Source organism: Anopheles stephensi, chromosome 2, assembly GCF_013141755.1.
Source record: "Anopheles stephensi strain Indian chromosome 2, UCI_ANSTEP_V1.0, whole genome shotgun sequence".
Classification (NCBI taxonomy): Eukaryota; Metazoa; Arthropoda; class Insecta; order Diptera; family Culicidae; genus Anopheles; species Anopheles stephensi.
The window spans coordinates 14,046,080-14,107,910 of record NC_050202.1 but is presented as its reverse complement, the minus strand read 5'-3'; the positions used below and the strand labels follow the sequence as shown (position 1 = coordinate 14,107,910).

At 44.0% G+C, this 61,831-nt stretch overlaps 2 protein-coding genes across 3 annotated transcripts; one reads left to right on the top strand and one right to left on the bottom strand.

The window, feature by feature from the left end:
- Window positions 1-1,196: 1,196 nt before the first annotated feature.
- LOC118504149 (gelsolin-like) lies at window positions 1,197-3,015 on the bottom strand. 2 transcript variants are annotated; one of them, XM_036038271.1, is made up of 3 exons: window positions 2,845-3,015; window positions 2,280-2,511; window positions 1,197-2,207 (listed from the first exon to the last, which is right to left on the bottom strand). In XM_036038271.1, exons 2-3 carry the CDS (start codon window positions 2,508-2,510, stop codon window positions 1,269-1,271), a joined length of 1,170 nt encoding a protein of 389 aa, XP_035894164.1. In that variant the 5' UTR covers window position 2,511; window positions 2,845-3,015; the 3' UTR covers window positions 1,197-1,268. The 2 variants fall into 2 exon arrangements, with proteins under 2 accessions (XP_035894164.1, XP_035894165.1); XM_036038272.1 differs by having other exon boundaries at window positions 2,280-2,534; window positions 2,845-2,971.
- A 3,210-nt stretch (window positions 3,016-6,225) lies between these two features.
- On the top strand, window positions 6,226-39,150 carry LOC118504143 (insulin-like growth factor-binding protein complex acid labile subunit). The gene is made up of 2 exons (XM_036038241.1): window positions 6,226-7,407; window positions 30,457-39,150. Exon 2 carries the CDS (start codon window positions 30,494-30,496, stop codon window positions 32,123-32,125), a length of 1,632 nt encoding a protein of 543 aa, XP_035894134.1. The 5' UTR covers window positions 6,226-7,407; window positions 30,457-30,493; the 3' UTR covers window positions 32,126-39,150.
- Window positions 39,151-61,831: the final 22,681 nt, after the last annotated feature.

Below are 61,831 nucleotides of genomic sequence, written 5' to 3'. Positions count from 1 at the left end.
TCATCAAGAGTCAATAAAGTAAGAATATAAAGTCTTTTAAATAAAATGGAATTGAAGCTCACAGTTTGTACTGTATCGAATAAAATTTGCTAAATAAATTTTTCTTGTTTAAGTTTTTAACTCAACTTCATTTGAAGAAGTAAAAACAGCAAATGCATACAAATGTAGAAACGTATTTACATTATTAGCAACTTAGCATGTTTGCAAATATAATAAGATTAATGATAACAAGATTAATGACTAATACAAAACAACGATACAAAGTGGGCCATAGAGAACAGCATGCAGAAGCTCATTGAACGATTGACTGATTATCCCAACATCGGAGTGGGAAATCTCTCCCAAATGTATACTATCCCAAAATAGGAGAAATTATTTGTAAATAAGTTTAAAGCAAGACGGTCCGCCCTTTTTATAAGAATAAAACAGTTGATAAGTATTCATCCATACAATAAAAGTCATACAATGGTACAACAACAAATTCATTCAATATGTGACTGACGAAGGAATTGTTGCGCCTGATAGTATGCAATGTGCATAGCAAAGGTCCCCAACATGGAAAAAAGAACTTTGGAGCGACGCTCAAGGAGATCAGAAGCTGTTAAATAGCGGGAAATGTAAAAAAGCAGCCAAAAACTTACCATAAGATAACAGGGGTATGTTCAAGAGAAGCTGTTGCTACTTGAGTAAGTAAGTAGTTGCCAATAATGGTTTGTTTTGTTTATTTATGATTATCAAGAATTAATAATGTTGGGAACAGAATTGAATAGAGTTTAATTTAAGATTTTTTCAAATTAAAGCACTCCATTTTTAATTCCGATAAAATGTTTGTATTGGTTTGAAATGATCTACTTCGTACGACATTTTCAATGTTAAACGATAAACGCTCAACCTAGATGAGACTGCTAAAGGTCAAAGATATTGAGCAGTATACATGCGGTTCGCGGGCATAACGGTGTAATTAAGTCAATTGCCATTGGCTTCCAGCATCGTCGATGAATTTCTAATTGAGTCGTTTACAGGGAGAAATAATTAACTCAATTAAACATTTTAAATGGTGAACGTAAAATAAGTTCAACAGTGAAAACAAATGTTATACGACAGTTGCTGTGCAACAAGACTTGAATTTATGGAAGGTTAAAGACTTACCGTGAGTTTCCATTAAAGTAAACTAAAAAAAAGGGAAACACACCGAATAATGTTTTATACATAATCTCATTTATTGCTCTAAAACAATCTCAGCTGCTACGTAACATCGAATGCAAAGTTTACACCAAACGCGACTGGTTCGATCCAGCAATGCGCCAGGTCTGGAAGAAGTGCTTGAATGGAGCGGTTTCAGCATTCTGCACCAACCGTTCGACCGGAGTCCAGGCCGGATACTTCTTCGAGCCGATAAACTCCTGCGCTTTCGCTAAAGCTTGGGTCTTCTCTTGCTGAGTAGCTCCCTTGCCGATCCACACGTACAGACCACTGCCCGTGTCGAGAATGAAGGAGTCCTCCTGCTTGAGGAATTCCTGCTTCAGCGGTCGCTCGGTGATCGGTTCCACGGCAAGCTTGCCCTTCGCGTCCGTCACACGGTACAGCTGCACGCGTGCGGCATCCGTTTTCTCGAACGCAGCATCAGCCGCAGCTGTCGATTGATCCGGCACCAGGGACGGCGATCCGGAGCCCAGGATCGTGAAGAAGTTCTCCTGATCGGTCAGGGTGGAAAACTCGTCCACAATGTGTACCTTCGACCGTCCGGCATGGTCCTGATCGCGCAGATCGTTGGCGAAGTTGATAGCTTTCAGCTTCTCGACGCGCCCTGCATGCGGTCCAACGTACACGTAGATCTCGCGACCCGCATCCAGTATGAAGCAGTCACCCTTGTTCATGGCCGACACCGCAAGCTCGACCTGACGCACGCGGATGTTTTTCGAGCCCTTGATGTGGAAGAGTCGCTTTGCGCCCGGATCGTTGGTGGTGACGTGCTTGAAACCGCTGGCCACGCCACCCTCCAGGTATCGCACACCACCCTTGAAGTAGCCCAGGAAGAGATCCGATTCCGTGCCCTCGACTTCCCGGTGTTGCACCGGTACGCCACCCAGCAGATCGTCCAGCTGGACGGAAAGGATCGCGGCCGACCCTGCCTCATCCTGGGTAGTTTTCGTGCCGAGCCAAAAGTGGATGTCGTGCGATTTGACCTTATTCTTGTCCTCCTTAGTCTGCAACAGAGATGAAGTATGAGATCAATCGAAACCTCTTATCACTACCGGCTCAGTTCCACTATCACTCACGTTCATCACGATGTACGAATCACCGGTGTAGAACTTTCCATGCTCGGCCTTCGGGATGACTACGGGTTGAAAGTTCTCCACGCGCCAAACCTCCAGGCCAACCGTTTTGCCTGCATTGTTGAAGGCGGGAATGTTAAGCTTCCTGCCCGGACCGCTCGGTACGGTTCCACCGTGGATGAGGGCGATGGAAACCGCGGACAGCAGCAGCGCGCACCCGATCAAACGGTTCATTCTGCGAAACGAAACAACGTAGTACTGATGTTAACTGATCACTGGTTTGTTTTGCTGTGTGATGTTTGGTTTTGCAATAACAGCTCAGTGTCATTGATGTCACGGTTATCAACGATAGCGTACAGCCGGGTTGTTTTACGTTGCCGATGACCCCTGTAGCCTTCACTTTGATAGGCCGTCTAGGTGATCGAGCAGACGAGTTCAAGGTGCATGAATTTCAGTATCGGTAAACGCACTGTCTTATCCGAATAGGATACGCTTCAAGAAGCATCCACAAACGATGCCAACACAAAACACTTCCTCACAATCACAACAATCACCGAATGTTTCTTACCTGTGCAACAGTGGTCTTGTGTGGTCAACTTCACCGAACTAAATCCATGAACGTTATGCCGCAACGGGTCCGATGATCATTTATATTCGTAGGCTTTCGAATATTGCTTGCCGTAACAAATACAACCAACTTCAAGTGCGTACAGTTTCATGAGAAGCGATCGTAGAGGGATGATTGAAGATCACGTCCGTTTCATAGACACCAGAAAGGGATGGATAGTCGTCTTTGTTGATTCACACATTTCACACATAGGTATTGTGACCAGTCACTAGGCAGAGATGTGAAACCTTGCGAAGAAAAATGAGTAGAAATATGTGTTAAATAATTTATTTGTATTTTTCTGTTAAAAATATGCGTTTGGAGTCTGCTTAGATATACGCGTCAATTTGCTTAGTTAATTTTTTTATATGTTATGCATAAAATCCTTATAAAAAATTAGGAACAGTGAAAAATTACATGATTCACTGATTTTTTTTAGTAATTATTGATTCGATGTCAACAAAACACAACAAACATTAATAGAAAATAAATTTTCTTTTTTCTATTGGATAATGCGTCGTCAAGTCGTCATAATTAAAACATAGAACAAAATAAATAAGGCAGAATTTTATAATCGATAAGGCTTGCATTAAACTTTTTTATCAATTTCCTAGCCGAGCTCAAAGTCAAAAATTCTCAGATCATTACCGAGAGTATGGTATTCCACAGAGGACATAATCATCACCAGTGTAAAGCCGAGGTCACCAATAAGGGCATGGTTCTCATGGATGACATATTTTTTTTTATTCATAAAGAACGGCCTGGCCGTATTGCTAGGATGACATATTTGCCCGGAGGATTTACACAAAATAAATTTTGATAATTTGTCAGAGTTTTTATTTATGGTGTTATTGTATTATTTACATATCCCTAAAATGACTATTAAATCAAAATGAAAGACAACAAAAAACAATCATTAGCAAATAAATGATCATTTTCAATTGCACTTACATTTGACATCCCTGACTCAAGTGCCCGGCTGTGTGATCGTGAGAAAGGCAGCATCAACTCATGCCATGTTGATACTAAACAAGGGTTTGCCCAACAAACTCGAACGGTTTAAAAACAATACTTGAGTCTGAGAACCCCTTATTGATTGTATTTACCACTACACCGGCGAGGAGAATCAATCACTAACACATTAGCATTGTGGAGCACAACAACGGCCATCGGATGAATAAGATGTTTAAATCAGAGTTTAAGCTTATCGCTCAATGAGGAAATTCCAAGATGCGTCCGACGTTGGTGTGACGGGAGACATACAGTAGACAAACAAGTAGTTCAGTATGAACTGGTTAACTGCAAAACAAATGCCTATTACACTCGGTGCAGTGTTGCTAAACGATCTTGAGGTTGAAAGGTCTACAGCATCGTTGGTTGTGACCCACAGGATCGTCGGTTGCGAATGAATTTCATAAAAATAGGAATGAGATCCCGGTTTTTGCATCGCTCTAGGGTTGTTTTCACTTCTTTCAAAATATGGAAAACATTAGTATAGAGCTGTGTCTTATCACGATCGCTAAAACTGATCAAGATCTTATGTGCAGGTTTGTCAAACTATTTTTACAGCCAAACATAAAAAAAAATATCCTAGTGCATGTATTAGTGTTACAAAACCATCTTAAACTAAACTTACTGTATATTGTGGTAGGTGTGGTCTGTGGTTTAGAGAGGTTTTATTTATTTATTAATTATGACGGCTTCAAGCCGTATTGTCAAAGAGGTCTTTTTTGTTATAAGAAATAATTATTTTCCAATTACCAATTCAAATGGAGCTCGGTAGTAAAATGTGATTGCTGTCAGAACAGATTACCAAATACAACCTAAGGAAGTCAGTAATGGCCAGTTAAGGCATTTGGAGATTGTATTTAGAAGAATATTTCGTAGCTGAAAATGGAAAATAAATAGCTAAAAGGGGGATTTTAACTTTTTTTACAACTTTTATTACACAAGATTACTAACGATGTGTGCTCTGAGAATGATTTATCCTAATAAAGCTCTGTTTTTGTAGAGTTCACATCGAACTGTGAAAGTAAACAAGTTATGCTGTTGGCAAAACTTGATACTGCGGTAATTTCGAAGGTTTCTCGTGAGTAATACTTTTCCTTTACTTTCGTATTTTATCAAAATATCCGAAATTCACGCGACTTATATTTGTGTCTTTTTTTACATTACATTACAAATACACTCTTACTGTAAAAAAAGATTAAATTTATAGGCAACAAAATATGAGCTTGAGCTCTCTTTTTTTTGGAAATAATTTACTTAACTTGTTTTACTAACAATGGTTAGAAGTTGACAATACGGCATCAGTCCGTCATCATTAAATAATAATGGTTAGAAGTTCATAATCACAAAAAATACACTTTTAAAGCGATGGTCTATGGTTAAAAAGCTATTGTATAAAATAGTTGTACAATTTTAAGGCTCTAGGTGGATATTGTCAAGGATGTATTTTCACCTAGAGTTCATTCATGTGCGCTGAATGAAGAAGCTACATGCAAAATCTATGTGAGCTACCCCCTTCCTCCCAGCCACAAACATTCAAATGTTGAAATATTTCAACCCCTCCAAAATTCGACTAAAATATCCCCACCCTATTCAGAATCGAAAGGACATCCGATGAACACTGCACTGAACTTCCGGGGAAAAGACTGAACGAAACTTCTCCTCGCTCGCCAGCTGGTTCTTTGCAGAAATCCGAACATTCCAGTTTGCTTCATTCCGTCGGGGAAAAATCGGAAAAGTCCTTCCGAACGGAAACCGGGGGCGAAAAACAGGACCCGAGCGCAGTAAACCATCCAAGACACCAACCACGATGCGAGAGAGAAAATTAATTTCGAAAACCATTAAACGCGTTGCGTTCCGTTGTTACTTTTGGCGGAGTTTGGGAAGAGTGAATGAGTGGCGAACTTCATAAACGAGGGGTCCTTTTGTGTTGTTCCCTTTTAACGATAAAAAGGGATCTTCCCTTAACAGTCCAGACCGGGAGGATTGCTTTTGTTCCCGCGTTTGTAGTAAGGAACCAAAGCTAGAAAGAGAGCACGTAACGCAAAAGACAGATGTGTGCGTGTTCGAAAATAGAGAGAGATAAACGGGAAGAGAGCGACCCTGCATCCTGCGTGAGAGGACTCGCCTTTTTTCCCGATTTTCCCGACCCGCAAAAGGCATCGAGCGCATTACTTTTCCTTTGGTTCGTTCGTGGTTGCGTCCGCTCGCTCGCTTTCGCTCTCCCATCTGTCAAAAAGATGAGATGGTGGTGGTAGTAATGCGTGTGTACGAAAAGAAAGCAGGTGACAAAAGGATACGACCGTGTGTGGCTGTGTCTGTGTGCACGGACGAATCCCGACTGGCGAAGGCTGCTGCGACGCTAAACAAGCGATGCTCCGAGAGAGAGAAGATTAGTTCGAGCTGGATGTTTCATAATATTGGATCGGTTGCGCTCGGTCACCGGACAAACGGCACTAGGGCATCCGTTCGCATCCTTTCGCAGCATTAAAAGCCCCCCCGCGTACTAACCGTGCGTGTGTGTGTGTTTGTGTGAGGTGAGGTGTGCATGTGTGTATTTTTTATCGAGAAAAAAACAATACTGATGTTTAATCAACAAATCGTTAAAACAAATCCGTGAAACCCCTACCGTTGCCAATTTTTGGTGCCAAAAAAAGTGTGTGAAAGTAATTGTCGGCCAAGTGTTGTGTGATTTTTTTTTCTCTCTCAAAGAAGGGTGATTTTTTTTCCTACATCCAACAAATTTTCCGGATCGTGTTGTGCCAAAAGCTTGCCAAAAAAGCAATCCGCTTCCATGACTACGATCGACAACGGTGCAAAGCTGGAGGTCCCGTCCCGTCCATTCGTGCCCGAACGTTGGCCACTTTCGAGCCCGGGAAGCGCCGAACTTTCGTGTGTGTAGGCGTGTCCTGGTTCCGGTTTTCGTGTTTCGTCAACCCCCGGGTCACTGAAAGGTCGGCAATTCCAAAAAAAAAACCCTCCACTTTCCAACAAAAGCACAGGTTTATTGGAGGAAAATTTCACCACCAGAGAGTACTGTTGATCGAACACCTATCCGGTTCGGTGAACCGGAAAGCGAACAAATTGGACCAATGAGACCCGGATTTGGGACTGACTGATGAATGAACCGGGAGGCCAACTGATTTGCTGCCCGTTCCAGACAGTGCTGGTCAGCGAGGGAATTTAGTTTATCATTCCGGAAGTGTCCGTTTGCTAGTGCCCGGGTCGTCTCGATTCAATTTTGGGTAGCGGTACGGCACGCACGCAAGGGAGTGGCTCATTTGCGTCGTTGTGCGACCCCCTCCCCCCGGAAGAGACGGACCTGGAATGCTGATTGCGGCATAGGATAAAAGGAGCGACCGTTCAAAAAGGGACACTCGACGAAAGATAAGAGCTAATGCACCACTGTGACTACGAGTGACGTCTAACGGACACTGTGTGTTTTCGGGTGGAGCAGACTCTGGCTACTTAAAGTGGCGGCACGGAGAATTCGGCCTAGAGTGGAGCTTGCAAGAGGTTCGTATTTATTACATTCTTTAAATACCATTCCACCCCGGATTGGCCTTTAACTGGCCCCACCTAGGGAAAAGGGAATCACGCCCCACCCTTCACTCTGCTTTCTTTCAAACCCCTTTTTTGCGCTCGCCCCATTTAAGGAGGTCATGAATTATTTATATCGCAACATTACCGTGGCTACACGGTGGGAAGTTATCCTTTTTGCTCCTTTCCAGTTCTATCTCCCCTTTCATCAGTGCCATCTGCGTCGCGTATTCTAAGGGTTTGGGAGGAGGTTATGAGGAAGCTTCCGTTTTTTTTTTATGATAGAGCCATTGTGGCCCGGTAGCGTCCGTATAATAAGGGTGTGTCCAGGGGATACACAGCAGTTGCACAGAAGAACAAAAAGCGCGATTTCTTTACCTTCTACAATACTCCGCCATTCCGCTAGGCGATTTTCAATGTGTGTTAGTGTGCATCGGGAGGAAGTTCTGGAGGGGGTGGGGGAGATGAGGGATGGTGTTTTAAAAAAATACCCCACACTGTGAGACATAAAAGAGGCGAAAGCTTTAGTACTACTGTACGTGTTTATAGAGCGATGTCTCACTGCTTGGCAATCTATTCTCAACGCCTGGAGGCGGATGGGATGTCAACAAAGCAAAAAAAAGGACGAAAGTGAAAGTTCTGAACCATCGCACACACCCACACATATATATTCGCACACACAAAAACCCACCCGATGGTCGTTCGAATGCTGTGGCCGAAAGGTGCCGACGTTTTGCGGTCGAGTTTAATACCGTGTCACGCCCTAAATTGAAATTCTACCATCTAGCGAGCCCTCCGGAGCCAAAAATCCGAACACCATGGTGGCATGGTGTGTACAGAGCCCACCGAGGAGTCCATTTACACTTCCGCCCATTGTGAATGGTGGGAATGCGCAGGGGGCATTTGAGCAGATACGGAAGCTAGCCTTCGCGAATTTTTCGGGGATCGGGACCAAATAGCTGAGCTGAGGATGTAGACGTTGGCGAAGCATCAAGAAATCAGAACACAGAGGACAGATGATGGGGACATTGATATTGAGATTTGCGGAAATTTTATTGACTGATTTTGTGCATTTTTTTTTTGCTCTCTGTTGCCGAAGGTGTTCTGATTTGGAGGATTTTTTTATCGAAATGCTGTGGAAGCACGTCGTCGTAGGGATTTTGTTTTTTTTTTTTTTTCGGTTGTTGTTGCCTCCCCTTGTTCTGACGTCTGTGGGTTTTTCGAGTGTGTTGCTTGATCTTTTTTCTTTGAGTCAATTCTTCAAAAAAAAGCTTCTTCCCAGCCATGGAGACATGGTCCCGTTGCCAGGGGGGCTGCCGCTTCGAATGGAAATTCCTCCCGTGTACCATGACGGATGACGGATGGTGATAAAAGCTCGTGGACGTGACTGTCGAATGTTTTTAGCTTCGGGGCAGGATACCTCCTTATACTCCTCGGATCTCCCTCCCCTGTGTATGTGTGTGTGCGTATACATTCGCGGATTGCTTTGATATTTGATTTTGGGTACTTTGATTTTGTTTTCGTCCTTACCCGTATTTAGTATGATTCCACCACGTTGTAAGTGCACGTGCTGGCATTCGTTTCAATTTCCGAGAAGCAGGCATTCCACCTGGATTGGCACCTTTTTCCCCCCCCGGGTGCTTTAGGAGCTTCTTTTCGGTGAAGGGGGGCGGGCTGGGACCTTTTTACTTGCATCACTTCACACCGACCGACCGAAAGCAAACAGTGGAGAGCCTGGGAAATGGATATGGCGTGCCGTACCGTTACCGGGAGGCACGGAGCGCTGTATAGCGCTTAAGTCTCTTTGAAGCTTTGCAGATCGATCGCTACGGGAACTGGGTAAATCAATATACATGGAAATAAATAAATTCGATTTATGGTTGGAATAAATTTTCAATGAATTGCAAAATGAAGTCTGCTGAAACGGGCTTGTTTATGACTTGCTGCTCGGCAAAGCTACTCGCCAAAGATGGGACTCCTGGGGCTGGCAAGGGCCCAAGGCTGGGCGTGGGCGTTGCATGTAGGTGTGAGCGAGAGTACATTACACCGAGTTTTGACACCAACGGTTGGAAAACAGCTTTGAACAGCCCCGGTAGGTATATCACCTGATCGGTTTTCATCGAACCGGCGCAATGTATACAATGAGACAGCACACCGCAAACAAACATTGGGTGATATTTACATTTGCCATTGTTGGTCGGTGACTTTATGCATGGAACGTGCCGGTGGGCCGCCGTACATGTTGTGCTCTGGGAGAGAGCTTAATATTAAATTTATAGCATCAAAGGACACGAAATTGGACTGGCGCTTATTTGACAGACGGTTCGGGCTAGGTGTTAGGAGGCTATTGAATAAAACATGATGCTGCCAACTGCCGCATGTGCTCTTCGTTTACTGAGAGCTATCTAAAAGAATTAGATAAACTGCTTAGAGTACATAGCTATAAAGAGTTGGTGTTTGTGTATAGCAACAATAAGGTGTAGATTGTTTGGATTGTTTGTGGTATAAATTCCTTAATCGTTTTATGAAATACTTGTGTTATGACCTGACCTTGTTTTATAGGAATCTCTATAAAATGAAACGCGACAAGACGCCCGGTCTTCATACGACAGGACGGAGGTTCAAAACCCATCCGGGATTCCGTATCTTTCCTCCGCAGTAAGGACTGACTATCCAACGGGTATCAATAAGTCTAGTAAGCCAGAAATGACAGACATGACCTGAGAGGTCGTTAGGCCAAAGAAGCCTAGAAAGAATATTCTAGACGTTGAAGTTAATTCAGTAGACTTACTAATCTATCAAGCGCTTTGCGGTTTTTACCTGCGCCAATAATGCTTGATACAGCTCACGATCTAGCGGCGTCGATTGCCAATCCATTATCCCATCCATTATGGAGGACGCATCAACGTCATCACTCAATCTGGCATGGTCGTCCGGTGCCATTCTCATGACATCACCAGCCCACAGGAGCCCCGCGGGTCTAATCTGCTGTTCTATAAGTAGTGGTCCAGTCTGGCGCAATTAAATCACCAGTACAGAGATTATGAGAATCTAATATGTTGATAGTTCTCTAATGTCAGCTTGGTATAAAGTTATCAACTGCAATATGCACCACTAATTATGGGAAAACTATAAATATGATATAATTGTAAGAAAATGACACTGAGAATATATTTTCTTTATTGCATCACATGTCCACCTTTTCTCACCTTCTCAATGTGAAACTCGATCGGATCGAAGTGAATGTTTTTTTTTCCAGCACTTCAATTACGAACTGATACCATGTTCCATAAATGTTACCGTGCTTCATTAACCGATTACACTGCCCCCTGTTTGTGTACAATCAGCTCACAGCAACCGATTAACACATGTTCCATCGAACATTCGGCCTCCCCCTTGTCCGGGAACCGGGAATGGGTAACGCTCTTCTAATCTAATTTGTCACCGAATAGTTTCACCGGTGGCACACGTGACACCCGGTCGGATAAAACCGAACCGAAGGATGCGACGGAGATTACTACGGAGCAATTTGTTTAAATATCTTTATCGCGTCGTAACGATCGGCTTTCGGTCCGGTGCCGGACAGCTCGCACCAGACGTTGGGCTCCAGTTACACCGCTGGACCACTTTGACACTTCTCGGAAACCAGCCACCGGACCGGAGAACCTTTTGCTCAGCTAGAACGTCGAGTGAGTGAGTGCTAAAAAGTTGGCCCATTCCAAACGCGCCTCGACACTGTCACACGTCGTGTTCGGGACCGCGCTCCGGACCCTGGCGTTGGTGAAATTGGTTCCGATGGTATCGCACTGTCTCGGGTATCCTGGTACCTGGGACTACCTGTGCGAGGTGCGATAAGTCAGATGTTATCCGAAAGGTATCTTCATTACAACGTGGGCCGCACGCTGCGATGGTGTACACACACACAGCCAAAATAAGGATTAAAGAGAAAAATGGAGAATGGGAAAACGGTTTTTCGAGAAGCGCAACAAGAACCCTCTGACCGTTCGCTGGCCGATCGTTCCAAGGGGTTTTTTTGGTGAGGGATCAGCAGGGTATTTGCTGTTACGCTGTGCGCGCTTACCTAGCTACGGAGCAGAATGAGCAGCACACACGAGAAGGGCCAGTAAAAATTAATTACTTTCTCAAATGGGCACCGGTCCGGACGCTTGGTGTGCCGACCCCCTTGTCAGAACACCTGTTTCAAGGATGTGTTCGGTTTTGCTTGGTGCTTGCTCGCTTGCTTTGGGCGTTCCCTTTCATCGATGCCTTCCGATCCGCAGGACTTTTGTTTCAATGTAAATGGCCTTCCCGCGCGTAGATGCTGTCCGCCCTTGATATGGTTGGCTCATTAAAGACAATTAACTCCAATGAAAGGAGCGTTGCGTTCTCTTTGGCAAGGAAGATTTGAAAAATCCTGGGGTTTTGCTGTCCAGCCGGGGTTTCTTTTCATTCCTTTCTTGGCCGAAATTTCATAATCTTTAAGGATCGGTCAGAAATCTCGGCATGCATGGGAGGTTTCTTTTTTTTTTCAGGGCTCATACGCCCATCCGGATGACTTGAATGTTTTGTTTTCTTGATGCGCAATCCCGGGTCCTGATGGGAAGTTGTGTAGCCTCGTTCATCTGTCCAGGTAGTCGGCCCGGTAGAATTTCCCAAGGGTGAGAAGCATTGTGCAATGCCTACAAGCTGCCGATGCAACTAATACGAACGAAAGGAATGATTTTGCTTCTCGGAGACTCCGAACTCCGAAGTTTACCTCAAAGTACTTATCGATTTCTTTAACCATCTATTGCTTAATTTTGTTGTCTAGCGGGGGTTTTAAAAGTGAATCTCCGTTTGATTTTTCACTGCAAAACGGCTAGCATTCTCCCTGCTACCGAGGCTTGATCTTTAGCCGGTTTGCTCCGAGCACGTCCGGAGCTCACCCTCCGCATGGGGTCCGCAATCGTAATTAAAGTTCATCAATTTCCCGAGGAACTTATTTCCTGTAGTAGGTGTTAGGACCTTTCCGGTTGCTCCTGGAATTGCTTCAATGTCGTGCAGAGCGATTTTTTCCCCCGATGCTGCTTCGGAACGGTTGGAACGTTCTCAACAGTACGTTATGCAGTGCCAGCGTAAAGCTGATGTCGATGATTCATTAATTATTTATTCCACTGAGTGCCTTCCGTTGCGTCATTTTGTACTTTGCCACGCTCTCTGCTTCTGCCACTCTTTCTGCCACTAAGGGCGAGCTAGAAGATGATCCTGCGGGAGGTAATTTCCCAACTCTCTAACCTGCTTGCAACTGGGTTGGATAACGCTTCCATAGCTCCTTTCCAAGTGGCAGAGAAAGTGAAAATAAAGATAATACATTTTATATTTATACACGCCGAGTCCTTAATGTAGGATAATAATCTATAGCCAGCCAGTGGCCCACAACAGCTGCACCACCAGGAAGCAACCATCGGCGAGTATCGTTGCTCCGGTAGAAACGGTAGCGGTAAGTTTCATCTCCCCTCTACATTGCGTGGCTTTCGGCCGGTTCGGCCGGCGATTCGAGCGAAAGTGTTCCTTTGAAGAGCTTCCACTACGGACTCAGAGGGCGGCTCAGACAATTACGATAATTATGATCGTCAGTGCAATCACCAGTCGTAAATAATGGCTATATTTATGGACCAGTCCGCGTACGCATAAATCGTTCGCACGATGAAAAGCAATAGATTTACTAGCGCTCCTCATACAGCCGACTGTCGGCTACGTTTGCGTTTGAGTCGGGCGATCGTTTGCTGTTGATTTTTTTTTCTATTTCTTTTTGGTTGATTATTTCACTTCAAACGAACATTTGCAGGATATTTTTGTTGTATTGGGAGGAAATATAGACGTAGGGAGGGTTTGATCCTGTAGGTCCTGTTGAGGAACAGAGCGTACGGATGTTGAGGGTAAACCTGGTTCGGACTCGCAATCGCAACAGGACCTCCTCCATATTCCGGCGGAGGTTTGATGACGGGTGTGCGTGTGTGTGTTAAAGTTGGCAACGAAATTTGTTCGATGTTGCTATCCCTCACTTCCCGATTATTCCCGCAAACTCGAACGGTTCTAATCTTCATCCATGTAGTTGTTTTTTCGGGTATGCTATAATACCTTGCTACTGGAGTCGGAGTGGTTCGAAACAAACGAGTCATGTTTCTAAAATGGTTAAAAAATTAGAAACACGAACACGTCTCTGCAGCATCCGAGTTGTAGCACCATGGTGGTGAAGTCGATCAACATAATGGAAGCTTAAAAATAAGAACACAGCCATTTGGGACAAAAAAGGTGAAGTACCGGTGGTGCGTTATTCCGGGAAATGTGGAATCCTGTCGGAGGATCTTAACGGGCCTTTGTTTGCGTGAAGAATACCATTTTTGTGCTGCTGAAAAGTGATGAAATCATGAGGCGCTTTGTTTCTTTTTTTTTTTGCGGGGAATGAAGGATGTTTCCAGGCAGGATAAATGTTGCCTTCGGATGCGATACGTTTGATGAGATTTACGAAATGAGCTCCATGGGAATGCTTTGAATTTTGGGTAATGGTTTTTGGCCTGTCAGCAACCGGTAGAAGACATATAAATTGGAAAAGAATGTTCCAAATAAGGCTTGCACGGGATGGAAAGATGGAATTAAAAATGATATTCGATTGACTTTAAATTATGGTTTAGGTTTTGTACGATTTTTTGGTAGCCATTCTTATATACATCAACCTGGTTCGGATATTATTTGGTAAGAGTAAAATATCTTTTTTTTTTAAATTTTATAGCTTTAGAGTCTTGAGCCGTCGTCAGACAATCTAATATTCAGGCCTTTCTGGCAGATGCGACAACGCCATCACTCCAGTTTGAGCCTGACACGCCTCCTTTGACCATGTGGACGACTTGAAAAGAATTTACGCGCGGTGTCTTTTGCATGACATGACCTGCTCAGTTAGTTATTTGATTTCGCTTAAAATAATATTGCTGGGTTTTCAAAATTGCTCGTTATAATAGCGATAATGGCATAAGCCAATCTGTCTTTCTCTTCTTGGCCTAACGATCTGTTTAGATCATGCCTACCACTTCTGGCTTGCTAGAAATAATTAGCACGTAGTTGGATAGTCAGTCCTGACTAGAGGGGAACAGGTTCAGATCGGATTCGAACCCCGGTCCTGTTGTATAAAGACTGACGCCATTGTCGCCTCAACCACCGGACGGACCACTGTGTCTATGTGGACGACTTAAAAAGACTTTACCGGACTGGGTCAGCCGGTGTCATTCTCATGATATGACCTGCCGAGTTAATTGTTTCCTTTATCCATAAATAAATATAATCTAAGAATTTAAAATCACAGGGTAAAATAAAGAAAATTACATAAGATAAAACAGTTCAAGAACTACTAAAGGACAATATTTAAAAAAATTATTACAAATCTCCATGAGTATGCCAAACCTTCCCTATGTAAACGGGAAGTTTTCGACAGTTTATACCAACTTCAACTGCACCCTCCGTGCTTTTATCCTACCGATAGCAATACCCTGCAGCAAATAAAGATTATTATTTTCACGTCAATCGTAAACAGCGCAGTTGATGAAAATTTTAATCAGCAAATTTTATTGGGCAGAAAATTAGCCCTCCACGAGGACCGACCGTGGTTAAGAACATTCCATCGCCCGGTAGACAAATCCATTTGTTTGTACAGCTTCGCAAGATGTTCCATAATCTGTTTCGGGTTTGTATGCAATCAGATCAACGGTGCACACCGTTCCAAAAGCAGACCAATGTTTGACATTTGCACAAAGACTGCACCCTTAGCGTGCGAGATGCGTGCGGTAAGCCTTGTCAAACTATTCAAAACATTCCAAATAAATAAAGGACGGCAGAGTTCCCGAAAGGGGTGAGCCTTTTGCCCATTCATTTCTGCACAACCGTTCGCGGGTTCCCGGCGGCGATGACAGCTGCTCGGTGAGGCATAAAATTGAATCCAATCACTGTGTAATCCCTGCGTTCTCGTCGTCACCGTCTGTCTGGCAGAGAACGCGGTTGCCCGGGATCGATGGAAGCCACTTGAAATTATTCATGATAATCATGGGAGAGAAAAATCACGTTCGATTCAAGGTGCGCCCGAAGGTGCCTTGGCTGATCGAGCCTTCGCTGCGATGACGGTGCAAACATGTAGGATCGGTGGGATGGTTTTCGTTGCATTTTCGTAGCATGAAGAGCTTTCGGCAGAATAGCGTGGAATTCGAACGAAATCCTGAAAATCACTTACAAACACACTGGAACGAAGGATGCTTTATTGAGGTTCTATTCAACCGCGCGTCTTACCATCCTTGGCTGGGCTAAAGGTACAAGGCTCTCCATTGTTAGGCCTAGGATTGAGCATTGAGAGGATGAATAAAATTTGGTTTGCGGCTAGAGGGACGAACGAGCGTGTGATGTAACTGCGCGGGTCGGTTGCGTTTTATTTTTTTCTCCTGGGCTCGTCCATTTTGGAGGTCCTTTTTCATCGTTCTTTAAACGAGATTGTTCGATGGTGCGATGTTTTAAAAGCAAAAACGAGCTCGGTTCCGACACGGATATATTCTGTGAGTGTCTGCGAGTGTATCCATGCTCCAAGGATGATGAAGCTAGTTCTGGTGGCGTTGACATGGTACGAATCTTAAGAGATTTTTATTGAGCCTTTCCTGGACAAGGCTCGGTCGACAAAAGGGAAAGAACAGCTGGTTCGGAGCTTCCCAGTTGCTCTGGTGCCTTAGCTTGCAGCGATTGCTTGACAATCAATAGGACAGTGAGAGGGAGCGAAAAAAAAAAACCTGGGACCGAAGGGCGAGATTTCTACTTTTGAGGTGATTAATTCCCAAATCCCCTCAAAATCTCCATTCAACTCATCGTTGGGACGGTTCCGGATCGGTTCGTAGCGGTGTGAGACCGATTACCGTGCCTGCCTCGCTCGTTATCCACCGAGACAGTAGGGGTTGCGACACGGAGGGCCGGCCGGGATGAGATGGCAAGAATGTGGTTGAAGAAAGGATCGAACCAACATGCTTCTGCAATATGTTCAATCGATTACATGTCCAATTTATTGAATTTTTCTTGCATTGGACAAAGGACTCCGAAGGGAGGATTGCTGTGTTGTGGATGCTGTCGGAACATAAACGACCAAGGTCTTTTGTCGAACATTGGCTCTTACGGAGTTGCGTTAGCTGGATGCATGAAACGCATACAACTGGTTCGTTAAATAATGCACTTTAAGGAGAGGAATTCTTGCAAGAAGCAAGAAGATACAGTACAGAAGATGGAGTGAAATTGTCGGGACATACGTTCCAAGGTAAAATTTGTCTTTCATAAAACTGAATAATGGACGCATTTAGGTAGGACAACATCACCTCACCTTCACGAATTAGTTACCAATTCTTGAACTTCACCGTACCTATTTTCCATTCAAAATGTCGGGTAAAGGACAAAAAGCCATTTAAATGTCATGTTTTTCGGTGGTCCTGGGCGAACACCGCCATGACAGCGGATAAAATGTGAGCATTTTAAACATTTCTAACAAGCTGTCCAGGGACTAGAACATCCCGTCAACTTCCTCAATGTCCACTGGGGAAATGGGACTCAAAAAGTTGTTTCACCTTTGCCGAGCCAAAGTCGTTTCATCGCGACATCCTAGCTGGCAAGTACTTGGGTTGGGGAATTATAGCATACACACCAAAATCCACAAAGAATTGCAATCATATTTTGGCGAAACAATCAAGTGGGGCCCGCGCTAGGTCGCTTTTTGTTGGCTAACGAACTCTATAATTTATGGCATTTCCTATTGCCCCAAGTGGCCGCGGGGTCGTTGGTTAGGATGGTTTGATGGTTTTTGTTTTGAAAAAGAAGGGGGACTCGGGAAGTTAGAGCTGGGCCCAAGTGTCAACCATTTATCCATCGATGCGTTTCTTGATATGACGACTGCCGGGTTGCTCAGGTCGATTTGCTGAGCGGTACAGGACTCCTACCAGAACGCCATCTACCGGGGCGGGGAAAAACGAGAAGGAGATCAGAACAAAGCATGGAAAGAACTCAACAAAAGCAATTTATCATGAACTGCCAATTTTCCCATCCACGAGTGTATATCTCGGTTTTTTGTGGCATCTACTAGCGAGAGAAGGAGAGAAGGCTCACCGAAAACTCACCGAGTTGCTTCATTTTGAACGGTCTTGTTCTGTGAGCCGTTCTAGGGTGACACAGTCGGACACGGTGAGGTTCCTGTTTTTTCCTCTAGATCAACTTTTTATTGTACATGTTCTTGTTGTGCTGCTGTTTGTTGCTTGTCGAGTTCCGGTTTCCACTGCTCCGAGTTCTGGTACAGGGGCCTAACGTTTCGTCGGTGCAAAACCTCAAAACGACAGTCGTAAATTCGCGTGCAAGTACAGCTCATCGTACCGGTGATGGTTGGCGTTGGTGTGGTGTAGTCAATTTTCACACAGACACCTTCCCCGCCCTGTGGACTAGACCACAGACCGGGAGACTCCAGGACGTTCAGGAGTAGCGAAATAAAATAAAACATAAACCTTTTTCGCAGCCCATAAGAGGGTTCGGCATCATCAAGACGGGGAAGTTTTGCCGCCCGTCCTAGTTGTTGATTTTGGTTCTTCCGGTCTTGTCGGAAGGTTCGGGCGGTAGGAAATTTCCCTGGTGCTGGCAGCCAGCCGACAGTCGAACGTAAATTGCACCGAAGCACAAAGCAGTAGCTAATTGCATTATCGAGTTCGGTACCGGGCAAGACCCGGGTCTGGAAGTACCCGGTGCGCGTGCTACGGTGATGGGTTTGCGAATTGTTCATTTTTCACGTTCACCCCATGTTGGATCGAAACGACAGGACGTTCGCGCTTTCTCATCCTGCTGGATGGTAGAATTTTCACGCCCGGCAAACGGCGTCCCCTAGCACGGTGCCGGCGCGGTCGCCGCGCACGCCGTTTCGTGAGCAAATAAACATAAATTAAATTTTCCCCTGCTGTCAAGCGAGCGGCAGTGGCAGTGAGGATTTTCCTCCTTCTGATGTTGGGAAGGAAAAACTTCAACGTGTTATCAGCACACCATCGCTCAGACAATCGTTTAGTGTTGTCCAATCAGGTCGATTTTAAAGCTGACGATTGAGTTGGCAAGCTGGCTTGTTGAAACCGTCAGCTCCCGGGACCTTGTGTGTCGGCGTGTCAGTCGCGCTGGAAAGATTGGACGCAAAATTCGCGCTCGGTACTCCAATCACGTGCCGCAGACGTAACCGGTTGTATCGGGATCCAGTACGTCTCACGCGTACCAGTGAGGGTGGGAGCCTCAAGTACTTCGATCTACTACCGACTCTTGAAGTCTTGGCTGCTGTTTGCCGCTAGTCGCGCTGGTTCATTCGTCTGAGTGGCTGTGTGATGTGATACGAGCGCAACCGAGCAGTGGGAGGGAGATAGAACGAGAAAACAAAGCATAAATGTCAAACACGTCCCGGCCCATCAGAGCGAACGCACCGCACCGAACGATACTCCCTCGGTGGTTTTAATCAAACGAACCCCTGCCAGGACATGGGCACCCGTCATCGTCTAATGATGCGACCAGGGAAATCGATGGGGCACGAAGTGCTTTATCGTGCCAGTCCCGGCACGATTCTGCAGCCCCGTATCGATTGACGTCTCCAAACTCCAAACCACGTCGTGTAGGGCGGGCATGGGTACTTACCCATCGTGAGGACCTCTCGGGAAGATTGGCAGTTTTTCAAATGCGACTTGAAATAAACCTTTAAAGAAACATGTGTTCGTTGTCTCGCCTGATAGTCGACCTGCTTCCCCGCTCCACGCCATTGACGTTGTATTTTATGGCTTTTACTCGTAGACGTAGTACTGCAGTTGGGTACTTGTCATCGCTAGGTTTTACTCTTATTTTTTTTGGAGTTAGTTGGGCGTTTCTTCGTCGCTTTGGAAAATCCATCTCCAGTGGGTTGTACACTTGCCACACTTGGGACGGTGTCGCATGTAGCATTTTGTTTTAGACGTCACCGTAGGTGTTACGATGGCGTTAAAAGTATGATTGCTTAGTAGTTAAGCAGAAAGTAGTTGAGAAGGAGTTTGTGGTTGATATTTTCGATTGTCTATTTGTTGCGTAAATATGAACTAACGGAAAATGGCCGATAACTTAAATTAGACTTCATTTGGCAAGCTCGCAGCTTATTTGTCTTTGAACCCCATTTGACTCTACAACCTCAACAGCTCTTAGCCTGCCATTACTTGCCTTTTTTTGGCCTAATTTTTCCGGAGTTGGATGCAAATTCACATTCCCGAAAAAGCAGCAAACACCGTCCCATGGTTTCCTCATATTGGTTTTTATGTTTTAAAACAATTTAAAGTGTATCGCACTTCTGAGTGACGCAGCACAATACTACGTGTTTGGCATACTTACGCCTGGTGGTATGCAATAATTTCCTCAAATCACTTTCGGGATGAGATTTCAGGACATCCGTAAGTCAGCAGCTTAAGTTGGATGAAAGGGAATGGATAAAATTCGTAAAATAGTGATTGCATACTTTAGGGCGCTTTTAACCCCCCGCAGTGAAGAGTTCGGTTAAAGTGTGCTGCAAGGATGAGATTCTTTGAAAATTTTCTCAAATTTTTGAAGATTTCTCATGAACGTGCTTATGTTATAATGTTTAAGAAACGTTCTTTGTTGAAAGTTTTAAAATGAAGTATTAGGTGTTGGCTGAGTTATAAGTCCAGATCATTACTTCAATTCCTGGGATATATAAGAGGTTTTATTTATTCCTGAGATATTATTCCTAGGATGTGTTCTGCAAATAGCTGCAGATTATTAAATATATAAGTTATGCTATTTTTAAAATAAATTAAACTACATGTCTTATTCTGTTAGTTGACAAACTATTCTAAGCACTGATGCAAATTATCATTTAAAAGCACTATATAAACACAATGGTTTGTAAGAACACGTTAAGAGCGGTTTTTAATAAGGACGGCCTGATCGTATTTCTAACTGTGAGTGCTAATTTTAAACTATTTGTAGCTCACAATTATTTACAGCTCACTTATCAAATAAAAAGAATTGTAACAAAATCCCACCTGGAATAAATCGGATTGTAATACCCCGTTTATTCGCTTTTACCTCAACAGCGCTATCGAAATACAAAACCTGTCACTTGACACCTGTTAAGTATGTTATAACCCATTAACAGCAATAATAGGACCCGGTTCATGTTAATGCTAAAAAATCTCTTTGATGATGCTGATACGTCAAGCAGTTTCCCTCCATTCCAATGACAGGATGTCAACTGTATTGTGTTTGTTTAGTCCCCAAGCTACGGGTATTGGCTCAAACGGAAGCATTTAAATATGACGAATTTGTTTAGGGGAGCTGTATCAAATATTTCGTATCGTATCAAAAATTCACCTCCGCTTATTTTATTTCTTTCCGTACTTTAAGTACGGTGTTGCGTGAATGTGGTGTAAATGACAAAACGACCGTCGTTCACGTACCTTCCGAATTTAATGAGCGTGATTCATTGACAAGGATTCCCATTCCAAGGCATGACTATCCATTGTGGTTTTTCCGCACACATAGGGCCCTTTCCTGACACGACATTTATTAAGGTGAACCACGATGGTAATGGGTGTGTTGTCTTACTTTAAACTTTCACCATCCACCACCGGTGAGATAAAGGTGCGGAGAGAGACACCGAACAGATACGGAAGGTGACACCGTTTGAAGTGTATCTCTGTAACGGAGACTCTGTACCAGCCTCTGGTAGGGCCGATGGTGCCCAAACTCCGAACCAGGCATGTTCCCTCCTGTATTGCATGTTCCGGTCGGTTTGCAAACCTCCGGACGGTAGAGTTGGCAGGATGTGTACACGTACACGACGACAGTCAGGTTCTGCTGGTGTACTAGTCAATTGCACCAAGAGGGGTTCTCCGGCACCCGATACGGCAAGTACAAATTGAACCTGCTATTAACAGCAAATTTCGTACGCAAATATATGCCATAGACCGCGTGTTCGGCCGGCTGTTTCGTCTCGCTCGTCATCAGGGGCGCATCCCGAGGCGCAGACGACCACGTAATGGGTCGCCCTTGTTGATTGGGAGCTGTTGGTTGGTGAGCTGTCGGTGTGTACAGGGCTGTTGGTTTTTTGAAGTATAAAACACAGTCCCTAGATGTCAAGCCATGGGTAGACATGGGAGTAGCGTTTAGTGTGGAGATTTTTTTCTCTCTCTCCTTCTCTCGGCGGTTCTCTACGGGGATGCCGCAAGAGAGCACTTGCTAGTAGTTGGTGTAGCGTGTACTAAGAGGGTCTGGCGTGTCGTTGGGTGTGGGGGTGCATTGTTTGTTCAATCGTTCCTCGTGGCATTCCCTGACGGTTGCTTTTATGTGGTAGACACGTGCACACGCCCGTCGAGTTTGTTGGGAACCAAACTTGAATCACCGGGATTGTTTGTAGAATTTGAAATTTTACCTTCTGACAGAAACTGATCGGGCACGACCGTGGTACACAGGTGGATGCTCGCAGCCCGTAGGATGAGGGTTTGCCTTTACCGGAAATGGTAATTCCGGAAGTCTTTGGTTCGCGCGAAGGTGGTGTGGTGTGAGGATGGCTAATTTAAAACATTTTTCAAACCCCTAAAACACCCCGTTCGCTGTTGCAGGTGGTTCCTGCTGGAGCTGGAGGTGATCCTGTCACGGTACTTGAACACTTTGCGAGTCAAGTTCTGCTGGTTTTGGGGGGTTGAGCTGGCCGTTCGTTGGAACTGTTCGTCTTGCGTCCGTCGGTTGAAGCTTGTTTGCATACTTGCTCCCGATGCCTGACTCTCAAAACGAGCTGCAGAGGATACATCCGATCACGTTCGGTTTGTTTTCCCGTGCGCTGCTGCTGCTGCTGAACGCACCTGAGCTTCGGAACGGCTTCGTCGAACGTGTTTGCGAGCTTAAACTATGCTGCAGTGAAGTGACGTGACAACCTTTTCCACTCCACAGGAAATCTGATCCGTGCGGACCTGCTACCTCCGATTCGCGGTTGGAGAGCCGGAACCGGGAGAAAAGACCCTTCGAAAGACTTCGATAGTTGGGAGATTCATTAGCAAGTTGTCGGTAACGATTACTCTCGAGCCTTTTTTGCGGGATGGATTTGAACGAACGGGTGGTGAAAACTTGCATGTACTAGTGGGTTCCTTCTGACTGTCTCTCTCTCTCTCTAAAGGACATCGGAACGCTACCTCGCTGCCTCGCTGCCATCGTTGGGGAACGGGCCGGGAAAATGGAAAGCAATGCGAGCTGAAGCATTAAAAAAAATGCTTCCATGGAAGCATGCAAACCGACAGACAGACAGCTAGTGCAAAACCGGGAAAAGTGCGAGCGGCCGTGCGGCGGCTGGCAGCGGGATAGAATCGCATAAATATTCATAAATGCGTCGTGTTGTGTTGCAAGACAAATCGGATTCGCTACGGCGGTTGAACGTGGTTTAATCTTGTACGGTTTGTTTGTTGCGCCACGGACGTGGGTGTTGTTTTCGTCCTTGTTTCCAGTGTGTTCCGTGTGCGGCGGTCCGTTTTTTGTGCCTGCAAGCCCTCCCCCCCCCACGCGAGCGGCTGTGGCACGTTGTGCTGACGGGTTTTTCGGTGGAAAATTTTGCATTCGATTGTTACCGTTTAGTATTCCGTTTAACGCATTTGGGCGGATGGTGTGGCACCGGTTCCGTTGTATCCGCTGGTAGCAGGGGTTTCGGGGTGGCCAATTGGCGGCCATCGGTTGGTCCTGTGTGCTTCCACGGTGGTGAGCGTGATCCAAAGTTTGTACATATTATTAGGGGTAATTGCATAGAGAGAAAAGTGATACAATAGGTGAAATATGCTGGAAAATCAAATTTGCACAATGGGAAAGATAGCACCAATATATTCGTACGCTTGGTTGCCGTTGGTACAGGACGAGCGAATCGGTACGTCGGCTTTAAATTGGGCCGTGTTTTGTGGGTGTCTGAGTTTAGTGCTTTGAAATTTGAAGCTTTAAAACTTTAAGGGAAATTTTGTAAGAAGAGTAAATCGTTTTGGGGAAATTACTATATTTACGACAATATTTCACCTCTCTGTGACGTTTCTCTCTGTGACTTTACGCCTAAAGGTATGCAATTTCTCTTGTAACAAACGGTGTCTATGGTGACTTCAACTTGAAAATATGAAAATTTATTACTACTACCAAACTTGTGTAAAAAATACAAATTATTTAACAGAATTTAAACAACCACACCAATACTTTACAATTTTAACTGGGCGGCTGTTAAACGCGTCATAAACATGGCAATATTTTAGGTAGCATCTGCTCAAATTTAAATTTTAACGGCTTTCAACGGCTTTCAAAAGATATCAAGGTTTTTGTTGTGATAAGTTTTTTTCTGTTTTTTTGGTTGATGATTTTTTCCTGTAAATTTTTATAAAGGACTAGCACCATAACAACTCCCAGAAATGGCCTAGTTCCGCCAATTAAAACTAAAGAGACAATTATGACAAAAATTGCATACTACCAGGAGCATTACGCCTCTGGTAGAGTCTGATAATTTGCTCTTGGGCCATTAGTGTTATTAACGAACAAAATAAAGCTTTCGGGGTAATTCTTGGAAATTTATTCGGTAATTATTTTAAGTAAAGTTTAAATTCTTTAATAGTTATTAGGCACTATGATGTGTAACTTCCATCGTTGAAACACCTTCATCTGAGTGATTTTTTTCATCTCCGACATCTGTTGCCTTTCTTTGAAATAATTTCCACTACACTATTATCACTGGCTATTCACATAATCTAAACGGAAACTGTTCTATTATTTTATTGTCCAGATAAAACAAAAATCAAGAAAATATATGACAAGAGCATAAAGAATGGTTAGAAATGCGAACCACACAACGTATGAGTGAACAAAACACGACATGATAACACCATCAAAATTATACAAAAAAAATCTCCCATTGGCAAGCAAAGTGCGCATTGCACACAATTGTAATAGACAAAACATGTTGTAGGCTCGATATGACACCGGCTGAATCTGCTGCAGTCACAGTGCTGCAAAAGTGCTGCTGCTGTGTTGGGACATCTTAGTCGCCAACAATGCGAGAAAGGGAAAAGAAACGAAACAAAAAAAAAGACAACCACAAGGGACATGGACCGATATCAGGAACCGAGGAACCGAGGAACCGAGGACAGGGGGGGCTCAACAAATGGCCGGGGAATTATTTATGTCCACGGAAATGGTTTGCTACGTTTTGTTGATGGCCGCCGTCGGTTTGTGAATCGGTGAGGTGAAGCCTTTTTTTTCTTTGTTGGATATGGTGGTCCACCCGGGACCGGGACAAGGAGCACAACGTGCTGCACTTTACTTTCTAATGTGTCCTGCCCGTCGGTGGTTTAGGGGTTTGCGGGAAAACGGGAGCTCTGATGCATATCCACGGTGACAGTGTGCAATGCGGTAGTTTGTTAAAATTTTTACAGGAAACAATTTTTGCTTCGGCGAATTGTTTCGCCAGCCATGGCTGGCAGCTTGCACCGGTCCGTGCAATGGGTTGATATGTGTGTGTGTGTGAGAGAGAGAGTATCCTTAAATAGAGTAGCCTGTTTTTTGTCTGTTCACCTTAACACATTTTACCATGCTTTATCTTATGCGAGATAGAAGCTTGAAGGCAAACGTTAAGCGTCGAGTGTAACGAAAGAAACAGAACTAAAAACCCGCAGGATGTTGAAAATAAAGTCATAAAAATAAATTTTCCACTGACCTGCTAACCTAATTATGGGAAAAGTTGGCTGCATAAAGTGTCTGTATGGCTCATGTCTGTGTGTGTGTGTATGAGCTTTTTTTTCCTATCAAATTGTGAGCTCGTTTTTTGACTATTTGTTCGCAGTGCTCAAACAATCGTCACAAACATTTTGCAGGTTTCGTTTCCGGTTGGGGGGTTTCTTTTTCTCTCTGTGTATGAAGGTGTGAAGAGCTGCCAAACCCGTTTCCTGCACACGTTTCCGGTGGATGCAGCACGAAGGGTTCGGCAGTGCAGCAGCAGCAGGCAGGCTGGCGGTGCAATAAAATCTACGGTCTGATTGTTCACACGTCCGACGATTGCATCTGCTTGCGAGAAGTTGGTTTTATGGCACTGCGGGCACCACGCGGGAACGCTTCTTGTTTCTCCTTCCAACGAGGGCAAGACAGCGTGCAGTTTGTGAGGTGTATTGTAGGTCAGCTAATTGGGAGCGAGAAAAAGGGACGAAGGACAGCTAAAGCTATTTGTGCTTCATCAAATAATAAACGAGTCTTGGGTCTTTAGGATATCCTCGCTTCAATGGCTGAGGTAATCGGGAAGGAGAGTTATCCAGCCTGTATATTTTTTTTTTCGTTCGGAACACGGTCGAAATTGTCCTTGGACACGTTCAGGGTTGATCTGCAGCAAATTGGTGCAGAAAAATTGCACGTGGTATTAGTTTTATTACTCCATCCATCAGACACGATCCGAACGGGGAGAGTCCTTGGAAGTTAAGCGTTTCGGGTCCGCCTTCACAGACCGCCACTACCAATTATGGCTCCCCGGGACGGTAGCGGACTAATTATTTGTGAAGTTTTGGGGTTTACGCGTCAACACATCTGGAAGGACGGGCAGTTAATCTCTCTGGGCATAAGCTAGTCTACGGATGGCGTGAAAGGATACGAGCCGCTGTGTCAGTGCGAGTTTTGTCACTCGGAAGTTTATGGGAGCGGGCTGTGGTTTGTGCGTGGTTGGAAGGGAAACACGACAAAGTTCTGCGTCGGCAAAGTTATGTTTCTTTGGCGATGATTAACTTCGGTGTGGGTCTGTTTATTCCGGTGATTGAATGTGACAAGAAATCGATGCTCTTTCGAGTTTTTTTTTTCTGAAGAAGCGTGAAGTTAATGCTGTATGTAAGAAAGGTCTGATGCAAACAAGAAACTTAGATGTATAATGCAGTTGGGAATGCAGTTCATAAGAATCGAACAATTGTGAATTAAGCTAAAGTATCAGCAGTAAGGAGAAATAACCTATCGTCTACTTGACGAAAAATGGTGTAAGAAGTTTGAGGCAAGCTTAGTAGAGGATTTCGTTGTCCAGAGTCCAGAGTTAGCTGTCAAATAGTCGAGACCGTCAAGGATCTTTGAAGCCTTGAGGATTTCGTTCTCCGAGAGACCACATGGTCGAAGAGTTTTCGCCTTTCAAACCTTGTCGTTGAAGGGACTTCATATACCAAGAGACTTAGAAAATCAAAGAGGCATCGTTATCCAGAAACCTCGTTCACTAAGAGACCTTGCCTTCCTAGGTACCTCAACTCTCTCTTTTTCCTCTTTTTGCTTGGCTCTACACTCTCCGGAGATCTTGGCCTGCTTTATATTAGCTTTCCTTGGCCTTATGTTACTCGTAGCTGGACAGCCAGTCCTGCTTATGGGGTGGCGGTGCGGAAGGGATTCGTTACCCCGTCAATAGCCAAAGCCTCATCTTCCAATAGCCATTTCGCCGAAGAAGCCTTGTCGCAAAAACGTGATGGTGTCTTGACGCCTACAAAATTCCAAGAGACATTCTAGAGTATGTTTCTTCACAGGAGTTTTTAGGTGCGGAATAACCCTACGTTTTGTCGAGAGAAATCTTAATTTGATTTCCCTTATGTGATTGGTCCCTGCTCAGAAAGCTGAAAGCCTTGAAGTAATTATATCCACGAGCTCTTGATAAGCTCAGATGATTAGCTCGTGGAATTATGTTGTGGCCACAAAATTATTGGAACATACTCCGGGAGAATTGGTAGTCATCTATAGAAGGTTCTTTTATCGCTGATCAATCTACTTCAATGTTTTCTTAGCGGAACTAACACATGCTTCAATTCCAATAACATATACCTTATATGTGTTGAAATACTGGTAGTTTAAAGTTAATTGTTTTGCTGTCCATTTTAGGAAAGCTATCCAGTTTAACACACAAATTTTAACTCATCAACATACGCACCAAAACCACTCAACATGGCCGCACATGTAAACAAACGCGCGCCTGTATAAAGTGGCCACCAATCAATGGAACCTAGCTTTATCGATCGGTGCGCCGGAATGTTAGCCTGCCGGCTAAGATTGTTGAGACTGTTGGCAATCAAACGGCAAAGTGTAGGCAGCAAAACAGAATAATTTAGCCCCGCAGCCATGTTGTTGCTTTTGATGGAAGATTTGTGATCGCGGGCGTAGATTAGCTGCAAATCACCACCATTCTACCGAGTGTCAGACGATACGGGTACGGGCTGTCGAGAGCGGATCCTAAATTGTTTAGCAAAGGCTGCTCATTTCATCCCATTTCTGGTTACACGGGAGTGGGGGTGTTTTCCGTGGCAGTGCGGCATTCCGAAGATTCGGGCCTCCTCCTCTGCTTCACTGTCACTAGCCTCGGGGAGCGAAATAAGTCGATGGATCGTCACGTGGTACTCGGCGGACGGAATTGAGGTGGAAATTTTTCACCGAAATTCCAGACGTTTACTTTTTCCATTCGAACCACCCGCCCGCACTCGCGCACAAAAACCGTATTCTCAGCGCTGCGAGGTAGTCTGTTCTGCTTGCGGCATTATTTGTCCTGAATTAGCTGTGTTGGCAAGCCCGCACCGGTGTACGCGTGGTGCAACATTATTTCGCACATTTCTTCGGCAACCGAATTTCGCCTTTGAAATGTGAGCCGAAAGTTTCCGTTCGCTGGTTTCTTATCGGTGAAGTTGGGGATGGGCAGAAAGGGGGGGAGGTCGGGAAAAATTGATTACACTCCTGGGGATTGTTGGAGAATTGTTTGAGACCCGGCAGAAGAAGCTCCCCGGGGCTATTCCGGGGGGTTTGCCGCCCTACCCGGTAAGCTCGGTGGAAAGCAATAAATGTTGTTCGGAAGTGTGTGTTCTCGGGGAATAGGTACCCACCTCCTGGTGAGGTACATATGGTGGTGTCGGATTTTCACACACAGCAAGCAAGGACAGGTGGGTTGGTTGGGTACCCGTATCATATCCCCAAGAAGTACTCCTTCCGGCAATGCGGTGCTACTACGGTTCCGATATCCATAAGACGACAGTGTTCATGCAAAGAACTCGCCCTGTACAGCGAGATGTGGAGATGTGGGGATTGTCTACATGTGTCGTACGGGACCGTTGGGGACCGAATGTAGGTAGGCCTCGTGTTAGCCAGGTTCCGGAAGAACGGAACGTTATCAAATTCAATTTAGTCCATTGAATCGTTTATTAAAGTAAGCTTCCTCGGGGCTGCCTCAAGGAGCAGTCAGGGCGGTGTGTGTGGGTGCGTCATGGTTGCGAGAAATTGCAAAGTTTTCCACATTCTGTTCTACCGATTCATTTTCAGTCTTACTTTCCGGGGACAGAGGCGACTCTCAAGACTTGCTTCTGCGGGACTTGGAAAGGCGGGAACCTTGAAGAAGTGTGTGATGTGTGCGTCGTTTCTTTTGCTGGATGCCGGAATTGGTCCAAACCATATTTTCTCCCCCAACGTGTGTGTGTGTCGCAAATAAATGCCATCCATTTTGGGAAAGTCAAGTGTGAGCGTATGCATGCTCAGTAGCTTAGCTTCCCATGGTTTCTCCCGTGCACAAGAAGTTCCAGAAGATCCAGATCTCCCGTATCTGGAGTGTGGCACGCTTGCCTGCCGATTGTCGCCGCTGCCATTGAAATTGCTTAAAACTTTATCATCCTCCACTTTAAGCTGTCAGATGAAGTAAATAACGGAATTATTGGAAAAGTTGTTTTACGGAGTGGGATCGGATCGTTTGGTACGTGCCGGGAACCATTAGACCCCGGGTTTTGGGAATCGGTTCGCGACACGGAAGATCCGTAAAGTCGGTACGAATGGCCCGAACGATGGAATGCGATTTTCGGGAAGGACTTTTCGTGGAAAAATCACTCAAACAAAGAAAAAAAACCGTAGGAGCAAGGAATGAAAACTTGCCAGCAAGTTTAAGCACTTGACTCATCGCAATACTTCACCGAGCGGCAAAAACTCGAGATGAAAATAAAGAGACAGGCAGAAGCACCCGAAGAAACGTTTTTCAAATGGAAGGGGCGAGAAAAAGTTAATCGTTGCCAGAAGTCGGAGCCAAATTTAGCGCCCGACTTTTCGTGAATCAGAAATGAATCCTCAAGCACACTAATCCATCGTATCTGGCAGCATGTGGTGCGAACCACGTTGGGCGCAGCCGGTTTCGATGGGTTCGAAGCAAAGCTCCCTAACACGGGATGGAAAATTCGATTTCATCTTAGCCTTTCACACCGTCCAGCTTATCGTGTCGTGTTGATGTTGTGCCAGGGCAGCATATCGCGTTAACGATAACGACTTCAGTCGCTCGCTCGTCGAATCGTCGTTTGCAAGCCCGGGCCCTTACAGCGGTCCCCTGGTGGCCGTCTGAAAGCTTCACTGGGCAGGAAGGTCTGGGGCTTTTTTTACTGCTCTACACACGATACATGTCACTTTAACAGCATAGGTGTAATTTGATTTCTAACACTCGAAAGGTCCCGTCACAAATTGCGTTAGATTGCGCGAGTGTGTGCCTTGCAGTTTTTCCTCGTATCGTTATCGGATACGTTTCGAATGGATTGTGTGCTGAATAAATAATTTCTCCACGCGTAGCATGATTGGCAAGATGCCGAAAGCGCTAACTTTAACGAAAAACGTGTTTAATTTCATTTCTGAAATAAGTTTAATCGAGTTTTAACTGAAAGACTACGTGTAAGAGGGTTTTGAATTATTATTTGCGCCTGAAAGTATGCAACAAGAAGTTTTCAGTTCGATCTTGGATGTCTTCAGAAGGAGTTTTAGTTAAGTGTGAAGACTCCTCTTAAGCTTTTTGCTATTGATCTATTTAAAAGAAACCATATTGAATCCAATAAGGTCCGTTGACCCTTGAAGCTCTGGGAACTATCCTATATTCTTATGTATCTACCCGATAAATTTGTACAGTCTCTAAAGTAAATTTTAATAATGATGTTTTTTTACCTCTTTTTTCCGCAGATAATTCACCTACAATCCTTACGTGTAAACCCTCAAAATGACACTCATCATATCGTGGATCTTCATACTCGGACTGATCGTACCAGATCTGTCATCGAGCCTGCTGCACTGTCCGCACCGGTGCCACTGTGACGATGAAAAGCTGGACGTAAACTGTGAGGAAGGCCATCTGGACGTACTGCCGATCGCGCTCAATCCCTCGATCCAGCGACTCGTAATAAAGAACAACAAGATCCGCATCATTGACTCATCGATCCAGTTCTACTCCGAGCTGACGCTGCTCGATCTTAGCTTAAACTATTTGTTCAACATCCCGGATCGTACCTTCGGCCACCAGCGTAAGCTGCAGCAGTTGCATCTGAACCACAACAAGATCAGCACTATCTCGAACCGAACGTTTGTCGGGTTGGGTGAGCTGTTGGTGCTGAATCTGCGAGGGAATTTGATCGATCAGATCGATGCCCTAACGTTTACACCGTTGGCAAAATTGGAGGAGCTAAACCTCGGTCAGAATCGAATCGCTAGCGTTGGGTTGTCCGTGAGTGCGTTTGTGGGCATCGGTGATCTCAAGATACTGCTGCTGGACGACAATCTGCTGAGTGTGATTCCTTCGGCGGAAACGCTCCGGCCCATCGATAAGCTGGCTGAGCTGTACATTGGCACCAACTCGCTCGTGACTGTGGAGGATGGAGCGTTCCAGGTCCTCTCGGAACTTACGCTGCTGGATCTGAGGAGTAGCTTACTGCCTAACGTATCGGAAGGTACATTCAGCGGGATCGAGAACCTGAAGTCACTTAACCTAGCCGATAATCGATTCGTGCACGTGCCATCGTCACCGCTCGCTGTACTGCGTCGACTAGAAGAGCTGGAAATTGGACAGAATCACTTCGAGTCGGTACCGGCTCACGCATTTCGTGGACTGCCCAATCTGAAGCGGTTCGAGCTGAAGGGTTCCCTGTACTTGCGACGTATCGAGCGTGCTGCCTTTCAAACAAACACAAACCTAGAATCGATAGTAATCGAATCGAACAAAGCACTGACCGTGCTGGAAGAAGCCACGTTCGCTGGATTGCTTTACCTGAAGCATTTAAGTCTACGCAATAACGGACTCGAACGGCTGGACGAAGGTATGCTGTCGTGGAACAGTTTGCGCACGGTCGACATCTCCGATAACCCGATCAACTGTGATTGCTACTACTCAAAACTGTTGCAACGACTTCAATCGGCTGCTCGCGTCAGTTACAACGCAACCGGGTGTCCCCATCATCTGCCCGATCAGTGGGAGTGTGAGTATATGCTGGAGAAGAACAAGAACCTGATCTCCGTTGTGGTACCGCTGGTCGCGATCGTCACTGCAATTGCGTTGGCTTTCTATCGCTTCCGTGGACTGCTGCGTGAGTACGTGAAGAATGGTTGCAAGAGTAAGGCAGCGGCGAGTACAACACCGGCCGGACCGGCCGGCATGCCCGTGCTGCCTCCGATCGGCCGTTCGGAGCTTTCAACCGTGGTGGACTACGAGAAAACGCTCGCCGATGATGACTACGTTATACGGTCCAGCAACCTGTACCATGGGGGCGTCGGACAGCCCATCCTCAACGGCTACCCGTTGTATCTGCAGCAGAACCCGAGCGTTTACTACAACAAGCCACTACCGATTACCGAGTTATAGTATTGAAGGTTGGAGGAATGCGACGCTAGCGTGTAAGTTGGTTCTCGCTAACGGGCAGTCCGTACTCCTAAGAGATTGATAATTTTTCAACCGCAAACCTCAATTCCATTTCACTTTAATTTATTTAAGAACGTACGTTAAGTTCGTATGATGAAAGGGGGTGAAATTGGCCACGGATACATACCGAAGACATTCCAACTGATCGTTCCATTACGATCGATTCTGAAGTAGGTCTTAAGTTGATTGTGATGTTTTGTTCAGATAATCGTGTACATTTAAGAACGAGTTTGCTGTATGATATTGCTTAGAGTCTATTTCGTAATGATTAAGTCGTACAATAAGTTTGGGAGACGATAGTTTTATTCTGAAACGTACAGGTCTTGCCTTGACTGCATGATGAGAGGGCCATCAGTACTTTGAGACTAATTAGACGAGTGGTGAGTGTGGAGGTTCGTAGCATAAGCAATAGGATCACTGTCAACTAAACTTTCTCTCTATCTCTCTTTCGCGCGCGCTCTGTGTGTGGAGAAAAAGGACAGAGACTTAATACTTACCGTCAGCGAACATTGGAAGAGGTTTTGCTTCCCAAACTTACAAATGCAACTCAACAGCAATAATAAAAGATTTAAACTAAACAAAATCAACCTACGATAGCTCTACTAGACATGAATGTTTAAACCAAACAAAAAAGCAACTCAGTCCCCTCTTTATCACTAGCTGCACTGCATCATTAACGCCTTCCCCTAGTACTTACTATTCCGTAGCGTGGAACACATATTCCATAAACATGCAAACTCTTGAGAGGAACGAAAACTTGCCCACTTCATGCCCAAAAAACTTGCTCCATTCTAAGCTCCGAATTTCAATTTAATCAAAGTTAATTGCTTTTTTTCTGTGTGTGTTTACCAACCAACAATTGAAACCTTCCGACCATTTCACCTGCGTATCATTTTCAGCCAAGCACAAATGCCACGATACATACGGAGTCCTGCAAATGGTACTCGCTCACAGGTCACGGGTCCTTTCTCGCGGTAATTGTAATTATAATGTGTTGAAGTGTAACGAGAGTGAATGCAGCAAAGGAAAAACTCGGGCAAAACGAAAAGTGCTGCAACAAACACGTCGCTTCCGACCGTTTTGGTAGATAAAGTGGTAGAATTTAATCCCTTCTTGCAGTAATCCGAAGACGCACGCGACGTCGTCGCTTCCCGGTGAAACAGAAATTGAAAGGATAAACCCGGCAGAAGGCAACGACTAACCACAATCCGTTTGCTTTTTACTGCTGGTGGAAAAAAAACCCCGGTGAGCCCCTAGGAATGGTGGAAAAGTTCCACATTTGCCATGATTATCCGTTTGTTCCTGCAGCCTTTTTCTCGTCCAGTTTTCCCGAGGCCAGGGGATATTGGAATGCTTTCCCCCGCCTGTTTGTGTGTGTGAGTTTGTGTGCTTGTAACAGACGTTGGTCTGTGTTTCAAGTGGTCCGACTCCGGGAAGCGAAGGGCTTTTTGCTGCCAGCCCCTGTTTTTTTTTGGGAGAGGCTAAACTTTTTACCCTACGTGCGGTTAGGGATGCGTGTCGTTGGGTGGGAAAGACGTGGGCCAGGTAGCACACATTCCTGGCATGGGTGGGGGAAGTGGAACGAGGTTGGACAGGAAAAAAGGCTCCAGCTACTCTGTCTGGGTCTATTATTTTTTTTTTGTTTCGTTCACCATGGATAGGGAAAACCCCGGCACCAAGCACCAAGGATCAGGGTGATACCGATGAAGGTGATGATGGTGAAGATGATGGTGGGAAAAATTAAAACAAACGATTTGCGAGTGACTCGCTTGCACACATCGAGCGCCTACCGTGCCCGTAGTGTTCTTATCGGTGCTTTCACGGACTGGCGCGGCCAGGGAAACCCCGGTCCGAAAAATTAAAGCGAGCAACCAGGCGCCTCCATCGCAATGTGTGGTGCTTTAAGCACAATATTCACATTGTTTTTAAGAGATTTTGTTGGTGTGTGTGTGTGTGCAAATACTGGTGGTCGTCGTCATTGTTTTCTGGTCCCAACTTTAGTCCACAACACAAATAATGAGCACAAATTTGGCAACCACCATAGTCGACCGTCGCACAGCCGAGTGCTTTGCATTCTCGAACTTAAGGGAAACCAGCAACTGGCGCTGGCTGGCTGACTACTTTTACTTTCACTTTTGCGGACGAAAGCTTGCACGTTCCCGTTTGCTGTGGTTGAATGTTTGTTCAGTCCTGGGACTCGAGTTCTGAGACTGGTGGTGGGGCGTTTTTTTTTCTTCTCTCAAAATAGCAATACAAATTATGGATTTCCACATTCATTGTTTTTTGGTGGTGGGCCAAAATGGTGCACGGTTGTTCGCCTGGCCGGAAATGATCGTTCCCGGAGAGGGAAAGAGTGTGAGTGAGAGTGTGCGAAGGGATAATAAAACAAATGGAGCTTCACCACTGGGTGTATACGTCTGCTGCTGCCGATGCTGGCAAGTCTCGAGTGGATTGGTCTGGTGTGGTGGATTTTCCATTTGAATTCCCCACGAACAGCTCACGTTACATGAATCTGTAATTACCGTTGGCAGCCGTTTCCACGAGGTACGTGGAGCTGGAGAAAAATATTCCCGCCAACAGGGAGCAAAACAAAAAATCCTTAGAACGTAGCGGATTGTCTGGTCGATTACCTTTTGCCGTGTGGTTCGCTACTTGGTGCCGGTACGCTTCGGGCACCTTTGTAGGCTTTCACCATTGTGCGGTATCTGTTGGCTGATACCGTTGCATAAATGTAGGGCACACGTGCTTCGTCTCGGTGGCCTCGGTGATGTATCGTGGCGCGGTCTGGTCGTATTTTGAATTCCCATAATGCTTGTCGGCACAGCAAGTGGGAAATTCTACACACCTTTTACGGTAGACAGGCATACCACCACTAGGAAGTGGAGACCCCGGTGTGGTTAGAAGCTCTAAAAATGGATGCATGTTCGCTGTGTGTGTCCTTTTTTTTCGGTACCTTCACCAAACTCGTACGCACCCCTGAGGCTTCACGCGGATGCTGCGGATTCCGATGGAAACGATCATTACTTGGGCTCGCGGCACCAGCCACTAGCGAGCTGTTGGGCGAGAAGATAAACATTAACAGCACATTTAACACACATACACGCTCGTACACATACAGGTAGGCTTTTGTGGAAGTTGTTAGTTCGCTTTTTTTCTCTGTTTTCCACGTCCTTTGCCGAGCCGCGTTTTCCTCACCAGACCAGAGATTGTTATACTAATGCTTTTTCGCGCTCTATACGGTAAAACAGTGGAGCGGAGCCAGCCGTCAAAAGGAGCCTTCGTCGAGCCAGCTCCCGTGTAGAGCAAGTTTTACTTTCATCGGTGAAGTTTAAGCATTCGGCAAACGCGGCAATGATGCACACCGCAGTTCGACCGATTGTTCGAATCGGTGGAAGAGAAAGAAAAAGAGACTGCGCTAGGGTGTTTTGTTCGTTCTGGGACGTCTGGGACGATAATAATGGGTTTGGCTGGGTGCCCACTTGTGGCACTGCCGATTGTTGTTCATTGTTGGGCGTACATGAACTACCATTACTACGCGGCCACTATTACTAAGCGGCAGCAAACAATAGATAGTTTGTTTTTCTCCCCACCTGTGCAGGAAAAGCGCTGTCCGCATCATTTACCGCGAGTAGTTGTTTGTGACGGTGCAATGAATGGGAAGCAGCTTTTGTGGTAAGCGGTCGGATTACACAAAAGCGACAATTGTCAGTCATTGTTGGTGTAAGGAGTAAGGTTTTTAGAGGGAATTAGAGAGAAAAGAGATGGTTAAAATGAAAAAAATTGCTCTGGGTTTTTGGTCATTGAAATGAGCTTCTATCGTTATGCGCCTAAAGGTATGCAATGCTTTGTTTCATAAGGGCTGTAAACGGTCAGTGAACTCCATTAACGAAAATTGCCGCTTTACTTACTTACTTCATGGCTTGCTGCAGTCTTCCTCACTGCTGCTTACGGTCTAGCGTTGACGTCTACCATTCCCGGTCATTCTGAAGGACCTATCCACGCTATCACTCGGCATTTGGGCATATTGTGCCTTAGTTGTCCATGTACACAACCTAAAAGGACAATAAGGCATGAGTTGTCCGGTGTGCTTCTCACTACATTACTTGAGCTCGTTTTTGAAGCGTCATCTCCATTGTCTTTCCACAAAGTCGCGACTAGGAGAGCTTCTTCTTTTTTGGAGTCCATGTCTCAGAGGAGTATGTGAGTACAGGGACGATTATTGCCCTTTACAGTCTTTGCCTTTCAAGTAACAGCAGCCAAACACCCTGACGCGTATCTCAACATTTATGTTGAAACCGTTGCTGACTTTGACCACGGATAAGTGAAGTTCTCGCACGCTCGATTCTTAAGTCAGCTTTTCAAGCATAAAAGAGTCTCAAACCAAAGATATCTATGTCATCAGCGTATGCCAGGATCTGGATTGACTCATGGAAGACAGTCAGCAAAATTATCACCTCCGAGTCATGGATGGCTATTTCTAGCTTCAAATTGAAGAGAAGACAGGCAAGTCCATCTCCTTGGTGCAGGTCATTGGTGACAGCAAAGGCCCCTGAGAGTCTTTCTGCCTCCTTTCCTAACCGTATGGAGGTGGCTGGTTAGCTTGACCAAGATTTTAAAAGAGCTCACTGGATCGATGAGGAGGTGCTGCACCGCCATCTTCTCCAAGACTTGCTGGTTGGAGCAGATCCAGCAAGCGCTCGATTTTCCCGCTTCGGAATATTCTCTGATAGTTACCAACTATCTCTACGATAAATGGAATAAGTAAACCTTGCAGTAACAGAGAAAAAATCTTGTAGACGCTATTCAGTTACCTCATGGGAGTTAAAACAAAATATGCTTTGAATATTGTATTCCATATCCAATTTTATTAATCAAATAATGCTTTGTTTGTTTAACTCAATATGGAAACCATGTGCTTTTTTCCCCGATGGAACAAACAACCTTCTGCGTTCGCAGTAGCAGATTACAATTCAATTTTTAAATGAGTTGTTAAACGAATTTTGCCATCGCCAACACTACCTGAACAATGTGATATGTAAATTGGGAAAACCTCCCACCCGGATGCGGATCGTAAAAATAGGCACACAAATCCACTTAATAGAAAACCCTGTCTTCCAAGCGCTCCAACGCACCGGTGACTCACATAACACTGGATAAAACTCATCGAAATACTTTCACCACGATTTTCAGCCCACCGTCTCTCTTCTCCCGCTTGCTCCCCACACTTCTAGCTCGTTTGTTGCGATCGTACGCGAGCTGGTGGGAAATTGTTGAAATTTTTCCTATCACTTACCAAACCGACCGGCAAACGCTGTGAACTGACGCGCTGTAAGCAACGTTGTGCTCCCCGGAAACCCGTACGAGAACGAGTTTTGCTAATTTTTACCACAAGCCTAACACGTTCCGACGAGCGTTGTGAGCGATGGACGGGAGCCGCTTTTCTGTCACCTGGTGCCCGTAATCACCGTACCTTCGTGTATGTGAGTGAGACTTTGAGCTTCGAACCGGGGGGACGAAAAAAGTCAAAATGTTTGATTAGATTAACAGGTAATTGAGTGCAGCTGTGTGTGTGTGTGGGGGGCGGTTGGTACCTTGTCAAACCATTTGAGCATATTTGTGACGGTAGAACGAAAAATCAACCGACCGATACTGCAACACCGGGAGAAGTTTTCCCGGTGGTGGGACAACAAAAAAAGAAAGTCGCAACCGAGTCTACTGTACAAAACATAGGAAAACTCAGTAACCGATCCGTGTGGTGATGGATAAAAAGTTTCCTTACTGGAATTTTTCGAAGCCGTAAAGGTTTTTTGCTGTTGCTGTTGTTGAATTTTCCGAAAATGGATCCTCCCCCTAGATCATTGCCACACATGCTTCGGATGAAATGCTGCTGGAAACAAAAGGAAGGATAAAAGCAAATTCATTTACATATGGCGCTCATCGTACGTCCTTTTTCTTATCACAGGTGGGAAGGTTTTTGGCCGGTTTTTCTCTGGGATGGCTGAAAGTTTTAAAGAGGAAAAACAAGCTACATCGCCGCATCCCACGTACCCGCGCCGGCTAATCAGCTAATCGGTCGAGCATGGAATGATGAGCCGCCCGGTTACAAATTAGTCAAAGTGAATATTTTGATAAAATCGTCCACGGGTTCGTGGTGTTCACGAAAGCACACCGTTTCCTGACGTGTTGCCACCGGTATTTGCTTTCCCCCTGGGTTCGCGAGGGCACGCGGACGCGAGCGTAGTAATTAGGATAAATTATGTAAATGTGGATAAACTCGGGCTCAAGTTATTATTTTATTTATCTTATCCGTACTCCCGACCGCATCGAATTAGTAGCACGTCAATGGGCGTCCGTGGCCTGCTTGGTGAAGGGACCCGGATAAAAAGGAACCTGGTGAAGGTGTTTTGCGAGAGAGTAAAATGCTGCAAGTGGCTAGCCGATGGGGTTTTATCATTTGCCTGCCATTACGGCCCTAGCCAAACACGGGGATTCCGTGGGCGATGATCCATCCCTGGAAAAGAAAGTATAAGTGATGAATATTTATAAGCTGCCGGCTTTAGTTTGGTCGGTGTTTTGGTCTGAGACTAGGAACCGCCGGGTCGATCTGGCGCCCGGCACGGTGTTTCTTGAGGGTTTGAAATGTTTCGTCGATTTAAGTTTGGTTTGAAAGCGCGATAAGGATACACAGCTGATACGGGGCAGAAGGTCCGTTTCTGTGCTATGTTTCTTTCGATTACGTTTTAAATGGAATTACGGAGCTTCGAATGGCTTACCTATCACGACACGACGAAACCATTGTTCTGATAAATTAAGCATAGTATCCTGCATACAGTAAAACTAATCACCAATAGGTAAAATGTTTGGCAACCATTACTCTACTAACAAAGACTAACGCGGTGAATGAGCAAACAATTGTACAGTGGAATGAAATGATGAGAAAAAGTTGAAAATAAAATAAGAAAAAACAAGTTTTTTGTATAAAAAATGGAAAGCAAAAATAGAACTAAAGTAAAAATTCATTCACATAACCAATTAATGGGAAGAAAGAGAAGAACACACAAACAAAAACAAACCCTTCAAGTAGGATAGACAAATAGGGATAAGCATATGATTTTAAAATGGAAAAAGGGAATGGGAAAATGGGAGGAAAAAATGAGCAAGATAATCGAAAAAATGGTGTGAAAAATTGGAAGCAAAAGAAAAACACAACATGCAGGGTTTTCCAGACCAGTTCAACAACGTAACACGATGAGCGTTCATACTGAAATATCGAACCACGCAGTATAAACCAAGGAATATGGATGTAGGATATGAACCTGTGGTGTCGCTAGCGGTTTTTTTTACGAATAATGCAAACAAATATCTTCAATACTCTTTTGGACAACATTTTATGTGCAAAGATGACTCATAAACTAGCAAAATTGTTTTAGACACTTAAAATCGAGCCTTTTTGTTTTGTACCATATGATTTAAAAAAAAAACCCCGTCCTGTTAAACTCGAAAAATATTATCCCCTAAATATAGACACCTTTTATAGGATGTAGGGTTGTTCAGGACAAGTTGAAATTTAACTGGGGTATTGTGGGGCAGGGTTTTGAGGAGGATGGTAGAAGTGTCAAAGTATTTACCTGTGGCGGTATCGCTAGGTGTTCTTGGGGGGATAATGAAACAAAATATCTTCAATACTTCGAGCACTAACGTGTGATACACGTAGATGCATCACCAGTTATTAAAACTATTTACTGAATTGGGAATCGAAGCTCATTTTGAGGCTCATGATTTTGTTCATGTTGGTAGCCCCAAACCATATGATAATGTAAACAAACTCTGACGTATATCGACCTAAATGGTACTTGGCCAAATCGATAGAAATTCATCTTCTAAATACGTACCTCTCGTTATAAACGAGGTGCTTGACAGATCTCTCAACTACGCAGCTTTGAGATTCGAGTTGGGATTTTACGACTTTAAAATTGTGTTTTTCCATGCTAAAAAGGGTTTCTGGATTCAAATTACATAAAAAAATTCGGGCTTGCGTTTTATATTGTTGAGCGATTATGTTACACTGTTGAATTGACCCTGGAAAACCCTGTAAATCGCCAAGGGTGAACGAGACGACCAGAAATCGCCGGCCAAAAATTATCATAAGCATAAGTGCATCACTATATCAGCCAAAAAGTAATTTGAAAATAATGAATGTGTGAAAGAAAAAAACGGCAAAACCCGTAACACGAACAGTAAACCAGCCAAAGGAAAACAATCGAAGTAAAAAAGCAGATGAAAAGCGAAACGAGAAGCGAAGAATGCGAAAACAATTGTAATTACCGTAGCGATAGGAATGTAAGAGCTAGCAATAAAATTGATAATATCATGTTTAAATTGAAAGTTATGATTGCCCGATCGTTTTTTTCCCCAACCGCCAACATCCGAAACAGTACGTAACACAGCAACAATTTATCCTTTAATGAGGTTTATTGCTTTAACGCAAGCAGGAGGGAGGGTTGGGCGATCCAGCCGAGAGCAGTTTTCTGCCCCATTGCTAATAATTGAAAATAATGCGCGAGCTGATTGACTTTGGCAAAAGTTTCATTAGGCCCCTTTAAATTTTAGTGAGGCATTACGGCGATGTTCGCTCGACCTTTAGGATTGGTGTGTAATTTAAAAGAAGAGAACCAGAGACCAGCCCGTTTTCAGCTCAACTGCTGTTCTGTTTATTTGCTTTAATGGACGTTTTCCGAAACCCCCCCCCCCCCCCAAATGGGGCGTCCGGAATGGTGGACCATTTTCCACTTACATAAAGATCTCATTATTCCGTCGAAACAATCCTGTTCTCGGTGGCAGCTGTCCCGTTCGCTTGTTGTCTGTGTTTTCCTTTGGGGAGTCTAATGCAAGCGCAGAGGTTGAAGGTGGCCAGCAGCCATTTGGGAGGGCAAGCAATGTACTGCCATTTGCGCTTTTTTTCAAGCAACCTTTGTCGATGCTATTTTCCATCGAATTTCTGTTTCTTCTGTGCTTCCGGGAAAAGCTTCAAGTACGGGGACTTTGAGCGCCGTTTGTTTTAAATCTTTGGAGCGCGAGAAGCGAGAAAAGTGCCCGGATCGAAACTAACACCCGAGCTCGTTCCCGTGCGCCCCAGTACGCTTAAATAGCTTTTCATAGCGAAAGTGAAAACGTGGGAGCACAGAAGGAAGCCATCAGTCTTGATTTAAAAAAAAATCTTGTTTGAAGCCAGCCCAAAGTATCGCGCCCCGTACCGGGGGGAAAATCTTCGCTGACATTGATTAATTTTGTGTACGCACTTTAACCCTGCCTCTGGGCGGGCTTCGAGCCCAGCCTGGAGTTGGTGGTGTGACTTTCAGCAAAACAACACCACTCGCACACACACTAATCCCTTCGAGCTGTATCGTTGTCGATCGATGTTCGAAAGGGAAGGGAAGCAACACATCGTCAGGAGTCATCTGCCGGACTGTCAGTCGAGCGTACGCGGATTAAGTCGCGAGCGAATGGCGACGAAATTGACGGTGGAACAGATTTCCCAGGTATCATCGACACCATCCGTGGACGGGGATAATGCGATAAAAGGTGCGATCGAAAAGATGGAACAGCTTGCCGAACGGTTTTTCTGCCGAACAAGAAACGATGGTGCGCTGTCAGTCGCCGGATGTATAATTAAACTGATTTTCATTAACTCGGTCAGCGAAGGGATTAAGCGTTTAGCCGTATTGAAGGGAGTGCAGAGAGCGAGGTTGAAGCGAACTTTAAAAGCAACTTCCAATCAGTGGTGCTGGATTGGAGATGGATTTGGAAAAAGCTGGTTCCACTGAAAATGGGGTTTGATGGCATTAAGTTAAATCGGTTTGGAGTCTGTAGAGCAGGTATAAGTGCTTTTTATCTTTCAAATTTCGCTTCTTTTGTAAAATGTTTACACTCTGTTATTAAAAAACAAATGCTTTTAGACATTATGGAAGACATATCAACACAATAAAGATTGTCTAAAATTTCTCCTCTGTTTAAAAAGTGTCTCAAATTCAATGACAGGTTTACTTGAGACCAGAGTGGGCCTCTGGCTTCCATAAGATCTTTCAGTACAAAAGGATTCGTCTTAAAAGAGTGTTTCAAGAGACATCGTAAAGGGTTCAGAGGTTCAATCTAGCCTAGAATCTATCCTATCTGCTCTTCTTTCATAACGACACGCCAGCAGTCTTTCTAAGCCAGTGGACATCTCGTTCCTGCTTTCAGAATCTTCTTCTTGGCCTGCTCAGGGTAGAGTACCAAACATAGTCAGGTTACCAATTCGTTTTCCGGACAGGTTAAACTCCCCATGATCCAGCCAACGATCTCGCTGTGGTCCTACATGACTCAAGCCTAATGAGTCGCTGACGAGAATCTTCCTGGTGAGTCATCTCGTACCCCAGTCATGGACTTATTCCAGCTTTTACCATCTTTATAAGATCACCGGAGCCAATCAACTTAGTTAGCTTGTAGTTTATTCTCGTTCTTCACAAATCCTGCTAAAACTCACCGATAGCAACCCGAGTCCTTAGCACCAGCCACTTGAAAATGGCGAGAGAATTGACTCGTGCCCGTCGAGGACTGCCAGAAGTATTAGTGAGCTCAGGAGTCTGTGGAGCCCGTAGTAGGCACGATTCTACTGATACGATCGTGCCAAAGTAGCAAAACTCCTCAAGATGGTCGCCGTCAACTAATACTCTGCCCTCCGAGTCGTGCTCTATCACGGTCAGAGCCTCCGGCAAGCAGGTACTTTGGCTTCATCGCATTAATCCCCAATCCAATCCTACTGGCCTCGCGTTTTAGTCGGGTGCAGGCTTCGCATACCGCCGCAGATGTCCGTCCGATGATGTCGATGTCATCGGCACAGTCAAGGAATTGAGGAGATTGGCTGAAAATCGTACCTAGGATGTTAGAGCCCGCGCTTCGCATGATACCGTCTAGAGTAATCTTGAACAGCAAACAGAAGAGTCCCGTGCGCTTGTCTCAGTCCACGATGAGATTTGAACGATTTCGACAGCATGTTCGACGTGCTCATGTTGCACTGCACACCGCCCATTGTGACTATGAAGAGTCGTAACAACTTCCAGTCTACGTAGCCAGCGGGCATCAGATTTTGGCTACGCGTTTGGAAATTTTTGCACTTGAGCTGCACTGGACTGCAGTAGTTCTAAGTTGAGGATCTTCTGTCAACGACCTTCGATGATAGACAAACTACGAAAGAACTTTGAAGATCTCTCTCATGATGTCATATATCATAATCTTTATAAAATTCTTTAAATCTTCAATAAAACACCATAAACGGCAAGTTTTATCTTGAAGTTTGACTCTGTGTATGCTGATAATTTGTCTTGAACATAAACTTAAATTAATTTGTAGAATAAAATTGATAGAACTCCGGTGTTAAGTGTTGAACGTTGAACTTACTCAGATCGCTGGAGAACGGAATAGGTGCTACGCTATGAAATGTCGATATACTAAGACTAAGGTGGTTGTAAGAGACTGTTCATTTTTATCTCTTACAACCACCTCAATGCAGACCAATTACACTGAGAGCGATTGCTATTCTCAACAAAAATCTAACTTCTTCGAAATAAAAATAAAATAACAAAAAACACTACCAATAAATAAAACCCATCCTCTACTACTGGTCCGACCTCCCGTTATACGCAACTCCTCCTACGGCGGGCACTTCTTGGCGGGCAAGATCTATGGGAGCACATTATCTGTTCACAACAAAACTTAAATTGAATAATTTCCCACCTGCTTCCCACCTACCGCACCGAAGCCCAACGCATGAAATGTCCTGTCCACAGAATCTAGCAACCCATACACTGCTGGGCTGCTGTGTCCGGGGGCAATGCTTCAACCCGGCGTACTTGCTGCCGGCTTCTCAAGTCAGCAGCTTCTCCTTGGAAGGAGCAACATTTGGCAGTCGGGTTTAGCGTTTTGGCATTGGCAGTCGTACGTCTTTGCACGGTGGCCAATAGATTTCCCCCCCATTACGGCTACCCGGGTTCGGTATCGGTTGATTCATTTCACCTTCACCGACTCGGAATGGCCGCGCTGGTGTTGCTACCGTTGCTCGGTAGGCGAAGCGCAAATCCTGCACCCCGTCATCGAAGCAGATCGTTCGCCTGCGTTGTACAGTGGGCAATACCAATCTCGTTACTGGAACTGGTTCGCCCGGCTCCTGTTGGTGCGCATCTTCGAAAGAGCATCCCGTTCGGTTTCGTTTGCAGCTCCCGCACCCGGTACACTCTGTCTCTTGTGGCGCTTTTTGCCCAAGATGCACTTCTTGATTGCAGGGATTCGCCGGGGTCTTTCACCGCCGGAAGTCGTCTGGAGCCTTTTTGCGCAAGAAACAGTACATCGCCGTACCGTTCCGCAAACGTTCACCCGCGTCCCAGTGAGCATGCCAGTTTATAAATTATGCAACGGTTGAATGAAAACCGGGAAGCTTTCATGTCTTAATGGGATAAATGTTTCTCGGATGCTCAACCATGGACCATTGCTGCATCCGCACCATCCTTGGCTGACGGTCTGCACTTGAAGGTAAGTCGCCTGAATGGACTGACTCGGAAAGGGTAGTGATAGGAGTTTGAAGTTTTGCTCGAGTGCTACGGACAGATTTTGTACTTCGTTCGTGAAAACAGATTCTAGCCGTTGGGCGATTTTTGTATGTCCTAAGAATTGGAACTTGAAGATGTCGTATTTTGTGGTCTAAAAATCAGTTAAAATTTTTTTATGTTAAACTATTAAAATTTAAATACTAACCCATTTCGTCTAAGAAAGCAAGTATATTTGGAAAAAAATCGACACGTTCCAAGCATCCCAGGTGTAAATCTAACTTTATCCCCGCTTATCAGAGTCCAGCATAACCATCCAACCACGTACGGAGAAAGAAACCGAGTACCGCAGTATTTCGATCATCCTGAAGAACCTATTCGTTTTCCGTGTTTCGTAAATAAATACCAGAGCTTAAGGTGACCTGACCTACCTGCACCGGCGAAGAGGTGCAAAAATCAACCGGGATTCCGAGAATGCAGATGCATACGGCTTTACACCCAATCACCGAAAAACCGAGTAGGACGTTGCAACAGCCGCAACCACTTCCTTTGATCGCCACCATCAATCACGGGCGTATAAGTAGCTGGGCTGCAATCGAGGCTTATTTGGACAGCACACAAGAAAAAAAGAAGAATATTACACAGCGATCAGGTACGTCGATCCATAGCTTGGGTGGATAATTTATAGGACCTGCAAGTCCTAGATGCGGTCCTGGGCACCAAATGCAGTCCGTTTATCGTAGAGTTTGTTTTTCCTCCAATGGTTTTCCATTCATCAAACCGAGTTTCGGGTAGTGTAGTTTATCCATGCAACAACTTACGGCCGATGATACGTGCTGGGCTGATGATTTATGTGCTTCGCCGGAATTTAAACTGCTCGTTTAGCGTTAGAGGGGTCAACTAGTCGGGCGTAAATGTCAAGTGTGGAGCAGCTTTGTATCACCTCATTTGAATCCAAAAATTAACCTGTCAATCAAGGTGAATGAAATGTATCGCTATAGGAATAGACCATCATGGGTATTTGGGTTATAATCATTTAAAAAAAGGATGCATCCGGAGGTTATCAGGGCATTGATTGCTTGTAGGAAATGGGAGTTTATTAACGTATTGGTTTTTGATTATCAGGCGGGCTATATATGTATAGGAAAGATAGTTTTATTAAATAGGATAAGTGTTAATATCATGTGCATTGATTTTAGATTGACATTTTAATCTTGTATTGTATGAACGCCCTAATGTATGCAATTTATTAGCTTCTGGAAGAGACGGCGCTGTGATGCAGTGTTTGCAGGACACTGCAACATGCTATATATTAAAAAAAAAAAACAGTTTTGTTATCAAATTATAGTCATTACCTTCGATTTAGGAAGAATAAACTTTTCCTTTAAGTAATATGAAGTAAATCTAGCTATGTCTTTCTATTGCCGAGCTAGGCTATTTAGAATTGAACGGATGGTAAACTATGGACGTAAAACTTATTAGAATCTTATCCATTAAATTTTTGAGGTATATGGTCTTCGTGGAATATCCTGCGAATTTAAATAAAAATCTTAGTTCTTTGTTTAAAGTACAAATCTTATAATAGCTTACCAAAAGTTACCATTGAAATTTTGCTTCGAAGAAATCGGACAAATCAGTTTTTAGGTGGAACGTGGAGGTAGAAGGTGTGCACATTGTTAATGATACAATACACTATTAACAGTACTTTCCAAATTTTCTTCATGTGACATTTCCACTCCTTTAGCAACACACTTAGGTTCGTGTACACAATGTTGGCCAACTGAATTTTAATTTTTCCTTGCATTTATCATCTTGTCTTTTTCATTTACTTTCACTTTGGAACGGTTGAAATTGGTGGTAGAGGCGACAACGGCGCCGGTCTTCACACAGCAGGATCGGGGTTCAAATCCCTTTCGGACCGTGCCCCCGCTATCGATACAGCCTTCTACAGAACAGACTAGCGGATTTGTCCCACACAATAAAATAAAAATGTGTTTAAAATTTTGTTCAGTTCTTATGAATGTTATCAAATCGAAAACATAAAAAAGTGAATTATTCACAATTATAATTATTTGTTTATGTTTTAAAAATATATTGCATACCTTCAGGCGCTTTCAGATGCAGAAGAACCCTGCAATTATTTGCCAATAGCAATGTTTCATTGTTGTTATTTCAAACCAAACTGCAACGTTTTGTACACCCTGTGAGCAAGTGCAGCCAGAAAAATGTCCCCTTTTATTATTGCTTGTTTTTCATTAGCTTGCAACTGCACTCAGTTGACTGGAAGCTCTGTCCAGTGACCCTCCTCCGGCTGAAGTGTCTTGATCGAGTGACAGCAAAACCACAGCTGTTGAAAAGTAACACCACAGGGTATCAAAGATTCTAAAGTCAGGCGAACGCCCCGCAGTGCGTCACACTCCCGCCACAGTAATGGCATCAAACGTCCGATGGCTAAATCAGAAGGCGAAAGAGCCCGCCAACCCGGCATGCACAACGTACTGCGCGGTCTAGACACGGGTATAAGTACGGCTATCGACCGCCGATGTCGTCTCTTCAGACACAGCAGTTCACCACACTCGGTTGGATTCATCATCGTTTGCGGGAAGTATGCTCCGGGGAAAAATTGCAAACTTGCAAGTAAATAATAAATGAAGCTTGTGCGCCAGGTGTGGCTAGTTGAAAGATGAGCATTGCTTCCGCGTTTTTTTTTTGTTTTGCTCCGGAATCCTCGTCGGTGCCTTTCAGTCGGTGTGGTATTCCCAGCGGTGGGTTGGAGCAGGGATGTTTTACACCTCACCATCCAACCACCGGACCATGCGGCTACAACGTGGGTCCGGTCACGTCAGGAAGGTTCATGGATTCTTTTATATCACTTATACCTTCGCGAGTGTCCGTGGCACGGGATGGACGGACGCAACGGCGTTTCGTGCACTTGTTTACTAGCGTTGGTGGTGTCGTTTGCGGGCCGTTACGTTTTTTCCAGGCCGTTTAGCAGACTGCCCCAGTAGCAGACAACCTGCACATGTGAGTTGATGAAACGCGGACCTCCACATGCATGCCTTTGTTTCTGGTATCGTTTCTTGGTATAAAGGAAGTGATTTTTTTCGCTCATGCTTGAAGGCGTAAATGGTGCAACGGAGATTTAATGAAAGCTGGCGAGAGCACTGGAGTATAAATGTATAATGCGTTTTATTTGGGCTAGCATCTTTACAACTAGGATTTTGAAGTTGATGTTGCATATAATGATAAATCACCTTTAAAATGGACAGCTAAGACAGCTTCGATCTTCACACGGCAGGACCGGGGTTCAAATCCCATCTACATCGCCTCCCCGTACTCAAGACTGACTATCCAGCTAAGGGTAGAATCAACTCAAGAAAAGCCAGGAATGTCAGGCCAAGGTCTCTAGAAGTTGTAGAGCCAAATAAGGAGAAGTTTCTCAAATATCTTATGATTGCTACACGAACCTTTGATCAATAAAGAGGGGACATTTGTCCTTCGTTTTTTTACTCTACAGGTGTTAAGATGTCTTATCGGTCATGGGATCGTGCCAAGAAGCCATCCATAACCACTAGGTTAAGTGTATGCTTACGATGTTAAGTGCAAAACAATTTTATTCAAACAAACTTAGAGCGTTACAAAGTATAATAGAGACAAGCAATTCCTCCAGGTCATTCGTTCCAAAACAAAAAAGAAAAGAAGCACAACTCTAAGTTTATTTATATTAATAGGTTGTTATTATTTTTTTACATGTGTGAAATGTGTTATTATTTGTGAATTACTTGAAAAGCATTTAAAAATACTTGACGAAAAAAATTTAAATTTGAATAGCAGACCAAATAATGAACACATTATTGTATACTTTCAGGCGCAGATAATTTATGCTGGAAGAGTTAGTGTGTATCATAATTTTTATGAGCTACAATTGCAATAGGAGTTGATTTTAACCCAAACCCAACCCTGTGAAAATAATCACAGATATTTATATTTTATGTACTTCTGTACCCTCTAAACGCAGCGCAAGATGAATGAAATTGTATAGCTATGATGTGAGTCGCGCCTCTACTACCATTATTACTACCAGACCAAAATCAAACCGGGAATGGAATCTGAAACGGAATCTGCTATCGTGCTTTTCCGGGGGCTAGGTGCGATAGAGAAATCGATTTCATCGTTACCTCCATTCCGTTTATTACCTCTATAAATATCAATCGATGGTTCTCGCCCAACATTTAGCACCACTGTTCCGGTACCAAACCCAGACAACGGAAAGGAGCAAAAAAAAACACGAACACACGCTTTTGTCACGCTTTTACACGATCAAATCGTTTCGAGTTTCCGGAGTGCGTTAGACAAAAAAAACCTAGAGGAAAGAAAACTCGCCCGTGTTGGCCCCCGGGCGCGTCAGGGAAGATCCCTTAAGATGCTGCTCTTGACAGCTATTCCATCTGGGACCGACACACTGCCGGTTCACCATAACCGTACCGTAGTGAATTCCCTCGTTATCGTTATCATGGTGGGCATTCAACGTGTGTGTGTGTCTGTAGAGCTTTTCCATTTTACGGCGATTACGATGGAGCCACCTCCCGGTGAGGCCCGTTGGATGTGGGCAGCATTTTGCCAACGATGGAAAAACGTAAATTTGTATCGTTTGGACATGAGAGCGAAGTGTTTAAAACAACATCTACTGCTCGGGCGTCGGGCACTAAAACGACGACAACACAGTCCACAAATCACGCACAGCGCCGACCCCACCCAAAAGCCCAACTTTGTGCGTTCGGTTTTCCCGGCCCGCTGGTCCCGTAGGACTAAGGCTCGCTGGCAGGGACACGTACACGCACATGAGACTCCCCGACTCCGGCTCCTGCGGGAGATGGACCCGGTGCGAGACGGATTCGGTCAGCCGGAATGACAAACGAACTGACAGGCGCACTTTTCACCGGCGGCATACTAATGCGCCTCTCCCGGTCCTGGGCCGGGCGAGGTGTAAAACGATTTGTCCGGGATGCTGTCCGTGTGTGTGTGTGTGTGTGTGTGGGAGAGTGGGTTTTTTTTCTTCTTCTACTCAGTATTACTCGCGTTTACTGGTACTGTCACGAAGCCATGAACTACTCGCTGTCCAGTTCGGTTTGTGTCTAGCCTGGGATGGTCGAGGATTTGATACGGGGGCGCTCAGACGTGTGGGCGAGGCGCTAAGCGTTATAATGGAGCTTAGTTTATCTAAAATGGTTTTGAAATGTTGGACATGTTTGGTGCGGCTTTTTAAAAGCATCGGCAAAAGGCGAAAACAGTGCAGAACGCGCGTGTCGTTGTAGCGACTAGCAACATCCGCATTTTGCCGCGAACGTTTTAAGCGTCGTACACATGTTTCCGTTTATGATCGGTTTGGGAGAGGCTGACCATACATTAAGGTGGTACAATATTATTTGATAAGCGGCTTTTAATAACTGCACAACAAGAGCAGATTAGGTGTTGATTTTCGTGGGCAGAATTGTTTTGATGAATAGTTTGTTTTTACTTTTTAAATTCCACTTTTTATTTGGTGATCCCATTTTGGTGATCTTAACATGTTTAAAAAATAGTAAATATGTATAATACAACTACTACTCTAGCTAAATTCAGCAGAATCTTCAAAATCTAATTGATTTTGCACCACCATACATCCGATTGCATACCTTCTGGCGTAAACCTTACACCGCCCATGCGATCAGCCCAAAAGTATGCAATGCTATACCCGAATCTCGCAAATGTCTTTTCCTATAAGAAACCATCGCCAATTTGTACCAATTTGACACCAAATCCAATCGGAAAAAAAGGTAATTAATATTTCTCGGAATCTTTCCATTACACAAAACACCGGTCATTTGCGCATGGTTTCTGTTGATTCGAATTTCGAAAACTTAAAATCAATTTGTCACGAACGGTTCACAAATCATTGCTGCCATCCAATTGAATGCCTTCCCCGAAAGGAAAACATTCGCTGACTGAAACACTCTCACCGACCCCCGGAAAACATGACAGCGAGCTCGCAAGAGCTCCCAGTTTCCCACCGGAGATCGTTCGTTTGACAGCTATACGGGTGCATAAAAGCGTAAAGTTTCGTAAGGAAAACGATCCTCAGCACGTGTCGAAGGTGGATGAAGAGACGATGAAGGTGTGTGTGAGTGAAATGATAAGTCACATGGGAAAATTGTGCACCGGCACCGAACAAGCATTGGTTCTTATCCGTCGAAAAAATTGTGCTGCACAGCAGCTGCTATCGATTTTGTGCCATTTCTAATTTAGCACAAGTTGTAGCGTTTTTCTCATGTTGCTCTTTAGTTCTGAAATTTCTCAACGTTTTGTTCTTCATTTCCAGGAAGAAAAGTCCCATATTCGTTCGGGTTTTGTGGAGTGTTCTGGCGAGCGATTCTCTCTAATGGTCGACCGAGCTTTGTTTGCTGGACCTAGATGTTATACCCTTTTGGGGGGTTTTTTCCCGCCCAAAAGAAAGAAAGGAGCTATAGAATTTCACTTTCGCTGGCATCTCTGACATCGGTTCGTTGCGTTTTTGCCGTCGTTTCTTGCAACAGTTCCCTTGCTTGTGTGTGTCTTTCCTATCTCCCGGGCCCCGTAACAGAATGTGTGGAAAAATTGAAGCTTTATGATCCGTTCGCCACTTTCTTAACGGCAAATTGTTTTCCACTGACAACATATATCATTGTTATGGAATTCGATCTGTTCACTTCCGTTCCAGTGCTGGGGCTGCGTTGTCCGGAAAACAAGGACGAAGGCGAAGGAAATTATTGAGAATCTTATGGCGTGGACTTGGTTCGTGCCAAAAATCGGTGTAGAAAGCCAATAAGTAGCTGCTGAAGAGGAACTGAACCGGTCGGTAAGGTGTGTAGCTGTCGTGTCGAAGTGTCGAGGCTCTCGTGCGAAGCGTGTGCTGGTGTGCAGTGGCGCACACGTACAGTCGTCGGTTGTAGCATCTCGAAAGGGTTGAGGTCGAGCTTTCATGTAGCTGTTATGTTGTTCAATTACCACGGGACAAAGGATGGGAGATTCCAGACACCGAGACTGCGGCGGCAAATTGAACAGTGATGGTTGTGATAGTGGCCACTTGAATTTTGTTTTGTAATAGCAAATATAAAACATTAATGTTAAGAACTTTTTTATGAGGCTTTTTGTTATACTGAATTCACTTTAAAATGAGCTTCGTATAATTTTTTTCTTCTGCCCTGAATATTCTATACTTCTATCAATTGGTCCGCATATATCGCGCATCAAAACAGCATCACGCTCCTGATGTTGTGTCGTGTCGTTGACATGATTTAACATGGCCCATGGTCCCTGTGTCACTGCAGAAGTGAGTAGGAGGGTGCATGTACCCAGTGCATGCCTGCATCGCTGTCCTGTTGTTTGCGTACGTTTGATTGCCAGTGTAATGCAATGCAAACATTGCAACGAAAGCTGGCCTTCATCCTGAAGGAGTTAGCCTCGGTAAACAAGCCGTAAAGCGTGGCCTGCAGCCAGCTCTCTCTCCTGGAACGCTCGCTCACTCACCCGGTCACTGGCTACAATTACACCGAAGGGTTTTGCCACCAATCCTTCAGAAAACACACACACACACACCAACATTCAAACGACCATCCCGGCTGTAACGATGTGTGAGTCAACTTTTGCAACGCAAGCGACGTGCGCAAGTGGCAATTAATATTAATGAACTTTAAAATGTTTTCAATGGCATCTAATATTCGATTATGGTGGAACAAACCGTGGTTGGCGCTCGTACCAGCCAGCCTGCTTTGTGAAGGAGAGCTTGTGACAATGCAGTAGTACAGCCCATCAACTAACCGAAATGGCGTTTACTATGGAATTGCAATCGTACCGTTGCCGGTCCCGTGGGACTGCCCGGGAAAGTAGAATCGCTGCAGAATTGCTGGTGTCGCATAGCTTTCGACACCGGTGATGATTGTCCTGGGCAGCGTATGCGTATGCCCGTGTGTTGATGCTGATGGTCTGCGGACGGCTTACAATACGTCCGGTAAATGCTAATTTCGGAACGAAATGTGTATTTTTTGGGCGTTGCACACTTCCCAGACGGTTTCGAATGAAGGGTGCACGATGCGAGAATGAGATTCGAGGTATGCGCCTGCCGATAGGCAATCCGCACGACAGTAGTTCATTCTGGAGAGAAGATTCGAAATGAACAGTGGGACAGTGGATGGACAGGGGTGAAAAGCAATAAAATACATTAACCGTTTGTGTAGTAATATTAAAAAGTTCTCAAAAAAAATATTACTACTTACTCATTATGCTTGCTTCATATAACATTCCAACTGAATAATTTTAAATCGTGGTAAAACATTTTCAACAAAATTTATCACTTTTTAATATTTAAATTTTTGCATTTTTTTCGTTTTACTCATTCAGTGATCAATTTTGTAGTATCAAAATTTCCCCAGTTAAAAATTTTGTGATTTTTTAATACACTTTCCATAACCCCTGAAAGAACTGGACCACCATTCCCTTAATCGTTTTATCACGAAAACCCTGAAATTGAACCATGATCTGGATTGGACAAAATAATTGGATAACCATACCCAAGCCAGCAGGAACCGAACGGTCCTTGTTTTCCTCCACCTGCATCAATTGAAACGACCGATACGGGGATCCGTTCAATATCTTACTGTCCTCTTGATAATTTTCTGCATTGAGCAGGCAAACGGTAGAGCGAGTTAACTTGTCGTCCATCAATGGTCTAATGGTCGAACCCGAACGTAAAAGTCAACCCCCAACGAACGGTTAGACGTTAGATGGTTAGAATTGTTAGAAGGGGTTTAGTTTTGGAAGATTTAGAAAATCAGCTCACGAATAAAAATCATGGCCAGGTTAGGGTATGTACGTCGCTGCTCGATTACTCGATTGCCGGTCCTCAAACGGCTGGCTTAATAGTGCAAACCCCCTCGGCACCTCCAGTTTGCAATGGTCGTGACCATCACAAATCTTGAATATCTTGAATCGCACAATCGTTGTTGTGCCTTTGTACCGAGTGAGTACCGTTTTTGCATGCCAATTGCATTTGTGTCCGCCGGAACGAAACAGGGACAGGGAAAACGGATTCGTTTCGTAATTTTCTTCTCGAAATGAAAATGTTTGTAAACAGTTCGAATAAAATCGAAAGCAGGAAGAAAAACTATGGTCATGTTCGATTACACAAATATGCGAAACGTGTCCGGCGACGGTACAGGGGCTGTGCTTGACGGGGTGGTTTTTAAGCGTATCGCACATGGATTTTTACGGGCGACTGTTATGTTGGCAGCAATAAAAACTTTAATTTTATGCTCATGTACGCACAAAAAAGGATTTGGGGAAGAATCCGAGGTTTGCTTTTCGAACGCTTGCACAAACTATTGATATTGTTTGGTTTGGTTAGTGATTGTATGTTTTTGAGGGATGTATTTAGATTTAATTAATCGATTGATTACTACAAACACATCGTTAATAATAGCCATCGGAAGAATCGTATTTGTTCAATGTGATGGTCGGTATTGATTTCCTTATAGTAAATTTTCTTCTTACTATATTGTTAGTTGAGATTTTTTAGGCATTTTTTAAAAACATTTTCATGTTTAAATTATTCACAAATTATATTTTTCAATAACAAACAACTTTTCCCTGACGTTTATTCCAATGCGATAAATTTTGAATTGAATGCGCCTAAATGTATGCAATTCAGTGTTTTATTTCAAAATTGCAGCGAATGGCGTCAATTCAAAAATCGACTGTAAAGTCTGTTGGCTATCAAAATTCGGATAAGAAAATAATTAAACAAAACTAACTGAATTTAATTTTACTCTTTACTAAATTGCTTTGACCAAGACAATATCAAACATATTAAGCGTAGTAAGGATGGCCACATCTAGGTCATAAAACGATTTGAGCTATACCAACAGTAAGGGTTGTTTACCTTATCGGCCCAAACTAATGCAAGCGCTATGCTTCATTTCGTTACATTTCTTGAACAAAAAAAAAAAAAAAAGATCCTCCCTCACTTGAAGTTTTCTTTTTTTCCTGCCCCAAAGTCACGTGTACGGTTCCGATTACGTTCCTTCAAGATATTTCTTGCCGACTGGTGCGTTTGAAAATATGGCGCAATATAATCATTGCTTCCGACGTAGGCACGTACCGAATGGGTCCGTTCGCAACATTTCGATACCCTTTTCAAATGCGGATTTGAACACTTGAAGGGCTAGGTTAAAGTGACTGCACTGTGCTGCTGCCATTATTGGGCCACCACCGAGACACATACACACTCGCACATCCTTTTTGCACCGAATGGCGATGGTGACGCACGCTCGATGGATGCTTTTCCCTGCTTTAAGGGTTGGTTTTCTGCTCTCCATTTTGGTGGAACAGAATCTATGAATGACAAAAAAAGGGGTCGTTACCTCTTTGAGATGTGTGGAAGACACTTCGACACAAAAAGGCCGGGGAAAAGCGAGTGAAAAGTCAGCAAATGAGATTGAAATTTGATTAAGTGATTGTTGTTATCCGGAAACTGGCAAACGTTGGCTAAACCTTTTCGGCTTGTCGCTTCGCATGTAAGGACCACGTGCTAGGACGACGATACAGAAACGCGATGGGTGTGGACACGATGGGCAAACACGCATACGAGGGGGGGTTTTCCTCGCCTTTTCTTTCCCTTCGCTGGAAGCTAGCACCGGCAGGACTGGTTCGCTTGACAAGGGTACGGGTTACGCGGCCAGGACGTGCCTGAATGGGTGCCTTGATTGCGGATTTTTCGGTAAATAATACTGGCGCATAAAATAAGGTAATGGCTCACTCACGCTCGCTCGTTCGCGGCCCGCTTTGAGGGCGCTTTGTTTGGCGCACGGAACAGAAGATGCTCGTTCGATGCTCGATTTCTGTTCTGATTTGCTTCGGTTCGTTGTTGGTTGGTGTTCTTTTGTTCGGGTTGCTCAATGGGTCAACTTTTCGGTCCCAAAAGCGACCATCGGGACTCGATTCGGGTGTTGCTTAGAGCTGTGGAGGACGATGACGGCCGGACAGCGATTGGTAGCATGGCTGCCACTGTTTCTACTGCGAGGTGATAAAGAGTTTTGTGGCGGCGTTTCCGTTGTGTTTTTCTTTTTCTCTTTTCGCTACCAAATTCCCGATAACCCAACAGTTACTTAAGAAGGGTGTAAAATTGGCAAACGAAACGTGTTGAGCATACTGGCTTCCCATTTAAGCTGTGAGTGGCGTTTAAAAAGTAATGATTTTCGGCAATAATGTTCCTTTTTTTCGCCCGCCCGCTCTCGCACTTGACTGTGAAGCAATCGATTCGACTCGATTGAAGAGCGATTTCGGGAAGGGTTAATTTTAAAGGTGCTTTTATGAGGTTGAGACGATAAAATGGTAACGTTAAGCATCTGGTCTAGACTTTGGGTCGAGAAAGGAGTTTGTAGCAATATTTAATCGTATGTTTCAGCCAAACAACCAGGACGTTTCAATCGCATTAAAAAATAAACAATCGATACTGTTTTTCAGATCAGATTTTATATTTTTTTAATTAAATTATGATAAATAAAAATTCTTCAATGGTCAAAAATAAAATTTGATCTCTGGTTCTGCAAAATCAACACACTGAAGTTGTCAGCATGAATGATAAAAAAATAGCTTGAATTTTACATTCTGGACAGCATTCATTTAAAGGTAACTTAATATATGATTACCACTTCAATTAACTCCATTTTCACGATGAACCAACGCTCCTCCTGTAACGATTAAAACTCCTGTAACACTAATTACGTATGGTGATTTTTTAAAACTTCTTTTCTTTGTACTAACGACCTCTTCATACCTGCCATTTTTGGCTTCTCGAATTCATTGATAGCAAATATTTGGAGTCACTTCTCATTACGTTTAGTCATTCCAACGCCGAAAGGTATGCACATGAGGAAGAAAAAAGTTTTAAATTGATCCAAATTGATTCAAATTGATTGATTGAATTTGAATTGATTTAATTGGTTACACACAACTACACATGTTGATACACAAATTCATACACAAATTGATGCAATACACTATTCACAACTACAAGTAAGTTAATAGTAATTTTAATCCAAATTATTCTTATGATTTGTTCCATACTTCCATATAAAATGTAGAACAACCGTTCAAACAGCCAGCCAGTCCAAAACAAATTTACTGGCGCCCGTGCCATAAACAAACTAATTCCATAACTCAAATATTGCAGTGGATAGTTTATAATATAATTGGATATCAAAATAGGGTGTTTCAACACTAAAATGTTTAGTCTGTACTCTAATAAATAATGATTCTCACGGTCTAATTTGAAGGGGCTGTCAGATGGCAGAGGCGATAACGGCGCCAGAATTCATACGGCAGGGCCGGGGTTCAAATCCCATTCAGACCGCCTCCCCGTGCGTAGGGCTGACTACCTTGAAACAGGTACAATCAAGTCACAGAAAGCCAGAAATGGCAGGCCGAGACCTCTTGAGGTTGTAGTGCCAGGGAAGAAGAAGAGTCTCACTAAATAACGAAATAGACACTATTTAAAAGAAGATTATGTTGAAACATTGATTCCACAAGATATTCAACTAAGTTTTACATGATAACTAAGTCTATTCGTTGAAAATCATCATAATTGTTTCAATTTAATGCTGTTTCCAAAGGTAAACTGTCTTAACTACATGATAGTTATTCAGATTAAATAATGTTTAAGTCAGCTTCCAAAAAACACATCGTTGGGATTTATCATGGACAACAATTTTAGTGAATGGAAATATTTATCCAAATTATTCTCATGATTTCCTTCCAAACTTCTATTTAAAATGTAGAAAAACCATCCGAACAGTCAGCCTGTCAGTCACGCGTTGACGGACGTCCGTGCCTTAACCATATTTAGGACGTGCAATTGTATGCATTTAAATGCGAAAGTTATTTAACGATGCATAGTCACAATATCCTGGATATCATGGTGTGCAGGAGTTTTAGCTTCTAAATAAAGACTATTTTCATTCTCTATATGGTGACCGTTCTGAATCTTTAGACGGCAACCGTGATCTCTACAAGCTCGTTTGATGATCCTTCCCTGTGAATGTTTATTTACTTATTTGAACGTTAACGCTTTGTTTTCTTCTACAGTCACATCAGGTTCAGCTTAAGGACTCCATCTGAAATGTTACTAGTTTTAGATCACTTTCGAAATTTAATTTGCTATTTAGCATAATGGGGGTGGTCCGTTAGACGAAGCGACAGGGGTTCAAATCCCATCTAGACCGCCTCCTCCCGTACGCAAGGTTGATTGCTTTGTTACGGATAAAATTATGTTACAGAAAGCCAGAAATGGCTGGCAGACCCCTTTCAAGGTTTTAGTGATAAGGAAGAATAATGTTTTAGTGATAAGGAAGATTTAACATATTGGCGGTATGAAAAAAAAATTAAAAGTATAAAACATTTTGATTTTTTAACATTAAAAGTAAATTGATTTGTAGTTTGGAATATGAATATCAACGTATGTTAATATTCATTCCTTTTCCGGCTTGCATCTACCTTATTACTCCAACCATTGATTAACGAATCACCTAGCAAAGCAAGTACATTACTTTGAACTGGAAACCCTTCAAAATGGCACGGTTCACTAACCTAGCATGATTTCCGCTTCGTATCCCACACCCGCCCCACCACCCCACAAAACAAGCTCCAACACAATGACAAACGATTGCGGCTCGTCAAGATGCTTTCCAAGAAATCGTGCCGGCAAAAGAAATCATCAGTTCAATTTCGTCTATTTTGCCATCGAATCCGGCCAAATAGGTTGATACAAAATTTTGCCAACCCGGACCATTAACAAAAAAAAAGTGTGACGGTCGCATTCGCCATCTGTCAAGTGAGGTGCAATCAGTGAAAAGGGGGGCCCACCCGCGCCTTGACCATGCAGCAGCAACACCGAAATCAACGAATGCTGATCGCACATCAAACGGTGATGGCATTCGGGGGGACTCAAAAATCAAAGACAAGTTCAAGTGCAGTGGCATCGAACGGCGACAGTTTGCAAATGCTACCCCGTGCTGCGGAACGCATCCATGATTGACAGCGTCTTTCGACCGGAATTGAATCGTAATCGGTTCACGACCGTTTCCATTCCGCTTCGCACGGTGCTGCTTTGCGATGTGGACGAGATTTTCTTTGCGCTTGCTTTTATCTGCGCGCTGGGATAGGGATGCTGCAGCGACGAGATGCATTTTGACAAAAATCCGAACCATGCTGCATGGCACGAGATGATGGTGCTTCCTTTCCCCACTTTTTGCGAGGTGATTCTACTCGCTTGCCATGTGGCAGATCTTCTGTTGCATCTCACCGTGTCCATCTGTACATCGCAGAATCGTGTGTGTGTGTTTTTGATGCTATGCAAATTTTGCATTTTTCATGTCATTCGCCAAATCGTGAATCAATGAAGGGGGCTGGATCGCAACGCGGTCGCTTGAGAGACGAAGCACATCCGAACCTCTTCGATTGCAACGACAGGTGGAAGATGGTGGCAGATTTTTTTCTCTCTTAAATTTTGTCCTTAGGAATCGACACACCGTCAGTACGTAACTGCACTTTTAGGTTATGTCCAGGTGGTGGTTCAGCTATCAGGTTGACTCTACAGTAAAAAAAAAAACAACAACCAAACGTAAAAAAATCTCTTCAGTTTTTTACCTCACCAAAGCACCGGCAAAATGCAATTTAGGCAGTCATCTTGCGTTGAAGTTGTCGCAAATTGAAGACATCAGGTTGTTAGTGCGTTCTTTTTATTTTTGTCAGATAAGTTAGAACCCGGAACAATAAGAAGCTTTCTGAGGAGAATTCGGGAAAAGAAAAAAATGGTTCTGAAATTGCATCACAATCAGCAATATGTAGCGAGAAATCGAATAAAATTAGCAACAAATTACTCCGATCAGAAGGGTAAGAAACCACTTCGAAACACAAAATTGAACCACCACTAATAAATGGTGTGGAAAGCCTGGGGTAGCAAAGAAAAAAAAAAACAATCGACAGATGTCACCATTGCATCACGAAAATTTTACGGAACTTGAGTGTTTTAACGTGAAGTCCTGGTTTTTTGTTTCCAAAAAATCAACCCTCTTGATGATGCAGGAACAGTTCCCTTATCACTCCGGAAAACCTACACCAGTGGAAGAGGGTGCCTGCTGGTGGTGATGGTGGTAGTGAGGGGGAAAGAAAGAAAAAAACAATCTAACGGAACCGTAACCGCTTGTGAGCACTTAATTACGGTTCGTTGCTCACGCCAGGAGCGCCCGTTATCTGATCGATTCCCGGGGCTGGCGTTGTGCAAACTGCATGCGTGCAATTAGAGGCAACTTTCTTTTTGGTTACTTCCAAAAACAAGGGATACAACTTTTTTTAATAAGAGAAAAGGTTCTATCAAGGGTGATTTTTCTCTCTTTTTCTCTGTGGAATAGTGGAAGCATGTATTTGGGAGGGATCAAATGCGCCACGGTATAAAATAGTCATATGACGGTTCTTTGCTTATTAGACGAAATGGTGATAGGACGTAAGTTATCGGTTTCGTTCGGTGAAGTACCCTCGTTTTACCCGTCAAGGGCAAGAGTTTTCATGCGGGTTGTTTTATCAATAATTCAAGGACAAATCGGAGGAATGGGTGGTTCGGTTATTGATTGTGAGTGGTTGTGGATTTTTATTGAGGAATAAATTTTTTGCTTGATTTGTTTTATTTATAAAATACTTAAAAAATAAAGCGTAAAGGTACTGTAGTTGCTGTGAAAAAAAGGTTTTATAATCCTTTCTTTTAACCGTAAATAACAGCAAACACTAAGCTGAGAAAAAAATCCTTAAACCTTATTTTTTATTTACCAACCGACCAACCAACCATTTTATTTTTTATTTTTTCTCACTAACAAACCCTTTAAAAAGATTTTTTGTTTTATTCATGTAGGACGGCCTATGTATATTTGAAATTAAAAATATAAAAGTAAAAATTTATGAAAAAATATGAAAATTTGATCAGCAATTTTATACTATTTGTAAAACATGCGCGAAAGTACATTAGCTATAGACCGTTCATTTAGAAATTAAGTATTAAGATACATTAAAGGTAAAGGCTATATACACTGTCTATAAGGAAGATTCTTGTGATTTTTTGACGTAACGATCTCTTCTTAGGTCATGTCCGCTATTTTTGGCTAACCAGACTTAAAGATACCACCAAGTAGTTGGATAGTCAGTTCCACTATGGAGGAATGGTCTAGATGGGATTTGAACCCTCGTCATGCCGAATGAAGATAGGCGCCGTTGTTGACCTACCACCGAGCCGCCCTCTTTAATTACTGTACAAAGAGGTTACATTATAAAACCAAATTTTGGGAAAATATTGAAGAAAATGGTGGTACAGTAACTATATTTCTACCATCTCATCATCGATTTTAAAGTAGCAAAGACTGGGTTTGACTAGTATGAAGAGAGCTTTCAGGAACCTTTGCTACCACTGGAACGTGTGACAGGGAGATGTATTTACCTGTTTTATTCAATTCCAAGAACGGACTTTCCGTGCCTGGTGGAGGTGTTAACTTCAGGGACCATTTTGTTCTTTAACTCAGACCCAGGCATACGCTGATGACATAGATCTTAAAGGTTTGAGGGCAAATCAAGTCTGATTACAACATAGATGCCGAGATATAACCCAAGAATAAAGATACACCTCGGATACACCCAGGCTCTACCAAAAACTGACTTTTCTCTCTTAGAGGCGTTCTTAACTAAGATGCTCAGAACAATTTAGGGGAAGGAATAAATAGAGAAGCAGCTATGACGATGACGATGACAAGCTGTACGATTCCGTCATCTGGCAGTGAATAAGACTCTCCAGCCTCTGATTGACCTGCCATGCAATAAGAATTGCATCGAAAGACCTACCCTCAGAAGTTTTACTAGAAAGACTGCATAGACACAGGAAGCGTGGTAGGCACTAGCTGACATGGAGTAATGGCGTTAGTGTCTGGTAAGTTAGTTAATAAGTTCTATTTTCAAATTGTAC

Bases quoted from the DNA above. Each gene is read 5' to 3' on its own strand.
- LOC118504149 (XM_036038271.1), bottom strand. From the start codon at position 2,510: ATGAACCGTTTGATCGGGTGCGCGCTGCTGCTGTCCGCGGTTTCCATC. The intron at 2,208-2,279 runs GTGAGTGATAGT...TCTCTGTTGCAG, and splicing joins ATTCGTACATCGTGATGAAC to ACTAAGGAGGACAAGAATAA.
- LOC118504143 (XM_036038241.1), top strand. From the start codon at position 30,494: ATGACACTCATCATATCGTGGATCTTCATACTCGGACTGATCGTACCA.